The sequence below is a fragment of the Microtus pennsylvanicus genome, chromosome 7 (genome assembly GCF_037038515.1).
Source record: "Microtus pennsylvanicus isolate mMicPen1 chromosome 7, mMicPen1.hap1, whole genome shotgun sequence".
NCBI classification, from domain to species: Eukaryota; Metazoa; Chordata; class Mammalia; order Rodentia; family Cricetidae; genus Microtus; species Microtus pennsylvanicus.
In genome coordinates this window covers 119,380,790-119,449,801 of record NC_134585.1, presented here as the reverse complement: position 1 = coordinate 119,449,801, position 69,012 = coordinate 119,380,790, and the positions used below count along the sequence as shown (strand labels likewise).

At 47.0% G+C, this 69,012-nt stretch overlaps 3 protein-coding genes and 1 long non-coding RNA gene across 13 annotated transcripts in view; 2 read left to right on the top strand and 2 right to left on the bottom strand.

Moving 5' to 3' along the window:
- The window catches only part of Rfx5 (regulatory factor X5), a 7,480-nt gene extending 3,887 nt beyond the window's left edge, over positions 1-3,593 (top strand). For all 3 annotated transcript variants that reach the window (XM_075978232.1, XM_075978233.1, XM_075978234.1), the window contains exons 9-10: positions 1-39; positions 433-3,593. The exon at positions 1-39 is cut by the window's left edge and continues 65 nt beyond it. In XM_075978232.1, coding sequence (XP_075834347.1) covers positions 1-39; positions 433-1,662 — 1,269 coding nt within the window. In that variant the 3' untranslated portion in view covers positions 1,663-3,593. The remainder of the gene's footprint in view (positions 40-432) is intronic.
- An 11,307-nt stretch (positions 3,594-14,900) lies between these two features.
- On the top strand, positions 14,901-51,661 carry Pi4kb (phosphatidylinositol 4-kinase beta). 4 transcript variants are annotated; one of them, XM_075978227.1, is made up of 13 exons: positions 14,901-15,295; positions 26,681-27,617; positions 31,986-32,030; positions 36,013-36,240; positions 37,010-37,237; positions 39,654-39,763; positions 40,421-40,525; positions 40,699-40,822; positions 42,960-43,225; positions 49,278-49,410; positions 49,656-49,776; positions 50,361-50,423; positions 50,774-51,661. In XM_075978227.1, exons 2-13 carry the CDS (start codon positions 26,709-26,711, stop codon positions 50,953-50,955), a joined length of 2,514 nt encoding a protein of 837 aa, XP_075834342.1. In that variant the 5' UTR covers positions 14,901-15,295; positions 26,681-26,708; the 3' UTR covers positions 50,956-51,661. The 4 variants fall into 4 exon arrangements, with proteins under 4 accessions (XP_075834342.1, XP_075834344.1, XP_075834345.1 ...); XM_075978229.1 differs by lacking the exon at positions 31,986-32,030 and having other exon boundaries at positions 14,902-15,295; XM_075978230.1 differs by lacking the exon at positions 50,361-50,423 and having other exon boundaries at positions 14,903-15,295.
- On the bottom strand, positions 37,231-43,029 carry LOC142853372 (uncharacterized). Of its 2 annotated transcripts, XR_012911205.1 has the most exons (4): positions 42,942-43,029; positions 40,666-40,816; positions 39,851-39,955; positions 37,231-39,003 (listed from the first exon to the last, which is right to left on the bottom strand). It is a non-coding gene; the product is annotated as an uncharacterized LOC142853372 (long non-coding RNA). The 2 variants fall into 2 exon arrangements; XR_012911204.1 differs by lacking the exon at positions 37,231-39,003 and having other exon boundaries at positions 39,757-39,955.
- Znf687 (zinc finger protein 687) lies at positions 51,655-60,302 on the bottom strand. 4 transcript variants are annotated; one of them, XM_075978225.1, is made up of 10 exons: positions 60,148-60,295; positions 58,681-58,776; positions 55,201-57,332; positions 54,878-55,056; positions 54,380-54,556; positions 54,108-54,270; positions 53,619-53,945; positions 53,416-53,528; positions 53,092-53,236; positions 51,655-52,981 (listed from the first exon to the last, which is right to left on the bottom strand). In XM_075978225.1, the coding sequence occupies exons 3-10, from the start codon at positions 57,313-57,315 to the stop codon at positions 52,487-52,489; spliced, it is 3,714 nt and encodes a 1,237-aa protein (XP_075834340.1). In that variant the 5' UTR covers positions 57,316-57,332; positions 58,681-58,776; positions 60,148-60,295; the 3' UTR covers positions 51,655-52,486. The 4 variants fall into 4 exon arrangements, with proteins under 4 accessions (XP_075834340.1, XP_075834339.1, XP_075834338.1 ...); XM_075978224.1 differs by lacking the exon at positions 60,148-60,295 and adding an exon at positions 59,943-60,086; XM_075978223.1 differs by lacking the exon at positions 58,681-58,776 and having other exon boundaries at positions 60,148-60,302.
- Positions 60,303-69,012: the final 8,710 nt, after the last annotated feature.

Sequence of the window (69,012 nt, the reverse complement as noted above, 5' to 3'; positions counted from 1 at the left end):
GAAGGTGGAGGTCCTAAGAAGCCAGAGAGACCAGCCCAGGTAAGTGGCTGATGTCTCTGACCTTGTGGCCTAGGGTTTTAGTGTACCCTGACCAACGTGAACCTCCTTTCACGGCTAGTATACCAAGCTCCTTCTTTTTCTCCTGTATTCAGCCTTTGTTTTATTAGTGAATTTTAGATTTATTTATTTTATGTGCGTGAATGTTTTGCTTGCATGCATGTATGAGTACCACATGAGCCCTGGTGCCTAAGGGGAGAAGAGGGTGTCGGGCCCCTGGAACTAGAGTTACTGTTGTGGGCCACTCTGTGTGTGAGGGACTTGAATCTGGATCTCCTGCAGGAACAACAAATCCTCTTCGCCCCTGAGCCATCTCTCCAGCCCCTGTATTCGCCACAGTCCTTATAACTTCTTATGGTTCTATTTGCATTTTAGCCTCCTAAGGAGCTAGAGGCCCGAGCTGGGACTGAAGCCCCAGGACGTGGAGAACGGAAGAAGAGTGTAATTGACAGCTCAGCTCCAGCAGCCAGTAAGCCTCAAGTTAATGCCCTTATGGCCCGACTGCCTGTGCTCCTTCCCCGAGCACCACAATCACATATCACACCCTTCCTGACTTCTAAGCTTCCTTCAGGCACTCTCAAAGTAGCTACATTGCCTCTGCCCACTAGAGTTGGGGGACCCCAGGCAGGTGTGCCCATCATTAACATGATCTTACCACCTGTTCCTGCTTTATCAGGCACTGGGGTTGGACTTGGGCCTGGGCCTGGGCCTGGACCTGGACCTGGACCTGGACCCGGACCTGTGCCTGGACCCGGACCCGGGGCTGGGCCAGGGCCTGGGTTCGGAGCTGCGCCTGGGCTTGGAGCTGCGCCTGGGTTTGGAGCTGGGCCCGGGCTCGGAGCTGGGCCTGGGCTCGGAGCTGGGCCTGCGCCTGGACCTGGACCTGGGGCTGGGGCTGGGGCTGGGGCTGGGGCTGGGGCTGGGGCTGGGGCTGGGGCTGGGGCTGGGCTAGTTCCACCTAGGGCACTCATTCTGCCTCGAGGCACAGAGAACAGGGAGGGAGGCATAAGTGGTGACCCACGACCCCATGACAAGGGTGTCAAAAGGACAGCTGAAGTGCCTCTGAGCGAAGCCAGTCGACAGGACCCGCCAGTTAAAGAAGTGAAGCAAGAGACAGAGGACACAGTAAGTGAGGCGAAAAGGAAGCGGGGACGCCCTCGGAAAAAGCCAGCTGGGAATGGGGAGAGACACGCTGCTCCGGAGAAGCCTACACCTGCAGCTGCTGTGAACTCTCCCCGAACGCCAAGGTCACTCTGGGAGACGTGGGGCTCAAAGAGGGAAAACAACTTAGTTGGGAGACAAGAAAGACCAGGGCCAGTGGGTGAAGCTGAGAAGGAAGCAGTGTCTCCTCAAGGTCAGGAAGATGGCACTGTGTCCAAAGGAGAAAGGAGCCTGAGTGCCCAGCCAGCCAAAGACGCAGAAGATAATATTCCTCTCATCACCTCAAAAGTGAGTGTTATCAGGGGCAGAATTCAAAAGGACGCTCTCCCGTTGATAAAGGGAGAGGCTGACCCTGCAGCACAGGGTAACAAAGGGTTAAAGGGTCGTGTACTTCAAAGTTCCCTAATCCATGAGCATAAAGACCCCAAAGCAATACCCCCATGACAGGTGTGGGGGGAAGAATGGCTATGTTCATGTCTGCCTGGTAGAGACCCTTTTCAGCACCTGCTTCTCATTCAGCTACTAGTCTTTCCCTAAAGGAGCCCATTGGTCTGGCTTGTGTAGTGCCTGGTGGCTGCTTCAGACCTTTCCAGTTCAATCCTTGACTTTAGCACAAGCAGTAAATCTGTAATGATCTTCCCGCCTAGATCCCTGTGCTCTCCTGTGGGCAGTAGAGAGAGGGTGAATGTGAGTGTAGGGTAGAGATACTCTGGCTTCTAATCATAGAAAACTTAGAACTCAAGGTAAAAAGCTATTTATTGGCTTATGAAATTGGAAAGTCAAGAGGCAGTACTGGCTCCAGGTGAGACTTGATCTGGTTGCTCAGTATGTTTCTCACTGCTTCACCTAATGTAAAATCATTCTTAGTTCAGACCACTTAACCGCTGCCAGCACTCCTAGGATTGTGTTTGACCATTATATCTAAGCAGAAAAAAAAGGGGTATTATTGTGTCAGGAATCCCAGCAAAAACCCAAAGATTTACCATGATTAAACCAACCTGGGTCAGGTCTATCCTTGACCAACTAGTGTGGCCAGGAAGATGTTTATGCTAATGTGTTTATTATACATCATGGACCAGCTTTGGAGAAAAGGGTGGAATAGGCCTTCTCACAGACTCCCCAGATGGAGACGGGGTGGGGTGGAGAGTTGCTGGAAGTGTCTTTTAGCTTGCTAGGCTGAGGTGAGCTGGACTGCTGCTTTTGCGAGTCTTGCAATTCTCTCACGGTAGCTCCTAACTCATTGTAGTCTGGGAAGGACAGAGGAAGCCATTCTCTCCAGAGTCTCTTCCTTCTCACATGGCAGCGTTTCCACCTCTGTCTCACAGGCAGAGCTCCTATAATGGTCTGCATTTTACCTCCTCCCCACCAATCTGGTGTCCCGTTCTCGAGTACGTGTCTACATCCACCAGGTGTCAGTCTCTTGTCCGTGTGTCAGGTCCTAGCCAGGACTGTGGGGCTAGGCTAGGTTAACAGAGGAGGTGGTACCGATTCTGCAAATCAGGGAGCACCAGCCGGACCCAGACACTGCAGATGCATCCTTGGGGACAGCAGGAAGCCAGCCCATGTTCATTGAGGACCTACTCTGTCTTCTCCACAGGATAGCTTCTTGCCAGGGAATCTTGGTTCTTTTCCCCAAGAAATACAGATTTTCTTTCAGGGAGATATCACTCATCTGTCCATTTATTTCCACAAGAGCAGATTTTTAAAAATTATAATAATATTTTATATCTATAAAGAAATATGCACTATAAATTATGAAATGAAATGAGTACCTATGACCCGTCATTCAACTTATACATTTAAACATTAAACATACTATTAGGTTTATGCCCCTCTTCCCTGCCTCTTCTTAGAGATAACCACTGTCTTTAATTTTATTCTCATTAATCACTTGTTTATGTATATTGGCCATGTGTGTATATATTCTTTAAGAATGTATTATTATTTTGTTTTGCTTGTATTTTAGCTTTACAAAAAGTTGTACTCTGTTAGTCCCTTGAAGTTTGCTCTTTTGCACTTAAAATTGTTTCTAAGACTCATCTACGTTGTAATAGCTATGATTCATTCATTTTCATCTGTATAATACCACAGCAAGCACAGAGAACGCAACTTAGCCATTCACCTGTTGAATAACATTTGGGCTGTTTCCAAGTTTTTGTTATTATACACGATGCTGCTATGAACATTCTTGTATATGAGTGCCTTTGTTTTTAGTAAGATTTCTAAAGAGGTTTCTAAGATGGTCCTAGACTGTCCTTTTGGTCTGTGCACCCTGTGTTGGGGACCGTTGCCTCTTGTCTTACTTTATGGAAGAGTTTACATCATATTGAAATGAACTGTTCTTGAATGTTTGATAAAACTCACTTATAAAGCCATCTGAGCCTTATGTTTCTTTGTGGGAATAATTTTTTTATTTTGTTTCATGCCAGGGTCCACTGTGTATCACTGCAGTCCTCACTGTGTGGCTCCATCTGCCTCTGTCTCTAAAGTGTTGAGGTTAAAGGTGTGCACCACTGTGTCCAGCTCTTTGTAGACATAATTTTAACTACTGGTTCCAATTACTTAAAAACTATAAACTACTTTGCCTCCTGAGTCATTTTTCCAGTTTAGTGTACATTTTAAATATTTTTTTCTTTTTCTTTGAAACAGAATCTCACTATATAGCCCTGGCTGGCCTGGAACTCGCTGTGTAGATAAGGTTGGCCTCAAATTCAGAGATCCTCCGCCTCTTTCTCCAGAGTGCCCCACCATGCACAGCTCAGTGTTGTTCTCAAACATGAAGCTAATATATTTTAGTTTCCTTTCCACCCTACCCATGATCAGTTGTACCAGAGTCTTCTTATAAATTTTCAGGTGCTACTATGGGCTTTGTTGATCCTATCATTTATTTTCAATTTTGCTAATTATCCATAGTGTTTCCTATTTTTTTAAAGTTTGATTTTATGTTTCCCTATAGTTATTATCCTCTTCTTCTTTTTAAAGATACATTTGGATTTTTGTTTTTGTAGCCCAGGCTACTGTTGCATGGAGAGGCTGCTTATTTGTTTCCCGGCCACCTGGCTAGCTTACACCTGAAATAACCACACAGAAACTGTATTAATTAAAACACTGCTTGGCCATTAGCACTGACTTCTTATTGCCTTAAATCTTACATATTAGTTTAATCCATCTCCATTAGTCTGTGTATCGCCACATGGCTGTGGCTTACCCAAGATTGTAACCAGTGTCCATCTCAGGCAAAGTATCCATGGCTTCTCCCTGACTCTGCTCTTGTTCCTCCCAGCATTCAGTTCTGTTTTCCCTACCTACCTAAGTTCCGCCCTATCAACTAGGCCAAGGCAGTTTCTTTATTCATTAACCAATGATAGCAACACACAAACAGAAGGACCTCCTACACCAGGCTACCTCTAAATAACTATGTAGCTGAAGATCACCTTGACCTTTTGATCCATCTGCCACTACTTCACAGGTGCCAGGATTACAGACATGTGCCACTATGCCCACTTATGCAATGCTAGGCTGGAACCAGGGCTCCATGCATGCTAGGCAAACTCTACCAACTGAGCTACATATGTACCCTGCCCCCCTGAGCTACATATATACCCTGGCCCCCCTGAGCTACATACATATATACCCTGCCCCCCCCTTTTTATAATATCTTAATGTAGACCGCTTGTTATGGTTACAGGATAGCTTTTTGTTTTGTTTTGGCTTGGTTTTTTTGGAGAGAACTCATGACAGTCTTGAGTGCTGAAATTACAGCTGTCACCCGTCATGCTGGTTTCAGGCTGTCTTCTGTGTTATGAACCTCCATGCTTAGCTAAGGCTGAGAGTCACATGGTATACAAGCACTCAAAGCACTGAGGTACATACTCAGGCTTTGTTTTGTTTTGAGACAGGGTTCTGGGCATGGTATATATCTCAGGATGATGTTGGAAGTCTGTGTAACCTAGACCAGCCCCTAACTTGTGATCCTCCTGCCTCAGCTTCCACAGGGCTGGGATTGTGGGTATGTGTCACATACCCAGCTATTTTAAAACTCAACTTCCCACAACTCATGAGGCTTTTTGTGCTGTATAATAATACCTTCATTATTATTTAATTTTTCAAATATTTAAATTACCTTCATGACTTTGTGTATGTATGTATATTACATATGTGTGCACACATGTAAAAGGCTGAGCTTAAAATTAGGTGTCTTCCTCAGTGGCTCTTACCCTACATGTCAAGGAAGAATATCTGTTGAGCCCAGCATTCCCTGTTTTGAGCTAGTCTGGAAATCCCTGATTCTGCCTTCTCCATGCTGGGATTACAGGCAGGCTTTCGTGCCCCCCAGGCTTTGATTGCTCCAGTTCGTTCTCTTCCCTCTCCTCTCCTCTCCTCTCCTCTCCTCTCCTCTCCTCTCCTCTCCTCTCCTCTCCTCCCCTCCCCTCCCCTCCCCTCCCCTCCCCTCCCCTCCCCTCCTCCCTCCCTCCCTCTCTCTCTCTCTGTTTTAATTTTACCTGTTATGCATACAGTGTTCTGTGCAGACCAGAAGAAGGCACCAGACCTCACTACAGATGGTTGTAAGCAACCATGTGGTTGCTGGAAATTGAACTCAGGGTCTCTGGAAGAGCAGCCAGTGATTGCTCCAGTTCTCACACACAAGCAAGCACGTCACCTACTGCTACCATCTCCACAGCCCCCTTCATGACTTGTTTTTTGGTGTATGTGGTGGGGTGAACGCACCTAGGATTTCGCAGGTGCTCTACCACTGGCTATGGCCCTAGTGCTTTATGAGTTACTTCAAAAATTTTATAAATTTCCAAATACCCAAAATTTACATTTTAAAATCTCTTTGATATTGATTTTCAACCTTATCATTAATGTTCAAATAATGTCTCTGAAGGAGGATATGGTGCCTTCATGCCTGTAATTCCAGTGCTTGGGAGTCTGAGGCAAGGATTACAAGGTTGAAGACAGCCTGGGCTATATTGTAAGTTCTAACTTGGGCTATAAGTGTGAGACAATTTCAGAAATTAACCAAACAAAGCAAGGTATGGGTCCATGCCTGCAATCCCACGCTTAGGATGTAGAAACAGGAAGATCAGAAGTTTAAGACCAGCCTTAGTTACATAGTGAATTTTAGGCTAGCCAGAGCTATGTGAGACCCTGTCTCGAATACACACAAGCAAGAGTTGGGCAGGGTGCAGGGGTAGGGGACAGAGAGATGGTTCAGGAGTATGTTAATTCCTGCCGCCCACTTTTGTGGCTCACAACTGCCAAAATTCCAGCTCCAGAGGATCCTACGTCTTCAGGCTCTCTAGGTACCTGCACACATGCACACACACAATTAAAATAAGTTTTAAGAATTTTTAATAGGTAGAATAATCTGATACATATTTTTTAAATAATTTATTTTATGTGCATTGGTGTAAAGGTATCAGATCCCCTGAAACTGGGGTTACAGACAGTTGTGAGCTGCCATGTGGGTTCTGGGAATTGAATTTGGGTTCTCTGGAAGAGCAGCCTGTGCTCTTGGCCACCGAGCCATCTCTCCAGTCCCCTGATACATATTTTCTAAAACACAGCCTCTTCTTCACACAGAAAGTGTCTTTGGTACCAATTCTTTTAAATTTGTTGGGATTTTTATGTTTTCTGACCCACCCTGGGTATCTAAATCTGTGATGCCTCCTTGTCCGAGATAGCTCATTTACTCATACATTTTGTATTTTGGGGTTTGGGATGCATATTTTGTCAGTCTCCAAGAATCCTAAGGACCTAAACTAGAGATAATTTTCCATTGGCTTCTTCCAGGAACCAGGGCATGCACCAACCTAGGCACAAGCTGGCACTTTTGAGAACCCAGAGTTAGTGGTACAGAATGCCCACCACGTGGGAGGCTCAGGGTTGAAGTGAGGGGAAGTCCAGGCTTATTAGTAGTCCAGGATTTATCTAGACCTATGGTTTTGGCTGATGACAGAGCTCATGTGGGTGTCCTCGGGAACCTGGTTCTCCTACACGCCACTCCTCGTTGTCATTGCTCACCTTTTGCGTAGCTTTTGGCATAATGTCTTACACTTTCCTCTAGTGCTCTCCCTTGCTTTCTGATGAACTCAGCATCGTGCTAAACTTAAGTGATAACTGTAGCGGAGAGAGAGCTCTTGATCTTATCTGCGCTGTCATGTATGTGTCTGTGAATGTGACTCTGGTATTTCCCCTTGTTTCTTGAAGCACTTAGCACTGGTCTGTTTAGACTCTGTCTTCAGCCATTCTAGTTGGGAAGGCGGACAAGCAATTATGTCCGTAGTGTCTGTTTTCTGAGTGGTAAGCACAGAGCCTCTGAAGCCCAAGGGGCAGCACGCAGATCAGATGGGGATCAGGAAGGACTTCCTAGAGGACGTAAGCAGGGTGCAATGGGAACCCCTGCTGACTCAGAAAGCACAAGGAGTCCAGTTTGTTGGACTGAGAATGGGGCCTGCCCAGACTGTGGCTGGTAGAACCAGTGTCACTCCACTGAAGGAAGGAGTTCTCCCTCTTCCAGCCGCTGTCTGTCACTTGAGAATGGCTTCTTGGTGGGGAGTGAGACTTTGTGCCCACACCCCCACCTCCATGTTGGGAGAGATCTCTGGCTTGAGCAGGTCTCGTGTGTACCGTCACAGCCTCTGAGTCTGTCTGTGTGTCTGCTATGGAAACAGGTTCCTGAAAGTCACTTACCACCTCGGCATAGAGCCCTGAGCTCTGAGGGAAAAGAAGCCCAGTTAGGGCGGAGCCAACAATATCTCTTAAGGATGGAGGACAGGGCTGGGGGTACAGGTAGGGGTAGAGCATTTGCATGGCACCCACAAAGCCTCAGGTTCAGACCCTAACCCCTCACAAAAGGAAAAGAAGAAAGCTACCCACTATGTAAATCAGTATAGAGAAGTTCCTACAAAAGTACCAGAATACTACTAGGTGAGTTCTAGGACTAAACACATATGTGCGCTCTCTCTCTCTCTCTCTCTCTCTCTCTCTCTCTCTCTCTCTCTCTCTCTCTGTATGTATGTATCAATCACATATGGTGATGAACTTTTAATTCTAGCACTCTGGAGGCAGAGATGGGTGGATCTCTAAGTTTAAGACCAGCATGGTCTACAAAGTAAGTTTGACCAGCCTAAGCCGGGCGGTGGTGGCTCACGCCTTTAATCCCAGCACTCGGGAGGCAGAGGCAGGCGGATCTCTGTGAGTTCGAGACCAGCCTGGTCTACAAGAGCTAGTTCCAGGACAGCCTCCAAAACCACAGAGAAACCCTGTCTCGAAAAAAAAAAAAAAAAAAAGTTTGACCAGCTTGGTCTCAAACACATATGCACACACACATGTACATATATAGATTTACTTAGTAAAGATGAGGTATTTGTTTACTGGAAAGATCATGAATGCCAACCTTAGGTTTGCCACTTACCATGTGTGAGTGTGTGTGTGTGTGTGTGTGTGTGTGTGTGTGTGTGTGTGTGTGCGGGTGCCTGTGGTTGCAAGAAGAGGGTGTCAGATTCCCTCTGGAGCTGAAGTTACATGTAGTTTTAAGCCACGTGACATCTGAAGTCAGTGCTAAGAACTGAACTCTGGTCCTCCATAAGAACAGCAAGCACTCTCAACCACTGAGCTGTCCCCAGATCCTCACCATATGGTGGTTTTTGTTTTGTTTATATTGTTTTGTGTCTATGGATGTTGTGCCTCTGTAAGTCTGTGCACAGTGTGCATACTGCTGCCTGTAGAGGTCAGAAGGAATCAAATCCCCTGGAACTGGGGTTATGGAAACTTGTGAGCTGCCAATGTTGGGAGCTGAGTTGAGGTCCTTCGAAAGAGTAGACTGTGCTCTCAAATGCTGGGCCATCTGTCTAGCTCCACCACATGATTCTGAACATTTATTGTTTAGTTTTTGAAATTCTTTTTTTTTTTTTTTTTTTTTTTTAGTTTTTCGAGACAGGGTTTCTCTGTAGCTTTGGAGCCTGTCCTGGCACTAGCTCTTGTAGACCAGGCTGGCCTCGAACTCACAGAGATCCGCCTGCCTCTGCCTCCCGAGTGCTGGGATTAAAGGCGTGCGCCACCACCGCCCGGCTAGTTTTTGAAATTCTATATTGCAACCCATTAGTGAACTATGAAATCTATTCAGAAGAATGCCAAACATTGCTTCTAAAAGAGAAATAAAATAAGCCCCAAAGTGTGAGAGTGCTGCACACAGATCCTAGTTCATGAAACTCTTATTTCATATTACATATGCTCATTTATTTTTCAGTGATCACAGTATAAAATGCATTGGTGTTTTAAATGAGATTGTTTTTTAAATGTGTATATGTGTTTTGCCTTCATGTACTTATGTGTACCATGTCTGTGCAGGTCCCAGAAGACGGCATCAGATCCTCTGGCGCTAGAATGGTTGTGTGCCACAATGTGGATAATGTGAATTGAACTTGGGGCCTTTCCAAGAGCAATGAGTGCTCTTAGCCACTGAGCCATCTCCCCAGCTCCAGAATCTCCATTTGAAAAGCTAGGTGAGAGATGGCTCAGTGATTAAGAGTTCAATTCCCTGCACCCACATTATGACGCACAAGCATCTGTAATGAGATCTGGTGTCCTCTTCTGGTGTGCAGGCAGACATGCAGGCAGAACACTGTGTGCATAATAAATAAATAAATAAATAAATAAATAAATAAATAAATAAATAAATCTTATAAAAAGAAAGGATAAAAATCCAGGTGCAGTTGTGTTGCTTATAACCCAACACTGGGGAGGCGAAGATCAGAGGGTCCCTGAGATCTCTCAAAAAAAAAAAAAAAAAAGAAAACCAAAAAAAAAAAACAAGCCCAAAGTGTATGGCTCCTGAGGGAACGGCACCAGAAGTTCTCCTCTAGCCTCCACAAGCTGTGTGTGTGTGTGTGTGCGCGCGCGCGCATACTTGCACACCAGCAAACGCCTGCACATACACATAAAAAGAGGTTCATTGGGCTGGAGAGATGGCTCAGAGGTTAAGAACATTGCCTGCTCTTCCAAAGATCCTGAGTTCAATTCCCAGCAACCATGTGGTGGTTCACAACCATGTGTAATGAGGTCTGGTGCCCTCTTCTGGCCTTCAGGCATAACACAGAAAGAATATTGTATACATAATAAATAAATAAGTAAATAAAAAAAAAGAGGTTCATTGGTGAGGAATTTAGAGAATAGTGCAAATATTATACTTCAATGTTGGATACACTTCTCATGGGTTTGCTCTTTGAAAATGAGATTTGAATGTAATGTGCTATGCTTTTCATGGTTTTACGACTGACACAGAGACGGACGGGAAGCTAAGAAACCAGCCCGTGATCCATCCCAGCATTCAGGAGGAGGGGGTAGGAGGCCAGGCTAGGTTACGCAGGGAGATCCTGTTCTGTTGAGACAGGGTCTCTTTATGTAACTCTGCCTATCCTAGAACTCACTATGTAGACCAGGCTAGCTTGAAATTCACAAAGCCTCTGCTGGGAAGTCATCATACCCAATTTAAATCCTGTTTTGTTTGTTTGTTTCCCCAAACAAAACAAAATAGGACTAAGGCTTAAAAAATAAAAAAAGGAAATATAGAAAAATTAATTTAGTCAAACCTATGGATTTAAAATATTTTAAATTTATTCCCTTTTGAAAAGTAGATATTCCCAAATAATACAACAGTGAAATAATTCACATTGTCTTACAATTTTACAAATCTTCTTTGTGCCCCACTAAATCTCATATCTGCTTCTACATTCAACTTGATGCTGTAGCAACAAATACAACTTTTTCCTATGGATTCTTAGAATGCAAAGATAAATCCTTCCCTTCCTTTAGGACAGCACTTCTCAGCCTGTGGGTCGTGACCTCTTAGGCAAACTTCTGTCTCCAAAAATAAGTACACTACGATTCATAACAGTAGCAAAATTATAGTAGTGAAGTAGCAACAAAATAACCTGATGGCCGGGGTCACCATCGCCTGAGGAGCTGTGTTAAAGGGTGTGGAGGGTCACGGCCATGGGAGCGCAGACCTGGCAGGACTAAGACTGTAATCCTAGCTGCTGGGTGGCTGAAATGCAGTTGCAGGTTCAGTGCCTGCCTGGGCAACCTATTGAAAACCTAGCTCAAAAAGGGAGACAGCCCAGTGGCAGAGCATTTGCTTAGCATGCAAGAGGCTCTAGATTCAATCTCCAGTACCGTATAAATACATTAAAATGTCAAAATATAGGTAGGAACAAGGTTGGAATGTGTGTTGCAGAGAGTAAACAAAACAAAAACCCCAAACTCTCCAGATAAAAGCAGAAAGACAAAGCTATACATGCAAAAGCATTTACACCTCTGAGCCATAGAGCTAAACAGAAAACGTGAAATATACTTTCTACTCATGACTTAATTCTATGTGATTATGTACATTAAGGAATGGCCTCATTTGGTTAAGAATTTACCACTGACTATAGCTATAAAAAGTGCTACCTCTTTTTACATTTGTGTGTGTGTGTGTGCGTGCACACACACATACACATCTGCTACGGAGTGCATACGGATGTCCGAGAACAGTTTGCAGGAGTTGGTTCTGTCCTTCCACTATATAGGTCGGGGATCACCCTCAGTCATTGTTGGTAGCAAGCCCTTACCCACTGAGCCATCTTACCAGCTCCAAAAGTTGCTACCTTTGAAATAAAATCCTCAGTTTGAACAGAGATATTCTATCCCTGAAGTCTTGTTTTTCTGCCAATGGAAAAAAAATCCCAGGAGGTTAAGGAGAGGGGATCAGAATATATGTAGCCCGGGCCGGGCGGTGGTGGTGTACACCTTTAGTTCCAGTACTTGGGAGGCAGAGTCGGTACTCTGTGAGTTCGAGGCCAGCCTGGTCTACGGTGCAAGTTCCAGGACAGCCAGGGCTACATAGAGAAACCCTATCTCAAAGAAACAAAAAAGCAACAAAACTAAAATGTCATAAATAAAACCCATTATTCTGTATACTAAGATGTAACAAATATATTACCAAAAGCAAACACAGCTCACCTATGCAGGGTGGTACACACCTTTAATGCCAGCATTTGGGAGGCAGATGAAGATCAACTTCTGTGAGCTGAGACTGTCCTGGTCTACATGGTGAGTTCAGGCCATGTAGTGCTACATAGTGAGACATATCTTTAATTTTTTTTCTCCTGCCAAAAGTACTAGCTCAGGCCTATAATACTAGCATTTATTTGGAAGGCTGAGTTGGTGCAAGTTTAGAGTCAACCTGGGTTACATAAAGACTAACCTGGGCTATAGTGAGACCCCATTTCAGAAAGCAAGCACAAATGAACACAAGCCCTACTATTAAAAGGGCTTTCAGCCAGGCAGTGATGTTGCACACCTTTAATCCCAGCATTCGGGAGGCAGAGGCAGGTGGATGTCTGAGTTTGCGGCCAGCCTGGTCTACAAATCGCGTTCCAGGACAGCTACAGATACACAGAGAAACCCTGTCTTGAAAAACAACAAAAACCAAACGGGGCTTTCATCCCCATTTTGTATTGTTTGTTTTAATATGTCCGGCCTGTCATGTCTCTTTTTACAATATTTAAAGACTAGTTTTAGCCCGGACTGATGGCACATCCTTTAATCCAAGCAGGTAAGCGGCCAAGACTGGCAAACCTCTGAGTTTGGGGCCAGCCTGGTCTACATAGTCCTAGGATAGCCAGGGCTATGTCTCTAAAAGCCAAATAAAATAAAGACTAGTTTTGCGGCCCCGTGGAGTCCCAGTCTTTTTTTTTTAATTTTTTTTATTTTCGAGACGGGGTTTCTACATAGCTTTTCGGTTCCTGTCCTGGAACTAGCTCTTGTAGACCAGGCTGGCCTCGAACTCACAGAGATCCGCCTGCCTGTGCCTCCCGAGTGCTGGGATTAAAAGCGTGCGCCACCACCGCCTGGCCTGGAGTCCTAGTCTTTAAGGAATGTGTAACAGTTTAAACTCTAGGCCACCATAGGCTCACCAACCTCTTGAGCTGATGATTGGAAGCTCACCGAGCACTGTGGGTCCTAACCCACCACGGTGACAGCGGTAAAGTGTCTCTGGCACCCTGCTGCTCCTGATTCCCTTCCATTAGCTCCCCCTTTAGCCTCCTTTATCTGTTTGTCCTGTTCTCATGACCTGAAAAAAATTCCCATCTCTATTGTTCAGCACATAATTTTTTACGCTCAGAATGTTCTTTCCTTTTTAATCCCACTGGATACTATCTAATATTTCTCCTAAGTTCTGCCATGCCCTATGCGGCCAGGCCTTCGTGCCAGCTTAACAAGGTTCTTCCCTTGATCTACAGCAAGTAACAACTTCATTTGTCCCACTTTTGTTCCTGCTGCAGGTTGAGCAGGCATTTCAAGCTACAGCTCTAATTTTATCTGTATGAATGTTTTGCCTCCACGTATGTATGTATGTATGTATGTATGTATGTATGTATGTATGTATTTATCTGGTGCCCACAGGGATCAGAAGTGGGGTTACAGATGGTTGTGAGCCACCCTGTGGGTGCTGAGAATTGAGCCCGGGTTGGTCCTCTGAAGAGTAACAAGTGGTCTAAACCATGAGCCATCTTTTCAGCCCGCTCAAGCTATAGCTCTTTATCTGCCTCCCAATTAAATACTGAAGCTGGGGCATTCATCACTTGTATTAATGTTCCAGTAACAGACATGTAGTTCTTTCTTCATATTCTCCAATCTCCCAACCTTGGAAAATGTTATTACACCATATATTGTTGTTTCTATATTGTTATAATAATATTGTCATTATTATACAGAAGCTGAAGTTTAGTCTAGAATGGGGACATGTGGATATATTCCTAGCTACTCCACAGGCCAGTGGCTTAAGCCAAGGAATATAATAGCAGCCTGGGAAAAATAGACAGTCTCTAAAAAGGGAAAAGGTGTTGGGGGGGGCGGTAAAGAAAGAAAAGGGGAAAGGGAAAGAAAGAAAAAGAAAACTGAATGATCTCAAATCAGCTAGTAAGTACAATGAAGATGGCATCCAAGATCTAGTTCAACCAGCTTCCAGCAGGATATTAAGATCCTTCCCCGACAAGGGGCCTTAGATACTAAGAAAAGTCCTAGAAAGGCACTGGGCAGTTGTTCGGAGGAAGGGGAGGACTTTCAATAATGTAACCACAAATATCACAAACCCAACACCAGAAGCCTGTCTCCAGGGCCTGCCGGGGGTGACCTCGGGAGCAGAACCTTGGGCCAGAGTAGTGCTGCTAACGGTGAAAGATTGAGGCGGTTGGACTGCGCCATTCCTGAAGCTACAGGGGCATACTCTTGTCATCGTCCTTAAAGATGAGCAGGAAAAGGAAAGTGAGGGCGACTGTCCTCCTCTCTGGTCCCTTCTCTTTCTCATCCAGCATGGGTCCCGCCGGCTGATTTACGAAGGGAATCCTGTAGGATAAGGAGAAGGAGGGAAAAAAACCACTGATGGCAATTACAGTAACTCAGTGGCTTATACAAATGGATTATTTGCATATAATTTGCATGTTGGTGTACTTGTTGAAGTACATAAAACTTCAGTACAACCCCATCCCGCCGTGAATCCAGCCTTCAGTATTTCCCTCTCGGCTTCCTTAGTAAAGCCTGCCTCTTAGGTCCGCCCTCAAGCACAGGGCCCGCCTTCCAGGGTAAGCTCCTCCCTGCTCCCCCGCCCCTTCCCCAGCTTCCAAATAGCTCTTCCCCGCCCCCTTTTTATTTCTGAACAGGCGTGACTCGGGCAGCTCACCGCTCTCCGATTACTATGGGATCGGTAGTGTCCTGACAGCCCGGGAAGCAGGAAGGCAGATCCCGGGAAGGAGGGCTCTGGCCCAGGAGACTCTGACATCGAAGCCCGCAGAGGAATTGTTATTTCGGGTCCTGCGTGTGAGGTCCGGGCCAACTTGAGGCAGCGTGAAGGCCCCTTCAGGCGGCGCCGCGGGCAGCCCCGCAGCCGGGGCCTGGTGCAGCCGCCGCGGCCGCTGTCAGGGAAGCACGGGCGGCCAATGGAACCCGGGAGCGGCCGCTGCTGCTGAGGCGGCGGTGTCGGCAGTCCGACCCCGACCGCCTGCACCCCCTCCGCGAGGGTCCCCCGGAGGTAAGCGGCTCCTCCCGCATGAGTCGCCTTTGCCGTGGGGGGGGGGGTGTCCGTCTGCCACCCTGTCCCGCACTGCCTACCGCGACCTGGGTTCGACTACAAAACTGCCTTCCTGGTGGGAGCTGCACCCTGAGGTCCTTCACCCTTTTCCCTCGGGCCCAGGGTCGTTTTCTCTGCTTTCTGGTTTCCTCTTCTTGTTTAGCCCCTCCCTCTGCCCCGTGGATTCCACCTCCCCCCACACCACACACTTACTACCCCTGTTGCCTCTGTCCCTCTAAGCCGTGAACCTTTTCCACATTAGACCCCTTCTACAATGTCCATCCTTGTTTGCCCTTCCTCGCCGTTTGTGTTTCTGCTCCCTAACCTTTTCCATGACTCCGCCTTTATCCCTTTTTCTATTTCGCCCAACTCCTCCGTAAGTCTGTGCAACCTCAGCACAGAGTTCCCATTTCCCTCAGCTAAAGATCGTATCCCTCTCTTCGGCTCTGATTCCATTACCTCACCGTAACCCACTCCTCCAGCTCCTGGCTTCCAAGAATTGCCTATTTCCTTCTTAAAGGATCTCAGATCGTTGTTATCATGCCCAAGATCCCATCTACTTTGACCTTAGTGCTTAACCCTTGTCTGGGGTGCCTGACGATACCTGGACTGTCCCTGAAAGAAAGGTCTGCTCTGAACACCCCTTCGGATTAGTGATTTCCAACTTTTCACACACACATACACACGGCCCCCGTTTCCAGGATTTTGCCGATCTTTGTCTTCCTCGGTTGTCTTCCCTGTGGTGACTTTAAGTGTTCTCTGTCACACTTTATCTCCCACACATCACTATTTCAGATCTGTTAAACCTTGAACGAAGAAGAAAATGTGTTGGGAGGAGGGGAGCCTCGGCTGTCTCGGGCTTTTCTGGACAGATGTGTGTTTCTGAAGGATGGAGCAACTTTTAAAGAAGTCCTGGTCCATCACATTACATTTCGTTGACTGTTCGGAGGCAACCACTAGGAGGGATGAGCAGGCCTGCGTGGAAACTGAATGCGGTCGTGAGAAAATTGTGCTTCAGGTTATTTGGGACTTCATTAGGTCACAGGATAGGGTCTCCTACTCCCGGCCAGACAGAAGCACGGTGGAATAATGTTGGCTAGTTTCACAAGCGCTTGGGCCTAAGGGGTGAAGTTGTGTGACGGGGAAAAGGCACATGAGATGATGTGAAGAGCTGGTATATTCAGAATCAGGACCCTTGGTTCAGCGTGCAACTTCCTCCCCTGAACCTAAGAATGCTCTTGTGAGAAAAATGGCTCATTCTGTAAGCAGTGTTGCAGTAATAAGCTAGTAGCAGGATGTCTGCTGGGGGAAGAATTATACTTTTTTAATTTATAAAACACTGCAGGTTCTCAGGCAAAAGGAATTTATGGCTAGTGATTTTTATCATCTTGGGAATTTCCCTCTATCTTGATATTTTGATTTCTCTGGTTTCTAACCGTGAGCATAAAGTCAGTTTGACACAGAGACTCCTGACCTGCCTTCCACCACCTGATCCGTAATTCCAGATTCTACGGTCAGAAAGTGTGTTTCCGGAAGAGCTCTTGGGGAAGCAGGGGCATGCTGGACTCAGCAGCTAACTAGATGCTGCTTTGTTTTCTACACTTCTCTTGGCCTGAGACAGTGAGGAAGGCGCACAAGTGGCGTTCAGTTACACAAGTGGGGCGGTAGTGGTGAACGTCTTTAATCCCAGCACTGGGGAGGCAGAATTCGGATCTCTGAGTTCAAGGTCAGCCTGGTCTACAAATGGATGGAGTTCTAGGACAGCCAGAACTGTTACACAGAGAAGCCCTGTCTCAAATTGTCCCCCCACCACCAAAAAAAAGAAAGAAAGAAAATAGTTATATCAATTTGGCCCACTTCTTACTTCGAAGTTACTCAGAGTACAATCTAGTAATCCGTTTATGAGAGACCTTCCCTCCGTAGATGCTCCCTTAACCAAAAATGATACCCTTAGTTGTCCTTGCTTCTCATGTGGGGCCACACTGCGAAGGAACGCCTGCTGAACACTAAGATAGCAAACTGAGATGCTTGGTGTGGGGGAAGAGGTTTGGGAGGATCCCTTCAGTAATCAGCGTGGGACAAAGAGAGCCTAGTCTAAGCACAGCTAGACTTGAGCAAGGAAGACTAGTTTAGAGAAAGGGGAGCAGTACAGGTTGCTGTCTTTGCCATCTGCCGGTCTTGAAAGGCTCCTGCAGCAGGCTTGGGCTGTCTGGCTGGAACCTGCTTAGACCTGCTACATGGCCTTGCATAGAGTTCTCAGCTTGATCAATATTGACCTAACTACTGTGAGACCACTGCCCTTCCCCCAAGGCTGTAGCTGAGAATGCCCTCTTCCCTGATGCCACCATCCTTTGAGACCTTGGGCAAGCCCACTTGGTTTCTGGTGGAGCTTGAGCTTGCTAGACTGCTCAGTCCAGAGTCTCTACAGGGAAAATGTAGAAATTATTCTTCCTTTACCATTAAGGTCAAAGGGGAAAGATGAGTTGAGTTCTTAAAGATTTGTAATAAACCTTAAAACATGAAAAGGAACTTCTTTTTTTAAGGAAAAATTTTATTTTATGTGTATGGATGTGTTGCCTGCCTGTATGTCCATGGGTCACAGATGTGCCTATGCCTGCAAAGACCAGAAGAGGATGTTTGTTCCCTTGGAACTGGGGTTAAAGATGTTTGTGAGCCACCAGGTGGGTGCTGGGAATTGAACCCAGGTCCTGTGGAAGAGCAGGTAGTGCTCATGACTGCTGAGCCCTCTCTCCAGCCCCAGCAAGGAACTTAAACAGCCAAACAAGCAGTCTAGGATGATAGAGAGTCTCTTATGAAGAGCTTATTTTTAAAAATTGTTGTTAAAATACATGTACTTGAAATTGAAATGAATGAGATATGTGCCCTGCATTGCTGAAGCATGCGTGGGCAGCCCGTATATGGCGGTTCTGTTGAACTTGTCCATATTGGGTTTCATGGTCTGAGCTGATGAGGGCAACAGACCAGGTCTCTTCCTCAAGAGGACACCAGATCTCATTACAGATGGTTGTGAGCCACCATGTGGTTGCTGGGAATTCAGGACCTTTGGAAGAGCAGGCAGTGCTCTTAACACTGAGCCATCTCTCCAGACTTTGGTAATATTCAATAGTATTGTAGGAATTCATGATCAAAACTAACAGCCCCTTTCCCTTCATCTGTACTTATACTCCCTCAAATCAGAGCTAACCTCTTTAATTATCTCAGTATAAAGTTCTATCCAAAGCTTAGTATCGTAGCTTCTCTTAAATGCTTGTTTCTTGACCCTTTGTTGCAAAAGAGGGTTTGCGTATAGAGGATTCATACTTGTTTAGGTAATTATGACATTATTCTTGTTTCCATCTGAGCCTTTCTTTTCCATTAACATGGATTGGGTTTTGCTGGGGATTGAAAGTCAGAGCCTTGCTCGTGTTAGGTAAATCCTCCACCACTGCACTGGACGCTTGGTGCACAACACCCTTGACCTCCTTTCCCATAAACTTTAGCTGCACCTCATACTGTGAGATGCTGGCTCCTTTATCTTTGTTTCCACTTCTTGTGACTCATCTCACAGGATCCTTCAAAGAAAGGAAAGTGACCTGGCCTGCCTGCTTGGAAGAGCCCTAGGTCAGATGATTCCTAAGACATCAATCTGTGTGCCAGGCGTGGTGGCGCACACCTTTAATCCCAGCACTTGGGAGGCAGAGGCAGGTGGATCTCTGTGACCAGCCTGGTCTACAAGAGCAAGTTCCAGGACAGCCAAAGCTGTTACACAGAGAAGAAACACTGTCTCAAACAAAACAAAATAAAACAATTCATTCTGTGAAAATGAAGGAGCATGTTAAAGCATCAGGATTGGTGTGAAACAGTTCATATTTATCACGCATGGTAAAAGATTTGGAGAAGTAATAATAGTGATTGGGTAATGGCATTGATTTGGGACGCTACTGTCTTTCCTGAAAGTCCAGTCCAGTCTAGTAAGTCTTTTCATGAAGACTGTTTTCATAAAATTCTGTGCAGGTAACTTTGCTTGCACAGAATTTTTGAGGTGCCCAGTTGAAGAGAGCCTGGTTAAAGAGATAGCATTCTCTCCAGAGTCCTCTGTAGCCATAACTGCTTAGGCCCACGAAACACATGTGGCCGCCTTCTCTGCTCTGCAGAAACTGCTGTGTACTACCATAACCTGGATCACCCCTGATTCACAGACTTTCTCTGCTATATTAGGTGTTTTTCTCATTGCTACCACAAAACACCAGACAAGAGCAACTTAAGGAGAGTGTTTCAGCTTACAGTCCATTGCAGTGGGCGGAGCGTGATGTCAGGAGTGAGGCAGCTGGTCACTTTGCTTCTACAGTAAGGACTGAGAGCCATGAATGGTCATACCTTACTGTCTCCTTTTGATTCGGTCTGGGCCCCCGCCCCATGGATTGGAGCCTCCAGTATTTTGGGTTTTCCCACCTCAGTTAACCTAGTCTAGACAATCCCTCACAGACATGCATACAGAGGTTTGTTTCCATGGTGACTCTAAATTCTATAAAGTTGATTTAAGATCATGCCTGCCTTGCCTGGTTTCATGGAGCACAATTATCAACACTTTAAGCTCTGATCTTTTCCTAGCCCCGTCCTCCTTTCCTGGTAGTCAAGCTGCCAGGCTCAAACAAGGAGGCCTCTTCTTTTAACCTCCAGTCTGTCTTAAGGAGAGTTTAGACTCCCAGCGTGGTGTCGATCCTCAGCTGTGTGGACGCCACGGTTTGTAGGAGGAAGAGTGACAAATGCAAGGCTTGTTTCCTCCTATTCTAGTCACTGCATTTTAATCCTTTTATTTTCTTTAGAATAGTTTGTGCTTCCAAGGGTTATTTCTCATCGCATTTAAAGATGAAGAAATTACTGAAGACCATATTTGAATTAGATTTTGGAGAATTCCTTATTTCTGTTATTCGTGTATATGTGTGTCTGCCCATATATGTTAATTAGTGTCTGCGTGCACACATGTGGAGGGCAGAACCCAACTCCAGGTTGTTCATCAGATGCTGACTGTCAACTTTTTCTAAAAGACAGGAGTTCCTTAGCTTGCCGCTGGCTAAGTACAGTAGACTGGTAAGTCCCACAGATCTGCTTGTCACAGTGTATGCTGCCATGCTAGGCTTTTTTGACATGGGTTCTGAAGATTAAACTCAGGTCCTTGTGCTTGCATAGCAAGCATTTTCCTATCTTAATAATCTTTTCAGTCCCTGTTTCTATTATCTTAATTGCCAATGTGATCTAACATAATCCTTCTCTCTGACTTGTGGTCCCTGAGTCCCCAAGAGCCTGGTGGTATGCTTGTATAGCCAGTTAGAGATGCTTATATAAAAGAGAAGTTGGGCTTATGTGCCCTACTTTTTTGATTTGGTTTGGTTTTGGGTTTTTTTTTATTGTTTTTTTTTATATGTTTTGATTTTAGTTTTAGTTTTGTTTTGACAGTAGTCTCTTGTAACCCATGCTAGGCTCTACTCACTAAGTAGCTGAAGATGACCTTGAACTCTTGATCCTCTTGCCTCTACTATTCAAATGCTAAGATTACAGGCATTTACCACCATGCCCTACTTTTTAAAAAAATTATGTATCTCATGTATGTGTGTGCATGCGTGTGCACACACAGGTAAACAGATGCTACATCATGCTTGTGAAGGTGAGAAGAAACCTTTCATGATTTGATTGTTTCCTTCTGCCTTGGGCCCAAGGGATGGAAGCTGGGCCACCAAGCTTGCATTACTCAGCCTATGTCACCTGCCCTGTGCTCGGCTTTTCTGCACCTGTTGATATCATCCGGTTCTTGGGCATGTTGGGAAGTCTGTTCACTGTGGATCCTGGGCTGAACCCTGGGAGATTGTCTTCTTTTGCCTACAGGATAAAAGGATAATGGTATCTTTCTCTGCCTTCCTGGTGCCAGTAATAAGCAAAATTCTAATTAATTGGGACAGGAAAATTAATTTCATATGAAGTCTAAGACACTCTTGTGTGTGAGGATGACCGAACTTCATTTCCCTTGGAAGTTTGGGGGTGGTTGTTTTTGTTTTGTGTTACTTTGTTTTTTGAGACAGGATTTCTCTGTGTAACAGCTCTGACTGTCCTGAAACTTGCTTTGTAGACCAGGCTGGCCTTGAACTCACAGATCTGCCTACCTCCAGAGTGCTGGGATTAAGGGTGTGAGCCACCATAGCCTGGTGGTTGCTTTTGTTTTTATGGTGCTGGGGATCAAACACAGGGCTTTGTACATGTTAGGCAAGCACTCTGCTTCTAAATTTTACTCCCAATACCCCTTTAAAATGTTTTGCTTTGTTTTTAGATTATCCCATGTAATCTGGGCCTTGAACTTGCTGTATAAGTGAGGATGACCTTGTGTTCTTGATCATCCTGCTTCTGACTCTCAGGAATTACAGTTCGGCACCCCATGCCAGATCCCCTTTAAGGTTTTGAGAAACAGACTTTTAGGAGCTTTGTGATTTAGAAGTCTCTGGAATAGAAAAGGATGAGCCAAGGATACAGACACTGCGATAGAGTTAGTTGAACAGGGCTGATCAAGGTAGAAGACCTAGAAGATGAAGGTCCCAATCATGAGTGTCCTACAAAGGTGTGGCAGGGAGTGATGCAAACTGCCTTATTATTCCTGTGCAACCCACAGTTGGCTTAGAGGCAGATCCACATAGGCAGCCGTGCTGGTTCTACTGCTCAGAGGCACTGCCTAACTCTGCTTCATACCAAGTCCAGACTTCATCAGGAAGTACAGGAATACTTTTTTTAATTGATTTTTATTGAGCTCTACATTTTTCTCTGCTCCCCTCCCTGCCTCTCCCCTCCCCATCAACCCACTCCCAAGGTCCCCATGCTCACAATTTACTCAGATCTTGTCTTTTTCTACTTTCAGTGTAGATTAGATCCATGTATGTCTCTTAGAATACTCATTGTTGTCTAGGTTCTCTGGGATTGTGATTTGTGGGCTGGTTTTCTTTGCTTTATGTTTGAAAACGACTTATGAGTGAGTACATGTGGTAATTGTTTTTCTGGGTCTGGGTTACCTCACTTAAAACGATGTTTTCTAACTCTATCCATTTGCCTGTAAATTTCAAGATATTGTTATTTTTTTCTGCTGTGTAGTACTCCATTGTGTAAATGTACCACATTTTCCTTATCCATTCTTCAGTCGAGGGATATTTAGGTTGTTTCTAGGTTCTGACTATGACAAACAATGCTGCTGTGAACATAGTTGAGCACATGGCCTTGTGGCACGATTGAGCATCCTTTGGATATATACACAAAAGTGGTATTGCTGGGTCTTGAGGAAGGTTGTTTCCGAATTTTCTGAGAAATCGCCACACTGACATCCAAAGGGGTTGTACCAGCTTGCATTCCCACCAGCAATGCAGAAGTTTTCCCTTTACCCCACAACCTCTCCAGCATAAGTTGTCATCAGTGTTTTTGATCTTGGCCATTCTTAGGGGTAAGATGGAATCTCAGAATTGTTTTGATTTGCATTTCTCTGATGACTAAGGACGTTGAGCATTTCCTTAAGTGTCTTTCAGCCATTTTAGATTCCTCTGTTGAGAGTTCTCTGTTTAGGTCTGTACTCCATTTTTTATTAGATTATTTGTTCTTTTGATGACCAATTTCTTGAGTTCTTTGTATATTTTGGAGATCAGACTTCTGTCTGATGCGGGGTTGGTGAAGATCTTTTCCCATTCTATGTAGGCTGGCGTTTTGTTTGACCATGTCCTTTGCTTTACAGAAGTTTCTCAGTTTCAGGAGGTCCCGTTTATTAATTATTTCTCTCAGTGTCTGTGCTGCTGGGGTTATATTTAGGAAGTGGTCTCCTGTGCCAATGAGTTCAAGTGTATTTCGCACTTTCTCTTCTATAAGGTTCAGTGTGGCTGGCTTTATGTTGAGGTCTTTGATCCATTTGGACTTGAGTTTTGCACATGGTGATAGATATGGCTCTATTTTCATTCTTCTGCATGTTGATATCTAGTTATGCCAGCATCATTTGTTAAATATGCTTTCTTTTTTCCATTTTATATTTTTTGCTTCTTTGCCAAAAATCAGGTGTGTTGATTAATACCGGCATCTTTGATTCAGTTCCATTGGTTCTCCTGTTTGTTTTTATGCCAATACCAGGCTGTTTTCACTACTGTAGCTCTGTAGTAGAGTTTGAAGTCAGGGATTGTGATGCCTCCAGAAGTTCTTTTATTGCCCAGGATTGTTTTGGCTATCTGGGTTTTTTGCTTTTCCATATGAAGTTGAGTACCATTCTTTCGAGGTCTGTGAAGAATTTTTCTGGGATTTTGATGGGCATTGCATTGAATCTGTAGATTGCTTTTGGTAAGATTGCCATTTTTACTATGTTAATTCTACCTACCCAAGAGCATGGGCGATCTTTCCACTTTCTGGTGCCTTCTTCAATTTTTTTCTTCAAAGATTTAAAGTTCTTGTCATACAAATCTTTCTCTTGTTTGGTTAGAGTTACTCTAAGATATTTTATGCTATTTGTCGTTATTGTGAAGGGTGATTTTTCTCTGATTTCTTTCTCAGCCTATTTATCATCTGTGTACAGGAGGGCTACTGATTATTTTTTTTTGAGCTAATCTTGTATCCTGCTACATTACATAAAGTGTTTATGAGTTGTAGAAGTTCCTTGGTAGAACTTTTGGGGTCACTTATGTAAACTATCATATCAGCAGCAAATAGTGAGAGTTTGATTTCTTATTTTCCTATTTGTATCCCCTTGATCTCCCTTTGGTGTCTTATTTCTCTAGCTAGGACCTCAAGAACTGTATTGAATAGATAAGGAGAGAGTAGACAACCTTGTCTTGTTCCTGATTTCAGTGGGATCGCTATGAGTTTCTCTCCATTTAGTTTGATACTGGCTATCGGCTTGCTGTATATTGCCTTTATTATATTTAGGTATGTTCCTTGACAGGGATACTTTTCTTGCTTGACAGAGTTGGAAGAAAGATGAACTAAAGTATGCCTTTTTGTTGGTATCTGAGAGTTGAAGAGTTTCTCAGCAATATTCAGTCTTTTTTTTTTAAAAAAAAGATTTATTTATTTATGTATTTATGTATACAACATTCTGCCTGCATGTATGCCCACACGCCAAAAGAGGGCGCCAGACCATCATTACAGATGGTTGTGAGCCACCATATGGTTGTTGGGAATTGAACTCAGAACCTCTGGAAGAGCAGCCGGTGCTCTTAACCACTGAGCCATCTCTCCAGCACCCCCATCAGTCTTTCTGGAAAGCTTTGGTACTAACTGCTGGGAGGCAGAGAACTGTACTGTGTGATATTGGGCAAATGAAAGTAACCTTGCCACTTAACACTTGAGAGGTAAAAGAAACATCAGTGGAAGGAAGGTGTTAGAAAGTAGGGCTTCTGCAGCTGGAGAAGTAGCTTAGTTGGTAGAGTACATGCCTAACATGTATGAAGCCTGGGTTCAATCAAGCCAGGCATAGTAGTCCATGTCTCTAACGCTAGCACCCGGGAAATGAAGGCAAAAATATCAGAAGTTTAAGATCATCCTTAGCTATATAGTGAGTTCAAGGCCAGCCTGAAATTCATGAGACTCCTGTCTGGGGAAAAAAATAAATAAAAGTTCTTCAGAGTGACCAGAAAACCATACACCGAGCATCTCTTTTCTATTCATCCAAGGTGTCAGTACCCCAGCCTCATTTAGAAAAAAGAATAATGTTCTAAACACTTAGAAATTATTTTATTTTATTTTATTTTTTGTTTTGTTTTTTTTTTGGAGACGGGGTTTCTCTGTGTAGCCCTGCTATTTGGAACTTCCTCTGTAGACTAAACTGGCCTTGAACTCAGAAAGATCCTCCTGTATCTGCCTCCCGAGTGCTGGGATCAAAGGTGTGTGCCACCATACCCAGCTAGAAATTACTTACTGTCTAGCTCTGCAGAAGCCTCTCCCTTTTTCTAAAGTGTACATTAGATGCTCTCTTTATCTGGGAAGAGGCCAATATCCAGATTCTTAAGTTATAATCATCTGACAAAATAGTCTAGACTTATTCTTCTGCTCTGGACCACTCTGACTTTCCCGATCTGGTTTGATGATGCTCTGAAGGCTGACTTGATGATGCTCTTGGAAGCCGTGGCTTCCACCTGCACTGTTCTCTGACCACTTCTGCAAACCATCCAGAGAGATCCGAGTTTCAACTCTCATGTATCCCTGTTTTTTTAGAAGTTATAGACCCATGAGTCCTGATTTCTTTTTGTTTTCTTACAATCCTTCCAGTTCCTAGAGTAAGTACACAATAGTGGGGAAGGTAGTAAGGGGTAGGGAAATGTGGCCATAAATTTTTAAAGGATCATAAATGAATAAGGTAGTTCACACCCCTTATAAAAATAATAGTATATATGCACACACTGTTTATTAACCTTTTACAGGGTTAGAATTTAGCTAGCGTTATTGAATACTACCTTGTGCCAGGAACTATGTTAAATCATTTCATCCACATAAGTTTATGTCTTCTATATAGCATCAATGTGAAGTAATTTTTTTTTCTCAATTTGCAGTTGAAGAAACTGAAACAGAAGATACATGGTGTGTTTAGGTTTTTATGGCTTACAAACACAGAGCAAGGGTATGGTATCAGGAAGCCACACAGAAAAATGGTACAGCTTCTGCAAGGTTGACAGTGGCTGTTTGAGAGACGCTGTCCACTATGTGAAGCTTAGAGTAGTAGTTGCTGGCTCTTATTCCATGGCACTAATGTGTTGGGAAGGAAAAGTTTCTGCAAACAAAGTCAAGAGTGGTAGCTAGTACCTGTAAGTCCAGTGCTTAGAAGACTGAGGCAGGAGAATTGCTGTAGGTTTTAGGCCAGTCTGGGTTATAGTATAATAGTCTCAGAAGACAGTAACAGCTTTGATACTAAATAAAGAGAGAGGCAGAGAACTTGTGTGTGAAATATGTTATGAATAAGGAGATAATAGTTTAGGTAGGAAAAGTGTCACCATAGGCATTTGAAGGTGACACAGGAAGAACAAGACTTAAAGAAAAGAGAATAAGACCTGAGTTGCTCCCCAGCATACTGAACAATTTGTAAGACCATACGACATGTAAAGAGCATTTCGCACATCCAAGCAAAGAACCCAGGTAAGTACAGAAGGATTGAAGGGTATGAGTGGTCAGAAGTAGAGGTAGTGAGGACAGATTTCTGTTGAGATGATTTTTCTGATGTTGAAGGATGCAGGAAGACAGAGGAGGAGGTACTTGGGCAAGCTTCATGGTAAAGGAAAGCCCTGACTGAGACACTACTAACAAGCGTGTGTATGTCTCTTTCTGTTCTTGTCTCCCTTCCTTCTCTAGCTTGGACGTTCCAAGTCTGGCTGTAGCCATGGGAGACATGGTAGTGGAGCCTGCTACCCTGAAGCCAACTTCTGAGTCTACTCCTAGCCCATCAGGGAATAACGGGGGCTCCTTGCTAAGCGTCATCACAGAGGGGGTCGGGGAACTGTCAGTGATTGACCCTGAGGTGGCCCAGAAGGCCTGCCAGGAGGTGCTGGAAAAAGTCAAGCTTTTGCGTGGAAGTGTAGCTGTCTCTAGCAAAGGGACCCCGCTGGAGTTGGTTAATGGGGATGGTGTGGACAATGAGATACGTTGCCTAGATGATCCACCTGCCCAGATCAGGGAAGAAGAAGATGAGATGGGGGCCACTGTGGCCTCTGGCACAGCCAAAGGAGCAAGAAGACGACGACAGAACAACTCAGCCAAACAGTCTTGGCTCCTGAGACTGTTTGAGTCAAAACTATTTGACATCTCTATGGCCATTTCATACTTGTATAACTCCAAGGAGCCTGGAGTGCAAGCCTACATTGGCAACCGCCTCTTCTGCTTTCGCAATGAGGATGTGGACTTCTATTTGCCCCAGTTGCTTAACATGTATATTCACATGGATGAGGATGTGGGCGATGCCATTAAACCCTACATAGTCCACCGATGTCGGCAGAGCATCAACTTTTCCCTGCAGTGTGCCCTGTTGCTTGGGGCCTACTCTTCAGACATGCACATTTCCACTCAGCGACACTCCCGAGGGACCAAGTTACGGAAGCTGATCCTCTCAGATGAGCTGAAGCCAGCTCACCGAAAGAGGGAGCTGCCATCTTTGAGCCCAGCCCCTGACACAGGGCTGTCTCCCTCTAAAAGGACTCACCAGCGCTCTAAGTCAGATGCTACAGCCAGCATAAGTCTCAGCAGCAACCTGAAGCGAACAGCCAGCAACCCTAAAGTGGAGAATGAGGATGAGGTAAATTGGGGGAGGGACTGATGGGCAAAGTATTTGAAGGTTGCATGGAGACAGGATGTCTTACATGGGGTTACTGTTTCTGTCCTCCCTTCTGTTTCATTTCACTGATAGAAGCATGGAATGTTAGAATGGAAAAAGACCTTGGAATTCATGTATTCCAATGGCCTCATTTTACAGAGGAACAATTGGGAGACTAGAGAGATAAAGTGACTTGCCTCAGATCATCTAGCTAATGGCAAGGCTGATACTCTTGACATTGTCCAGAGTTGGCTTTCACTAAACTGAGATGTCACTCCATTAACCAGATACTAAGAACTGTGACGCAGGCCTGATGCACCCTGTTGGAACCTGGCCTACCTGAGATCACAGCAGCACACAAGGAAGGAAAAGGAAAGGATGCTAACTAGCCCATCAGCTTCTCCATTCCTCATAATTCCTTTTCCTCGCTCCCCAAAGACTCTACTTTTTGTTAACATAGGGTAAAGTTTATTCTCTACCAGTGGGGCCTCAACAGTATGTCCTGCCTTCATTTGAGATAAACAAAAAGGGAAGAGAGACATAACCTTGGCAAAGTAAGTGTAATGCTGGTTGAGGAGCTGAGGTTGAGAAAAGGAATCTTGGCAGCAGCAGGCTATCTAATGTTAACAGAGCAGGAGGTAAGCGGTTGGCAGCTTAGCACCACCATCTACTATATATCTGGACAGATAGTGGGGAAAGATGCCCAGTGGATAGCCAAGTTCAGTGGCCAGGTGTCCCAGCTAGACTATTGGTGCTCCAGGCTTCATCTCTGTTGGCAGGCTCCCATCTTGGCTGCCAGACGAGCCTAGAAAAGAAGGAATTTTAAAAAAGAAAAAATGAAGAATACACACTGTTGGAATGCATATGCCTATGGTCCTGGCATCTGTCTCTGTGGGGTGTAAACCACCCACAGTTTTGATACAGTAAAGTTTCTTCCAAGTAGAGGGAAGTCAGGGTAGTTAGAGAAAGAAAGGCAGTTGGCAAAGGAAATTCATAGCCTGCTTTCCCTAGCAATGTACTTCATTATGATATTTTAATAATACTGAAGCCAAATGTGCCAGTGTTTACTGATCACTGAATGCTAGGCAGCATGCCAGATGATGTATGTGGGATCCTCACAGCTGAAACTGCTGTTATTTTACCAGTGAGGAACATGGCTCAGAGAAGTTAAATGGCTTCACTAAGGTCATTCAACTAGTTATTGCTAGACCAGGAACCCAGTCCATAGTTCATGCTCATAGTCACTCAGTTGAGCTGCCATGGTTATTCCTCAGCATCTACTTCCCCAGATCCCAGCTGTAAGAGGCCATTGGGGAAGAAGAGCCGAGGATGTGACAGTTCACACTTCCACATCCATGGGAACTAGAGTGGACGGTTTTCATTTCTGTTTGAGCTTCGCAGCAGTTGATGGTCTAGGAAGGGAGGTTGTTGCAGAGCAAGAAGAATCCTCCAGATTTTGGTGGAACTAAGATCCTGAAGGGTTTGAGATTATCTGAGAGGGCTGCCTCCTCTAAGATCAGATCTGGTTGGAGTGAGTGTGTGTATCTGGGAGGGAATTCATTGGTGCCTCTTGTCTAGCTTGACTTTTCCCTGTATCTATTTTTTAGTCTGCATCTTAGGACCAGAAAAGCAGAGGCCTTAGAGTTTTTCTTACCCTGTGCTGGTCTGGGGTCCCTCTTCTATGCATCTAACTTCTATGCTGCAGGATTGTGGATGGCTCTGAGAGGCAGGTACTCTATGAGTGTTTAAATCTCTAGGGTGGGTTTTCCAGTTGCCATTCTTCCCACCTGGCTCTTCATGAGTTACTGGATCCAGGGACGGAAGAAGGTAGCACTTCCCTATGTCCCCCTGGGTTATCTATCTGATGCTGGCAGAGGCTCCTTGGGAAACTTGAGAGCATGAAAGAGAAACAGAACACAAACTTAGATGCCACTAGGTTCATAGGCTTGGAGCCGGACTCCGGGGTTTCTGCCAGTCCTTTTGTGCTTGAGGTACCAAGGGAAGTGGTCTTCCATTTCTTCCTTCCTTGTCATGAAACACTGATCCACTAAACAACTAGTTGCTTTTACAGTGGGCAAAGTTCTGTCCCAAAGGCAGCAGGGGATGGAGGATAAAATTCTGCTCTTGGACTAGAACCCATAAAGTCTAATACCAAAGCCCCAGTATGAGGAGCTAGTCAGTGTGTGTCTGTCTTGAAACGTTTCCAGAAGCAGTAGGTCAATCTGTATCTTATTAAAATGAGCCAAGCAAGATCTTCTAAGAAGGAGTCTTTCTGCGTGGGGCTGACACTCTCTGATAGCAGTGTTAGTTTTCCTTTGGGTATTGGCTAATCCCATGTTTCTCCCACTGTGGAGAAGCTCCAGAGAAGTGAGGTGGGGCCTCAGGGAAGAGGTCTAGGGCTCCCTCCAGAGCTCTTCTTCACTGGCCAGATCTCAAAAGTTTCCATTATCTTCAGAGGATTCCTTCATGCTCCCCACAGAGAGTTCTAGCATTGGTTTCTCACATCTATCTGCTACACACACACCCAAGCCCAACCTTCAAAGCAGTTCTTAATCATTAGCCTCAATTTTCCTTTCTATTTGTAGCCAAATGATAAATATTTTGGCATAGAGCTGGGGGTGGGGGCTGCACAATGATCAGAGTGGTTAGGTACCACCCCCTAGTTCCATCCTTCCTGCATAAGGACACTCCAATTAGATAGCTTTGTCTTTTCAGGACTGTAACCTTTGTACAGAGAAATCTGCTGCACGTCACACTGGAAGTCTTTCCAGCTTGATAAGGGTGTGATGTTAGCTCTTGGCTTCAGCTTTACTCCCTGAAGCTGACTCAGTACAAGTGACTCAGGCCTCGGAAGTGGGAGAGGAACAGATCATGATATCCTCCTGTCCGCTGTGGACATTAGTGAGTCCACTGAGCCCCGTCTGGGAGAGTATCAGCTAGAGCGTCTCCTGCCTGTTACTATTTCCCAACTAGCTTAGGTGTAGAAATTGAACCCGTAGGTTCTAACACATTCTGCCATCCTCACTGTCTCAGTCCTTCCTCCCACTTCTTCCCAAAGTAGACGAGTTGCAGCCTTAGCAGGGTGTTTCCAAGAGTGGCTACACCCTGTAAATGCTCTCCTGCCCAGTTTCATAAAGGAAAACCAAAGCCTAGTATCTCAATCGAGAACTTCAGCCATAAAATTGAGTTAAGCAGATGCTTGCAATGTTGACCGTAGAGAAGTACTCTGCCTACTGCCTTCTTGCTCTGGGAACTCCAAAGACTCTGCCTCTTAGTCCAGTCCCTCCCCTCCTGCCTTTATGCACGCATTCTGTGCCTGCTGCCTGTCCTGGTAGACAGCGGTGGGCAGAACCCAGGATGGCCCAGGGCATGAGTACTGCTCTACAACTACTGAGCGAGCTGCTCCTCACTTTGTTCCCAGATTCCAGCTGAACAAAGGAGGGGGAAGGTGTTTATTTTTTCAATTTTTTGTTTGTTTCCTAAGACTCTCAGTACGTAGCCTGGGCTAACCTTGAACTCTCGATCCTTCTGCCTCGGCCTCCCAAGTGCTGAAATTACAGGTGTGTGCCACTCCATTCAGCCGCGGTGATGTTTAGATTATTAAGGTCTAGACTTTGGACTGGGATTCAGATGACTACCGCCCTGCTAACTAGCTTTCTCGGGTGGTTTTAGCTAGGACCTCATTGTCCAACATCAGTTCAAAACTGTAAAGTACTCAGTGTCATGTGCAATACCTGGCAGGAAGCTGGGCGGGTATGAGGCTGACACATATATGATCATCCAGCCACAGGTTTCCGGTCCATGGATCTGGGGCGCCCTTTGTCATAGGTTCAAGGTTGGGATTAGGCTTCCTAAGGTGATCATGAGGCTGACTGAGAGGAGATATGTACTGAAACGTAAGCCAGGAAGGTAGAGGAACATCAACTTTCTAGTACAGGGTCGTGCAGTTGGTGGCTGTCCTGGTGGAGAAGGGGTTGGTTGAAAGCATGTGAGTGGGTTATATGAAAGAAATAAGCCTTGGGCAGGCAGTCATTGCACTAGGGATCCAGCTCTAGGGTTCTGATCTAAAAGGAAGGTGTGTTCAGGAAAGAATGGAAGATAAAATAGAAAATAAGGTATTTTGGCCTTCAGCTCTTGATCTCAAGGTCTGAGCTAGCCTTTCAACATTCCACAAATATCTAGACGCTGGGCAAGTAGTGTTTCCAGGCTGACCACCTTTCACTAAAGCAGAAAGATATAGCTGCACAAAAGAAGCAGTTATGATCCAAGTTGGAGCTAAATTCTTTGCCTTTGTCTCTCTCCCTCCCCCAACCTCACCCCTTCTTCCCTTGCCCTCTGGTCCTTTCCCAGGAGCTCTCCTCCAGCACCGAGAGTGTTGATAATTCATTCAGTTCCGTAAGTGGGGCCAGGCTGGGACTGGGTGGCAGGCTCCCAACGTGGCCGCATTTCCTCTCCGTCCCATGTTGTCTATAACCAGTGAAGGCCCCTTTAATTCCAGGAGATTAGCATCTCCCTGCCAGGCTTCCCAGACCTGGAGGCATTCCTCCTGAGCTTTGAGCCCAGGCCCAGACAGGCTCAGCTGATCCTTTGCTCCAAGACTGCAGCTGGAATGTTGTGCTGCTCCTAGGTCTCTGGAGCAAACAGCTGGGACAGGTAGAATTTATTCCTGGATTAGAGCCATGGACTGCTTGGCAGAAACCTCCAGGATCCCATTTCTCCCACCAAGAACCCTTTCCCCATGACTTCTGTCACCAGCCCATCAAATATTTATTCAGTTTTCTAAATGTTAGGCTCTGTGCTATCCGAGCCAACTCCAAAAACAAACTGGCCTGAGGGAAAGTTTTACCTTCCCATAACTGGTTTTCCTTTTTAACTTCATTTCTTCCAGGTCTGAGTTCTTCCCTTTCCCCAGCCCATTGCCCAGGATGTCCCTTAATCCCTGTTCTCCTTTCTTACTCCCTCTGAACTAACCCATGACCCTCTGGTCCTACAGGGTCTTGGACCTTGTTCCTGGGCAAAGACGTGAGAGGAAATGCTGGACCCTCTGGGAGTTTGGATATATATATATATATATTTTTACATTTTATTCTTTGTCTACCCACTGTTTTCTATTTTCTGTGCTGATCCCCTTTTAATCATGATCCCATCTCCTCTCATGTGGCAGAGCCTCTTTTTGGAGGCCTGACGTCATATCCAGTATGGTTAAGTAACACAGGGGTCTACAGCTGAAAGGCTGGCTTGAGGATGGAGAAGCATTCTGCCTTTTCTAATGAGATGACTGAATTGGTTGGGGTGGAGGGTCCTGTCACAGTAACTCTTTGCCACTGAGTGGATGTATTCAGGGATCAGGATAAAGGCATGAGTCTTCAGATCTCAGCCCCCCCCCCCCCGTCATTCTGGGGTGGAGCCCAGGGCCTCATTCCCTTTTTTTTTTCTGTGTTAGGCCCCCAGGATATTTCTAGGATCCTTGAGGTCCAATTCCATTTTATTTTCTTTTTTCCTTCAACCCCGTCCCTAGTTTCCCTTCTTTGCTGCTGTGCAGGGCTTTAAACCAACACACCTCCTCCCATCACGGAGGAGAGGCTATGTGGTTCCTTTGCATACTGACTCTTATCTCATGTGCAGGTGAACACAGTATTACCCAGTTCTCAGGAGAAGCTTCTGGATGGGGAACACTTACCAAGGTCCACCCCTAGATGAAATGCCACAGCCATCAGTAGCTGCTGGGGGAGAGAGAATCAGTTTTCTCCAGGAATGAACCTCCCCCCCCCCATGATAGGTTTCCCAATTCTAAATGATCAGCCATAAAAACTAGTTGGACTTAGTAAAAGATGTATAAAACAAAATAAGAGCCTGGAAAAACAGCTTACTGGTTGCTCTTCCAGAGGGCTTGGTTTTGATTCCCAACACTCACATGATGGCTCACAACCACCTGTAACTCCATGGGCACTACACACATAGGTACAAAGATATGTAGCTAGAACATACGTACGCATAAAATAATTTTTTAAAAAAAATTATGTTTGGTGGTATGTGCCTTCAATCCCAGCATTTGGGAGGCAAATACAGGCAGATCTCTGATTTTGAGACCAGCCTGGACTATATAGCAAGCTCTAGGCCAGCTAAAGCTACACAGACCCTGTCTCAAAAAAAAAAAAAAAATCCATGCTCAGTAGCTTCATCTTTTTTTTTGTTTTTGTTTTTCGAGACAGGGTTTCTCTGTAGCTTTGGTGCCCGTCCCAGAACTAGCTCTTGTAGACCAGGCTGGCCTCGAACTCCCAGAGATCCGCCTGCCTCTGCCTCCCGAGTGCTGGGATTAAAGGCGTGCGCCACCACTGCCCGGCACTTCATCTTTTTTATAATGTTGTAACACTATTACAGAAAAGGTGGAAAGAAAGTGGCTCTTTCTGCTTCCAGTATATCCAAACTCTGAATACTTTTAAAAAAATAATTTTTATTATAGATCATGAATTCAAAAGGGAGTAGGGGGGATATGGGAAGGGTGGAAATGATATAAATACAGTAGTATACTCATACATGAAATTCTCAAAACAAATTTTTTTATTAACAAAAGTCTTGAATAAAGTTTGTTCTTAATCTCAAAAACAAAAAAGGAAACAAAAGATGTTCTTCTTTGTTTTTTCATGTAGTATGTATGAGCAGTAAGGGTAGAAATTCTCAATCAGAAAAATAAGCAGACTTGGTGCAGTGGTGCACATCTTTAATCCCAGCACTGGGAAGGTAGAAGCAGGAGGATTTCCATGAGCTAAAGGCTAGCTAGCTTGATCTATATAGCTTGAGCTCCAGGCCAAACAGTCTACATAGAAAGACCCTGTCTCAAAAAAAAAAAAGGCGGGGGGGGGGGGGAGAAGCCAGGTAGTGGTGGTCACCTTTAGTCCCAGCACTTAGAAGTCAGCGGCGGAGTTTGAGGTCAGTTGTTACACCCTGTCTCGAAAAACCAAAAAAAGAAAAGGGGGTGGGGGTGTAGAGAAAAGTCTGGTAAATGAAATGCTATTCCAATCAGAAGAGCAGAAAGAATAAGAAGAGAGATTGTTCTATGTAGCTGGGGAGACATGATAAGATATGGAATTGTGTAGTAAATACCTGTTTTTCATGGTCTTGGTATATAGTTCTAACTGACCTAGTAATCACTAATCTAGGCTGACCTGAAATTTGTGGCAATCCTCCTGCCTCAGTCTCCCAAGTGCTAGAATGTGACTCACCATGCCCAGCATATGGGGTTTTGTTTGTTTGAGTCAGATTCTTTGTTATAGCCCAAGCTGGCCTCCATCTTGTGATCTTCCTTGCCGTGACTTTCAAGGTGCTCGGATTAGAGTCGTGATCCTCTCTGCCAAGCTTTGTGGCTGTCTTGAGACAGGGTCCTTGTGGTAGACAGGCTTAGACCAGTAGAGCTCATCATCATGTCTATCTGATTCCATCTTTCTCCCCACTCTACCTTGTGGTAGACAGGCTTAGACCAGTAGAGCTCATCATCATGTCTCTCTGATTCCATCTTTCTCCCCACTCTACCTTGCCCTTTCTGGGAACTGCTGAAATACCTGGCATGAGGAACCAAGCTTACCACAGGGAACTAAAATTGGGGGTCAAGTCTGTGAAAGGCATGCAAAGAGAACCCAGGGAGGAGTTGCTAGAGACAGGCCTTCAGAAGGGCCACCAAGGGCGAACAGGAGCTATTGCTTATTCCGTCCACCTATGAGCACTACCCTCCACCCGCCTTTTCTTTCCCAATGGTTATGCCCTCATTAATACAGTTTGCGCATTCTCTTCTCATCCCTGCTTGTGTACTTAGCCCTTACGAGAATGAGGGGTAGCTGGCGTTTGCGCCATGGAGAACAACAAAAGTTTCGGGATGAAGAGCATCTCCTTCTTTGAAAGGGGAAATACTGATTCAGGCCCCTTTCCCTAGTCCTGTGAGGCCTGGCCAGAGCCCCTTGGCACAGAGCCAGCCCGAGGGCCCAGATGGGAGAAGGGATGACCCTGTTCTTGAGATGAGTAAAGCACTTCAAGTATGAACTCTTCTGTCTGAGGTCCTGGATGGCCTTTCTAGACCTTGTCCCCTTGCCTGTATTAAAGGCTTGGGGCAGTCTTTGAGGAACTCAAGTCCAAGGGGGAAAAAAAAAAGGATTCTTTCTCAGTGAGCTGAGCTCAGGCCATCTTGAGTCCCCTGGAAGTAGCTTTCAGAGAAGGGATGTGTTCTCCCCCGTTCAAGCTGGAGTAGGGTGAAAATTCCTACCATGGCCAAAGGTAGCCCCTTTTCTGGGGTTCTTTAAATACCGGGGCCCTAGCCAGGAGCAAATAAGGCTACTTTTTTCAATGTCTTCTTCACCATCTTTTGTTTCATCCCAACCATCTATAGCCTGTCCGGCTGGCCCCTGAACGAGAATTCATCAAATCCTTGATGGCGATCGGCAAACGGCTGGCCACACTCCCCACTAAAGAGCAGAAAACACAAAGGCTGATCTCAGAGCTCTCTCTGTTGAACCACAAACTCCCTGCCCGAGTCTGGCTGCCCACTGCTGGCTTTGACCACCACGTGGTCCGTGTGCCCCATACACAAGCTGTTGTCCTCAATTCCAAGGACAAGGTAAGTGGGCTCTGGCCTGGACCCTTCCCCTCATCCGACCATCCATGACTACTCAGGCTTTGTTCCCTACCTGCATGCTGGAGACCTTGTAATGTATGGTGACTCTCCCTCATTGCTCTTATGATGCCCAGAACCTCAGATCCCTCCTGCCTGACTTGTTGGGTTTTGGTTTTATAGGCCAGAGCAGCGTAATGTTCTCAGTTTACCTCATGCCTTCCACCCACTCCTCATCCTCCTTGAGTACTCTTTCACCTTCCTCTAACTCTCAGGCTATCCAGGTACAACCATCATGTGGGTAAAGGGACATATGTATAAGAATTTTTTTTTTATCAAAGTGGGCAGAAAGGAAAGAAATATGCCCATTCATACCAGAGAAAACAAGCTGTGTTTGTCTACTTATAGGAATGATGGTCCTCATGGTTCAGAGTCTCCTCTCAGAGGAAGGATTGAAAATTAGGATTCTCCTTGGGACACATGTTGCTTTATCCAGTTTTTCTGTCTACTTCCCTGGGCCCTGACTTTATCATAAGCCCATAGAGCTTCAACTGCCATTGATAGTTGGCACAGTTTTTCCCGACTGCACACATACATTTGAGCCCTCGCGCCCTTTCCCCAATGTTTTATGCAGGTGATAGCACAAGTTCCTACCTGTGCATGATGCTCACAGTCACAAGGGACTGCTGCTGAGGGTTGGGACAGAAAGAACTGTGTCAATGGAACTGAGATGAGAGGTAGTGGCAAATGCTGTCCTCCCCTCCCCACCCGCCAGGCTCCCTACCTGATCTACGTGGAAGTTCTTGAATGTGAAAACTTCGACACAACTAGTGTTCCTGCTCGGATTCCTGAGAACCGAATTCGGAGCACACGATCCGTAGAGAACCTGCCTGAATGTGGTATCACTCATGAGCAGCGAGCCGGCAGCTTCAGCACGGTGCCCAATTATGACAATGATGACGAAGCCTGGTCGGTGGATGATATAGGCGAGCTACAGGTGGAGGTGAGGGAGCACCAAGGAGACAATACTGGGGGCACAACACCTGTTTTCTAGGAGCTTTTAATACATTTGGAATAACACACCTGTTAGCAGATGGTACAAGCGCCCAGAGGAATGTTGCAGGTAGTAAGGGTGTGAGAAGGAAAAGCACTGAATAGCTGGTTGGAATAGGCTCACGCTTGTTCTCCTGCAGCAGGAATTCAGATTAGAAATAAAAAGGGAGGAGGGAAATATAATAAAATATTCATGGAACACCCACTATATAAAGTTGATTTAGGATAGCAGAGACTGACAAGCCATACCTGCATTCAGTCAAATATATAAAGGGAGCTGGGCCGTGGTGGTGCAGGGCTTTAATCCCAGCACTCAGGGCAGAGCCAAGGGATCTGTGTGAGCAGTAAGAGCACTGCTGCTCTTATAGAAACAGGTTCAGTCCCCGGCACCTTTGCTGTGGCTCACAGCTGTCTAACTCTAGTTCCAGACAGACCTGCTGCCCTCTTCTGGCCTCTGTGGACATTGCACATCCATGACGCACATGCAGGCACTCATATGCATAAAATCAATATTTTAAAAAGAGAAATATTAATATCTGCATGTAGTGTCTCACAGCTATAATCCCAGCTGAAAGGTTGAGTGTTCTGAAAGGATTTGGTGTTCAAGGCCACAAGGCCAGCCTCTGCTACATAGAGAATTTGAGGTCAGTCTGTACCTTTCTTGAAAAACTGAAAAAAAAAAAAAAAGCCGGGCGGTGGTGGCGCATGCCTTTAATCCCAGCACTCGGGAGGCAGAGGCAGGCGGATCTCTGTGAGTTCGAGACCAGCCTGGTCTACAAGAGCTAGTTCCAGGACAGGCTCCAAAACCACAGAGAAACCCTGTCTTGAAAAAGCAAAAAAAGAAAAACTGAAAAAAAGTTTATGGAGGGCTTTCTGTGTGCCACACCTGAGTACTATATACTAGTGAACAAGAGTTAGCTTATACCTGCAAGGAATTTATGACCTCACAGAATCAGACCAGACAACTGGTAGTTGCAGTGTGGTGTGGCCTGCACTGTAGTGAGGAGCATGAGACATCATGGAAGCACCCAGAGCTGGTACTTACTCCAGACTTGGGGTGGGAGTCAAAGGATTTCCTGGAGGCAGCAGCCTTTCAGCTGGAGCCTGAAGCATGTTTGGAATGGCAGAACAAAGAACCTTCAGATAGAGGAGTGTGTACAGAGACTGGAGGAGAAAATGGAGCATGGCCATGATAGGAACTGGAAGAAACCAGTACGCGTTGCATATATAGTATGAAGTAAGAAGCAGTGACAAATGAGGCTGGAGAGCTTAGCACAACCTGACAAGCTATGTACTCATTCAGTCCTGGTAGCTACGGGAAGAAACTCAAGCTTTAGTTTGGGGCTATAGGAAGGCAAGCAGGGCAGCGTTTTATGTAGCACATTTGGTAACAAAGACAGATCTCTGTCTTTTTTACAGTCAAGCTGAGGTTAGACATAGCCATTTAGGAAGAAAAGTGAAGATGCATAAGTCACTATACATTGGCTGGAGCTGAGATCGCTCTGCTACAGGGGAGGACAGGAGACCTCTTGGGGCCTGACAGGGTACGTTATAGTAACAAGTGAGGTTAGAATGGGAGGTTAGACTGAAGAGATGAAGCTGGGTGTGGCAGCTCACCTATGTCCCAGCACTATAGTGGAAGCTGGGAGAGCAGGAATTTGAGGCCATTCTCAGTTACATAGTAAGCTTGAGGCCAGGCTTAAGATACATGAGTTCCTGTCTCAAAAAGAAAAGAAAGAAGCCAGGTGGTTATGGTGGTTAATCCCAGCACTTGGGAAGCAGAGACAGGCAAATCTGTGAGTTTGAGGCTTGCCTAGTCTACATCAGAGTTACAGGCCAGCCTGATTCACAGAGCAAATACCAGGACAGCCAGGGTTACACACAGAGAAACCCTTTCTCAAACAAAACGAAAAGTTGAAGACTAGTCCAAGAAATCTAGTCTGGAGGATCTAGGAGAGAATTATACATCCCTAATCATAGGGGCTTTCATTTCAGTATGAGGTTGTAGAATCAGATTTCTGCAAAAGTTGTGGCAGTGGTATACAAACTTGACGGTGTGAGGGTAGTCTGGAGAATTTGCTAAAATCTAGTTTCTAGATTTTATTCCCAGCGTTCCAGTTTAGACTGCTGTTGGGGTCTGAGAAGCTGCATTTCCTATGCATCTCCATGAACTCTGATGGAGTAGTTCACACTTTGAGAACATCACTGTGGGATCCGTAACTCAAGAAGGCCATAATGGTGTGAATCATGGTGGCTTTGGGAGCAGTCTGGAATGGTGTGGTAGAACCGCATGCCATAGGTAGTGGCAAGTGAGCAGGGGGCAAGAGGGAGATCTGTGTTTAGCATCTCTAACCTGCTCTTCCCAGCTCCCTGAAGTCCACACCAACAGCTGTGACAACATCTCCCAGTTCTCTGTGGACAGCATCACCAGCCAGGAGAGCAAGGAGCCTGTGTTCATTGCAGCAGGGGACATCCGGTATGGCCAGATCCCATCATCCCTCATTTTCATCTTTTTTTTTCCAGACTCCGCTTGTCTCTTTATCCCTTTCCTGTGTCTACTCACCGGCTGTCAGCCTGTGTCTTTCTCCTTTGTCTCATTATTCTGTCCTTGTCCTGAAGCCTCTATACTTGAGTCAGTGAAGGTGCAATAGTGGCATTGCTTTAGTTACTACAAAAAGAAATGACATTTTAAGAGAGTTCCAAAAAGAAGCGAGTGCCTCAGAGGGCATTTGAGCATCACTCTCAAAGTTGTCCTTGACTAGCATGTGCAGACCCTGGGTTCAGTTCCCAGCACCAGGAGAAAACCCAAAACCAAGAATCAAAGTGAGATCTCAAAATTGTATCCTTCACTTTGAGGGTAGAGAGGATACCTTGTTTAAGGTTCAGATTCTGGAGTCACATCTATTCTGAATCAATATTGGGATAGAGTAATGAGGAAACTCAGATTCTTTGCATGATCATAAGCCACCAGGTTAGCAAAATAATGCTATTGATTATGCTTCTTGTGGGTTTCCTAGTGCCAAGGTTCCCATCTGTGTCCAGAATCTAGGAACAGTGGCAAGAAAACAGGGGCAAAGGCATTGCAGCTCTGAGATAACTCTTCCAAATAAATTGTGTATTTTCTTCCTACTAGACGGCGCCTTTCAGAACAACTGGCTCACACTCCCACAGCCTTTAAACGAGACCCTGAAGACCCTTCTGCAGTTGCCCTCAAAGAGCCCTGGCAGGAGAAAGTGCGGTGAGGAGGGTAGAGGGTGGAAGGTGGTCTTGGTACTCCTCCCAGTGCTCCAAGGCATCTTCAGGTGCTCACGTCATCCTCTCCAGTGCCTTTCCACCTCTAAACACTCCATCAGACTTTACTGCCGGCTGAGTCCTTACCCTGGCATCACCCTGTGACTTCTGTCTTCATAGGAGGATCAGAGAAGGCTCCCCGTATGGTCATCTTCCCAATTGGCGGCTCCTGTCAGTCATTGTCAAGTGTGGAGATGACCTTCGGCAGGAGCTGCTGGCTTTCCAGGTGTTGAAGCAACTGCAGGTGAGGAAAGGAAACAAACACACAGGGAAGGGACAATGAAAGGAAAGGCTCAGTGCGACTCCAGCACTCTTGAGGGCCATACAGGCTTTCTCTGGGAGCTCTGCTGAGTACTTGCTTCTACCCAGGCTGAATGGGAAGATCAAACTGAAACTGGCTTGTCTTTCTCCAGAGCACAACCACATGATGAACAGCTCTATGGTGACCTCTGCTGTTTTTTTCTAGAACTACATCTGCCCTCTTCTGACCACTGAATGTGCCAAGTTTGTCTTTTTTTTGATTGAGAGTGTGATTTCACATAGGGACTTATGTAGTTCAAGCTAGCCTCGAACCCAGTTATAGCCAAAGGCAGCCTTGCACTCTTAATTCTTCTGCCCTCACCTCCCAAGTGCTAGGATTATATGTATGCACCACCAGGCTTTGGGTTTGTCTTTAAAATCAGAACTTCCCAAATGATCTATCTGGGATGGATGGATTTACTGTGTGCTGAGGTATTTCTGTTTTGTTTTGTCTTTTTTGAAGATCTATTCATTTTTATTTATGTGTATGGATGTTTTCTATGCATGTATGTGTATAGTGTCCATAGAGGCCAGAGCAGGTATCAGATCCCCCTGGAATTGGAGTTACAGTTGTGAGAAGCCAAGTGGGTGCTAGGAACGGAACCCAAATCCTGTGTAAGAGTAGGAAGTGCTCTTAACCCCTGAACCATCTCTCTAGCCTTTGCTTTGTCTTTTTGAGACAGGGTCTTACTCTGTAGTTCAGGTTTACCTGGAACTCATTAAGTAGTTCAGGCTGGCCTTGAATTCATGACAATCCTCGTGCCTTAGCTTGAGTACTAGGATCACAGGTGTAAACTGCTGTGCCTGGTACACTGTTGAGATCTCCTGGGTCGGTGACCTGCAAAAGGCTTCACCTGTTCAATCCAATGCTTTATAATACTTGTTTGTAGTTTTTCTTTGGTTTTTGTGTGTTTTTGTTTTTCTTTTTCCAGACAGGGTGTCTCAGTGTAGCCCTGGCTGTCCTGGAACTCGCTCTGTAGACCAGGCTGGCCTCAAACTCAGAGATCCACCTGCCTCTGACTCCCGAGTGCTGGGATCAAAGGCCTGTGACAACACTGACCGACTTGTTTGCAGGTTTTTTGAGTAGTGGAGGTGGCCTGAACTTTCTCCTGGTTTTTGGTTTTTAGAAAGGATCTCACTGTAGCCTCAGCCCAGTGTTACTTGCTTTGTACCCTCTGTACGCTCAGCAAATGTCAGTGTGTCCTTGTGCCGCGCCCTCCTACCTCCTACCTCAGCTTCCCAAGTACTAGGTTATAGTATGTGAAACATGGCTTAAGTGCTTGCATTTTGTTTTGCTTTTGAGACAGGATCTTGTGTAGCTCAGGCTGACCTCTCTCACTTATAAACAATGTTGACCTCAAACGCCTGAGCCTCCTGCCTCTGCCTTCCACGTGCTTGGAACACAGGCTTATGCCACCAACCACATCCAGTAGTATTTTCATTTTTATAATTTATTTTTATTTTATGTACATTGGTGTTTTGCCTGCATATATGTCTGTGTGAGGGTGTCAGAAGCCCTGGAAATGGAGTTACAGACAGGTGTGAGCTGTCATGTGGGTGCTGGGAATTGAACCCAGGTCCTCTGGGAGAGCAGACAGTGCTCTCAACCACTGAGCCATGTCTCCAGCCCCATATTTTCATTTCCTAGAGATGCTTTCTCTGCCCTTAAATCCCATATTTTATTATTCAAACTTATATTAATAGCTCCTACTCTTATTTAGCAGGCAACAGTGAGATTTCCTGTTCTGTGTTTTCTACCTCTGTGGGTAGTCTCCTCCCTTTGCCAGGCCCTGGACTTCCTTTTCAAACTTCCTGGTTCTGTTATTTGTGGTAGTGTATACTTGTAATCTTAGAATGTGTAAAGTGGAGACAGGGATCATGAATCCAAGACTAGCCTGGGCTACATAAGTCCCTATCTCAAACAAAAAACTTGCTGGTTCTTAGTAGGTCAGTGAGTCTTGCTTATTTAATGCCCTTCAATCCAAGATATTAAGGGAGAGAGGTTGAGGAGAAGAAAACATTATTATTCTCTAGTTTGGAGAAAGATGAACCACTCTTGGTACCTTTGTGTCTCTTCACAGTCGATTTGGGAGCAGGAACGAGTGCCTCTTTGGATCAAGCCATATAAGATTCTTGTGATTTCAGCCGACAGTGGCATGATTGAACCAGTAGTCAACGCTGTGTCCATCCATCAGGTGAAGAAACAGTCACAGCTCTCCTTGCTCGATTACTTCCTACAGGAACATGGCAGTTATACCACTGAGGCATTCCTCAGTGCCCAGCGCAATTTTGTGCAAAGTTGTGCTGGCTACTGCTTGGTCTGCTATCTATTGCAAGTCAAGGACAGGTAAGTGACTTGTGCCCTCATCCTAATCTTTCACAAGGGTCTTCTCTGTCCCTTCACATACAGTCCTCAGTTGATGAAGCAAAACATATTTTTAGGAAAGATTTGTTTGTGTGACTTTAAGCCATAGAGGCAAACTGACAAGTGCTGGAGGAAGGGAGAAAAGAAACAAGAGGACGCAAGGGTGAAGATTTGAGTGGGTAGAGCGGAGGGTAAGGGAGAACGAGGACAGAGGGCTGTGGAGACAAGATGAGGAATGTTCATTGGGATCGAGCCTTGGGTAGCAAGGAGTGACATTTGTCTTTCATTATGCTACTAAAGAGTTTGGGGAATTCTGTTCTTGTTTTCTGAGAAAGGGTCTTACTATGTGACCTTAGCTGTCCTGGAACTTGATATGTAAACCAGGCTGGTCTTGAACTCACAGAGATCTTCCTGCCTCTGCTTCCCGAGTGTTGGGATTAAAGGCCTTTGTCACCACAATCAGCAAGAATTTTATTTTGCAGGAGAGGAATGATATGTTCTGATCTGTAGATGCCATATGATGCTGTAGGGTGAAAGTCAGGGTCCTTAGCAAGAAAGCAAAAGATGGGCTGGAGAGATGGCTCAGAGGTTAAGAGCATTGCCTGCTCTTCCAAAGGACCTGAGTTCAATTCCCAGCAACCACATGGTGGCTCACAACCATCTGTAATGGGGTCTGGTGCCCTCTTCTGGCCTGCAGGCATACACACAGACAGAATATGTACACTAAATAAATAAATAAATAAATAATGTTAAAAAAAAAAAAAGAAAGCAAAAGATACTAGAACCTGGCACAAAGGTAGTGTCTGTGACTGAAAACAGAAAGGAAATGGATGGGGAATACCATGGAGATAAGCTTGAAATTCCTAGTCAAAGCTTTCCTTTCTTCTCATTCCAACATGATTTCCCAAACTTTTATGTGTATGGGTGTTTTTCCTGCATGTATATCTGTGTATGCCTAGTGCCAGTGGAGGCCATAAGAGGGCATTGGCTCTTCTGGGACTGGCCTCCATGTGTGCTAAAAAGTAACTCCTCATCCTCTGAAGGAGTACATGTACTCTTAACAGTGGGTCCTCTCTCCAGTCCCCAATTTCCACAGTTTTAAGCATCTTTTGTTTTGCCTGAACTGTCACTTCTCTCAATATCACATGATTTTTATGAGGCCTAAGTTCACATAGGTGAAGCATTGATGATACCTATGCTCTGCAGTCTTAAGAATATCTTCAAGTGATTTGAGGTTTGTGGCCTAAATGCTCCTTTTGGTTGTACCTCTCCCTAAGAATACCATGGCTGGGGCCTGGCATGTTGGCTCAGTGGATTAAAGCTATTGCTCAGTCCCTAGAACCAATTCCAGAGTTGTCATCTGCCCTCCACACACACACCCTGGCAGGAGCTTTAGCATATACACACATAGACATATACACACATAGTAACACTAAAAAAATAAATTTTAAAAAGAAATGATAGCCTATGCTTCCAGGGCTCCCAGTGACCTGGCACCCAACTGACATTAGTTAGCCGAGAAGCTTCTCAGAAACTAGCACCATCTATTTGGTGACTGTATACCACATATGACCATGGCCTCATTACGTCAGCTGAGAACCTCAAGTGAGTGCTCCCTCGTGAGGAAGCTAAGGGTCAGTAGTAGCTTTGGGAGACTATAGTCATTCCACCCTGCGAGCCTACCAAGCAAGCAAAGGCTCGGGGTGAGCTGTAGGATCTGGATTGCAAGTTTTAGACTATCCATGAGCTTTGGGATTTTGAACCCAGGATTTTGAAGCCCAGGGCTCAGCTACAAGATTGATAAGTGAGAACAGGGAAGCTTGCTGTGGGAGGTCTATTTGTTGCTTTTATTGGTTAATGAATAAAGAACTGCTTTGGACCTATAGCAAGGCAGAACTTACCTACCTAAGTTCTGCCTAAGGTTCTCAACTGAATGCTGGGAAAAAGAAGGGTGGAGTTGGAGAGATGCCATGGATCCGCCGCCAGAGATAGAGAGCAGACGCACACTTTACATCAGCATAAATAGTGTATGAGGCCATGCCCAAGTGGGCAGGTAACTAACTGTAGGATTTCCTGCAGCAGAAGCTAGCACTAGTTAGACCTCAGGAATTTCATTTTAGAGACTGATATGTAAAAATAATTAAATAGTTAATAAATAAAACCACCAAAAGAAAACTTTTGGAAGATGTGAAAGTCTTTCCCTTTGGTGTAGCAGGGAGCTGATAACCCCATATTTTTTTTATTAATGTATGAGTTTTTACTTGCATGTATTTCGGTGCACCACCTGCATAGTATGCCCAACAGAGCCAGATAGCATCAGGTCCCTTGGGAATAGAGTTACAGATGGTTCTTAGCCACTATGTGGGTGCTGGGAATTGAACCTGGGTCCTCTGGAAGAGCAGCCAGTGCTTTTTACTGCCGAGCCATCTCTCCAGCTCCTGATGAATTATTCCTAATAACCTAAAAAATAGATGTGAGTTGGTGATGTAGTTCAGGTTGAAGAGTGCTTTGCTTAGCATGCACAATGCTCTGGATTTGATCCCCATTAACACTGGGAGGTAAAAACAAAAAACAAAAAAAAAAAAAAAAAAAAAGCCGGGCGATGGTGGCGCACGCCTTTAATCCCAGCACTCGGGAGGCAGAGGCAGGCGGATCTCTGTGAGTTCGAGACCAGCCTGGTCTACAGAGCTAGTTCCAGGACAGGCTCCAAAGCCACAGAGAAACCCTGTCTCGAAAAAACAAAACAAAAAAAAACAAAAACACTGGGAGGTAGAGGCAGTAAGGTAGAGGCATTTTTAAAATTTCTGGGAAGCATCTCACAAGATAGTGGCTACAAAGAAAAGAAAGTTATTGGTGTTGATAAACTGTAGGTCTAGGCTTCAACTTGTTATAAAATCACACACACTTCCCAGGTGGTGGTGTCGCACACCAGTAATGCCAGCACTTGGGAGGCAGAAGTAAGCGGATCTCTGTGAATTGGAGGCCAGCCTGGTTCACAAAGAGAGTTCCGGGACAGCTAGAGCTGTTACACAGAGAAACCCTGTCTCGAAAACCAAACAGGTAACACATACTCAACATGGTCACATAAAGCAAACCAAAATTGGTCATCCTCACTAACAACTATCCTGCTTTAAGCAAGTCTGAAATAAAGAAGTATGCCATGTTGGCCAAAACTGTTGCCTGACACTTCACATTGGACCTAGCATGCAGAATATGCTAGAGTATGCACTCTCATCAGTCAGGTGGTTTGTCATCAACACAACCCAGGGAGAGCAAACCATTCAGATGTTCACATGGAATTTGCCAGAGCTTACTTTCTACTGCATTTCTATTTCCATGTATGTTTGTGCCCGGTGTCCACGAAGGCCAGAAGAGAGTGACTGATACCCTAAAATTGGAGTTACAGTAAACTGCCATGTGGGTGCTGAGAACCAATCCTTTGTTCTTTGGAAGAGCAGCCAGTGTTCTTTACTATTCATCTCCCCATCTCCCCCAATGCTGCTTTTTAAAAAGGGGGTGGGTGGGGAAGGCCGAGGATGTAGCTCAGTGGGTGGAGTTTATCTAGAATGCACAAAGGCCAGGGTTTAGTCTCCAGTGTCTCTTAGGACCAGGCATCTGGCACACACTTGGAGGAATACCAGAAGCTCAAGGTCATTCTCATATGTTCCAGGCCAGCTTGGGGTACACGAGACTGTCTTAGAATAAAAAATAACATCAAAGGCATATGGACTCGTTTTTCATGTCACATATTCCATATTCACAGTTTGAACATGGAAAGTATTTCTTGTTCAAAACTAAGGCTACAAAAGGGTAACCAGTTTTTGGCGCCTGTGCACTGTTGTGGGTTTTCTCTGTGTATCAAGGAAAAGTTAGCTCAACAACGGTGGACCAAAACAGTAATTTTTATATATCATTACTTGGACAGATCCAGTGTTAAAATTCACTTCTTCCTTTTATTTCTAGAAAATGTTCACTCTGTTATCCTTGCATTAAAATCTTAGTAGGTTTGGAGGGAAAGTTGACAAAATTGTCACTTGTGGGGGAAAAAGCATGTCCATTGCTCTGGTGCAACCAAGAAACTTACCTCCTTTTATTAAGTGTACTTCAGGGATTTCTAATAGTATGAATTTCCAATAAGTGGAATTTGTTATGTTCTGAGTTTTAAAAGGTGAAATATGAATACATTTTAAAAATGTATCCCCAAAAATGTCACTGTCAAGACAAACAAGAAAACAGTAAATTAGGACAAATAAAAACAAAACAAAATCCTTCCTTTAAAAGAGAGTCTTAAGGCAACTTTGCAGGTAGAAGCTGTCTCTGGTAGTTAACAGAATTAGAGAAAGTGCCTGTGCTGGCTTCGGGAGTCTGGGGGGTGGTGGTGGTGGTGGTGGGAGTGGGAGTGTCATTTGTTTGCTCTGGCTCTCTAGATTGTGTGGGCAGTTACTTTGTTAGTGCTTCTCCACAGCTGGAAGGATTCAGGTGGGTTTCCACCCCTCCTCTTTCAGCCAGCCTGGCTCAGACAAGGTGGCCCTCAGATGGAGCATGAGTGAGAAAGCTGGCTGTGCTGAAAAGGCCAGGTCTCACATGCTTAGCATGTTAATTGTTCTTCCTGGCCATAATGCAGGGCTCGCCAAGACCTGGGATTTATCTCCCTTTAACTCTTCTTCCACTACAGCTGGCCTGTAGTCTACCTCTCCTAAGGTTTGTATGTAAGTGATTTGCCCTACACTGCTGTAGATAGACTTTAACTCTTCTCAAACAGACATGCTGGCTCATTTGTATAATCTTAGCACTTGAGGGGCTAAGGCAGAAGGACTGCATGACTTTGAGGCTGACTTGGGCCACAGTAAGTTCCAGGCCAGCCTAAGCTACAGTGTAACATATCTTTAAAAGAAAGGGGGGAGGGGAAGTTATTGCTATAAAATCATGAGGACCTGAGTTCAATCCCCAGAACCCACATTAAAAAGCCAGATGTGGTGGCACAAGCAGAAACCAAGTGATGCCCTGGGCAAGCTGCTCTAGGAACCCAGTATTCAAGAGGCCGAGGTAGATGGATCTCTGAAAAGTTTGAGGCCAATTTAGTGAGTGCAGACCAGCCAGGCAGGGCTACATAGTAAGACCCTGTCTCTCAAAAAAAAAAAAAAAAAAAATTGTAGGTGGCTTCTTAGGAACAGTGCCTTAAGGTGAACTCTGGCTTCCACACGAGTGCATGAATGTAGACCCACATGAACATGGACACACACAAATACAAAATAATAAATTGTCTTCAGTCTGCTTGCTTCTAATTGTTCTGTACTGATGGGACTTTTGTTCTACAGTGGGATGATTAAAAATTAAAATCCATGCACTCAGGCGGCAGAGGCAGGTGACTCTGAGTTTGAGGCCAATTTGGTCTACATGATAAGTACCACCAGATCATCTGGGGCTACATAGTGAGACCCTACCTAAAAAAATAAAAGAGGTAAATTGATGAATGAGGGCCTCTCATTTAGACAGCTAGCTATTGGATACTCAGAGGCCTTTTTCCCTTACATCCGTGTTTACTACTAAATCTAGCTCAAATTTGGCTACTAGAAGTGCAATTTTTGGGAAATTAGCATGTATTGAAGTCTGGCTTCAAACTCTTTGTATTTGAGAATGACCACTAATTTAGATCTTCTAGCCTCTACCTCCCAAGTGCTAGAATTATAGGCAAGTGCCATTATTTACATTCCGTTTATGCTGTGTTAGGGCACAAAGCTAGAAACCCAGGGCTTCTTACACGGTAGGCAAACACTCCACTAACCGAGCTACATCCTCAGCCCTGTGACAATCTTAAAACTATTTTTATTAAGCTGATAATTGAAATTTATACCCTAGTCTTTGTAGTTTTCAGACTTCTTTTCATTGCTAGTTTTAGGTCCTGAGAAATTGACCTAGACTTGTAAGCAACAGGAACCAGAAACATGGCCGTCTGATGTGGTGAGGCCATTGTGCAGCCTAAGATCCACCGCAGCCAAACTTACTGTTGCCTCTTCCTCCTCCCCTTCCTCAGGCACAATGGGAACATTCTTCTCGACGCAGAAGGTCACATCATCCATATCGACTTTGGCTTCATCCTCTCCAGCTCACCCCGAAACCTGGGCTTCGAGACATCAGCCTTTAAGCTGACCACTGAGTTTGTGGATGTGAGTCAAAAAAGAGGTGCCTCCAGGGCTCACTGTGTTCTTCCTGTGAGGATGAGCTGATGGGCTCCCCCAAATCAGGAAGGAACAGAACAGAAATGGCAGTAAGTCAGGATGAGGCAGTATTTCCTGGGAGCGTTTTTGTGAAAATAGTGAAATCTACCATGATTGCCTTAAGGAAGCTGTGGGAGGCCCATGGGAAAGGACCCACCAGGATTCCTCTGTGCACACACTCATCCCACTTCCAGGTAATGGGCGGCCTCAACGGAGACATGTTCAACTACTACAAGATGCTCATGCTGCAGGGGCTGATTGCTGCTCGGAAGCATATGGACAAGGTGGTGCAGATTGTGGAGATCATGCAGCAAGGTGCGGCTGGGGAGCCCAGGGCCTGGACTGCCCTCAGGTTGAGTTGCCTGGAACTTAGAATTTTAGGAAGTTGATCCCACCTCAAGACTCAGGTGGGGGAGGGCTTCTCAGGGGGTTCCATTTCCCCTTTAGAACACTCTTCTTCACCCTAGCAGAAGGGTGGGGGAGGGGGATGCAAGAGGAAAGGAACAGCAGAAAGCTCTTAGGTACCCTCAGAGAAAACACCCATCTTCGGCCTCCTGGTATTTCCAGTCTTCCTCATTCAACTGTATTTCTCTGTCTCCTTCTCTGCTAAATCTGGTGCTTCTACCCTCTGTCCTCCCTTCACACTGCCCTGGCCTCAGCCACCACTTCAAGCTACCTTCCTTTTCTTAATAACCTATCCTGCTCTGAACTGAGTTCCTCCTGATTCTCGTCTTTTACTGTTCACTCTGCTGCTTCCCCAGTCCCTCAGTCATTTGCATAGGATCCCTTATCCCAATTCCTCTGGGCCCCTTCTTATCCCCCCCCCCATAAAAACCCTTTCAGATATTTACCCCACCTAAGCTGCCAGTCTCCTCCCCATCCTTGCCCATAACCCACAGGTTGCCGTCGTTGCTCAGGAGCATCTCTGTCTGGCCCCGTGGTGACGGTGGCCCAGGTCATCTGTGAGTGTCAGACCTAGCATAGGCAGAGGCCTGCAACCAGATAAGTGCACGGCCCATTCCCAGAGATTTTCCCCAGCCTCCCCCTGGGCCCTAAGACTTCTCTCCAATGCTTATTGGGGGATACTGTGGGCTTGCCTTTCCCTGGTCTGCCCACGTAGAGGAACTAAGTATGGGATGAGAATGGACTGAGGGCCTCCCAACTGCTTTTCTCTGCACAAGCAGAATTGTTCTATACCACCAGGAATCCCTGTGGCGGGGAGGGAAGGAGTACTTTATTATACTTGTAGCTCTGTTCCCTCTGTCTACTAACTACTAGCCTGCCTTCCTAATTGTCACTGCTTTCCCACCAGGTTCACAGCTTCCTTGCTTCCACGGCTCCAGCACCATTCGCAATCTCAAAGAGAGATTCCACATGAGCATGACTGAGGAGCAGCTCCAGCTGCTGGTGGAGCAGATGGTGGATGGCAGCATGAGGTCCATCACCACCAAACTCTACGACGGCTTCCAGTACCTCACCAATGGCATCATGTGATACCCTTCTCAGGCCCAGAAGTGGTGGGATCGAAGGCACCCTTCCTAGGAGGACCCTTGCCTAAGAAGCCCCAAATCACAAAACCCTACCTACCTAACCAACTACCCAAGGGAAATGGAAGGCAAGAAATACAAAGGATCATGTGGTAACCATGAGAGCTTGCCAAAGGGTAGGAGAGCCAACCACGGGGTCCAGACTTGCTGGGGCTTCCCCACCTCCTGCTGTTGTCAGTATTACCACCTGACAGATTCCAGGACTCACTGCCCTCCAGAGAACAGAGGTGATGAAGATGAAGAGGGTGGGGGCCTTCTTCCCCTCTCCGGAGTCTCGGAGGTTCTTTCTACAAACTGTCTTTTATTTTCCCTGGGTCCCATCAAGATGGGAGGAGGAGTGGGTTCTTGGTACCTAGGATGTAATCCTATGTCTGACCATGCTGCTGCCCAACTCTGTCCCCTCCCAGGGGCTGACCCCTAGCCCACATTCCCCCTGGCAGGCGGGTTCTAACCGTAGGGTCCTGCACTTGCTGAGGTTCCCCATCATGGGATTAAGGAAGGGAATTGTCATAATCCCTCTAATGTACTGAGGGTATTGGCCTAGCCACAGGGCATTTCTTACCCTGATCCTTTCCTCACACCCAGGGAAATAGCTCTCAATTTTTTTTTTAATTTTTAATTTTTGTTTGAAATAAAGTCCTTAGTTAGCCATCTGTGTCTTGTCTGAGTTACCTCTGGGGGTGGGGTTGGTGGAAGGGGCTAAATCCAGCATACAAAAAGCACCAAACACACAAGATGATTACTTTTTCCATCTGTCTTGGTCAATACCGCCTCTTCCCTGAAAAGGGCTGCCCCAGTTTGGACTCACCCCTCCTATCAGTACACATTGTCCAACTCACATAAAAAGAAAAGCCTGGATGGGGATTAAACCACAAGCAGTTTTAATAGTCTGGTTCTCTCCCTCTTGTTTCTCCCAGTTAGTATTATTACTACAAGAATAAAGGATTCCTGAGAGCCTGTCCTCTCCTCTCCCTGGACCCCATTTGACAGGACTCATCCCCACCAACTCCCCACCCCTAGATTTCTGGGGGAAAAGACAAATGGAAGGCACTGCAGGGATTGGGGCGGGGTTAGTGCCAATGAGTGTTAAAGGAGGGGATACTAGGGCAGAACCCAGCACAGAGGAAGAAATCTAGCGGAGGGGCAGAAGCTAGACCCTGTACATCCTTCAGTTTCCCCTGCCTGTCTAGCAGGCTTCCCAAGGTCCTGTCCTCCCACCCAGTTATACACTGGGGGTCTGCAGCAGAACATTAGTGTTGGCTTCAGAAAGGAAGAAAGGGGAGTCCACTTAAGTAGGACCCAGGGACCAAACCCAAGAGCAGGGGGGGTGCAAGTTAATAGAATCCTCAAAAAGCCTTTCCCTCAGGGGCGAAAAGAGTCAAACAAAATACATGTTAAACTTCCCAGCCCAGGGAGGAGACAGCAGCAGTGAAACCAAAGTTCCAGGGAAGAGGAGAGGCCAGTCCTAGGCCTGGGACCTAGTTGTCCCCACTGCCCCCCTGCCGGGCCCTGATGAATGCCATGCCATGAGTGCGAAAATGGGTCTTGAGATTCAGAGGGCTATCACAGCTCTTGCCACAGACCTTACAAGTCAGAGGGCCTCCAGAAGCAGGCAAAGGTGAATCTCCACCCTCTGGGTCAGAGCGTAATGGCGGGGCCTCTTCTTCCCCATCCCCTACCCCCAGGGCACTGGCTTTACCCCCAGCCCGTCTCTTCTTGTGGCTAATGAATCGGTGGCGGCTCAAGGAGCCTGGGGAAGCAAAGCACAAGCCACAGTCAAGGCACTGCTGCGTGCCACCATCCACCCTCAGCCCCAGCATAACGCTCTGTTCCGCTGAGCCACTGCTCCTACAGCGCAGAGGCCCATGGCCTCCTGACCCAGGGCCACCCCGCAGGGACTTGGCTGGTGGTGTTGTACTGTCAGGTTCCTCACTGCATGAGTCAGAAGACTGGCGGCGTTTCCGTCCAGGGCCCTGGAGAAAAGTGGAAGAAACTGGACCTCACCATCACCCTGGCTTCCTGAGACCAGGGCCTCACCAGTTTCTCACTCCCACGACATACCGTAAGGAGGACCTCGCCTTACCTGAGCTCTGCCACCAGAGCCTCGCACCAGGGTGCCTCCTCTGTTAGGAGGAGACTGGGTCCCAAGGGGCAAGCCATGTCGGACTTGGACATGCTTCTCCAGGATCAGACGACTACTGAAGGTACGCTTTCCCTCTGTGCAGTACCTAGCAGAGGGAGAGTGGGCAGCTTAGCACCAGAGGCAAAATCCCAGAGCTCCTGAGAGAAGGCTGCCAGAGTAGACGGAGGCCTCGACCTTTGGCTCCCTCAAGCAGGAGGCAGGTGAACAGGTACTCTGGGAGTAAGGGTCATCTACCAAGTAGGAAAAGGGAATGGTAAGGGTTACCTGCATGGGTAAACTCTCTTGATTCCCTCATGATTGACCCTGACATGGCGCCTCAGGCTGGGGGCAGAGCAGAAGGAGCGCTCACACAGGCGACAGGGGAACTTTTTCACTGCCTGAAGAGCAAGGGGTGGGAAATTTCAGTCACACAGGTCAACCCCAAGGTTACCTTCCAGCCTACCTTTCCCAGAGGAAACCCAACTCACCTTGCCATGTTCCTTCTTCATGTGAGTCACATACTCATCACGCTCGGGAAACCAGGAGTGACAAAGGCCACAGGTCCAGCCCCCAGGCCCACCACCCCCACCTTTGATGCCTTTGCTTCCCAGGTCCCGACGGGGTCGTTTGGTTGGGCGAGGAGGCTCAGGGGAGCTGGGCAGTTCCTCTTCAGAAGATGAGGATTCCTCAGTAGCAGGGGCTGCCTCTGCCCGAGACACAGCCAGCTCCTCAGGCTCAGTCTTGGGGGTCAGAAGGGCATCTCCAGCCCCTTTCCCAACTGCCTCCTCCCCCAAGCATCCAGACTGGTGAGTATTCTATAAGAGGAAGACAAGAGGAGTGGCTATGTGGAGGAGAGCCTGGCTTTGCCAAAGTCCTCGCTTCTCCCTACTCCCCACTTCCAGAGGGTGATGCGGCTCTAGTTGAGGTCAGCACAGCTAGCTACGGAGCCAGTCCCTAGCCCTTTGCTCCTCCTGTACCTTGAGATGTTCCAGCATGGTCCTTTTTTGGGCAAAAAGCAGAGGACAAGATGGACACTTAAAGACACTGACGCGCTGGGGCAACAAGTGCTGGTCAAAGTGGGAGGAGAGAAGCGGTTTGTGAGTGAAGACCGTGTCACACATGGCACACTTATAGATCAGCCTGCGGAAGCAGAAAAGGCAGTGTAAGACATCGTGATGGGGCAGCAGCCCTGCCCTGCGCCCCACCCTCCGCCCACCCCTCCTTTTCAAGCTCCTTCCCCAGGTCTCACTTGGCTTGCTGGGTGAGGAAGCTGGGATGCTGGGAGTAGAGGTGGGCATGGGCGCTGGGTGCAGACTTGAAGGCCATGGGGCAGATGGGGCACTTGTGGAAAACTTCGCAGTGTGATGCCTGTATGTGGGACTTGATGGAGTTCACACCCCCAAACACCACTGCACAGCTGGGGCACCTTTAGAGAGGAAGGGGAGAAAGTGCAGTGAGGCAGGGGCATCTCCAGCACCTCACTTGTTGCTGAGGATGAGGAGGACTGCAGGACATAAGCAAGGCAGAGAAAGAAAGGAGGTCAACTGTCCCCAGAGGCCTGAGGCGGCAGAGCTGGAGCCCCAGCAGGAGCCCTGCTCTCCACTGCTCTCATGGTGCATGACTTGAAGGCAGAACATGACACAACAGATCTGAGGGACAGGAAAAACGACGGCTCTCCTTGAGAACCCATCTAAAAGGTTGCTGTAAGGAGATGCTAAAGTCCTATGGGGAGATGAGTATGAGGCACCTGTATCCTACACGGCGAGAGAAATGCAGGCAGGCCTCTCGAAGATGGGTCTGAAAATTGGCTTGAAGAAAGTTGCCCCCACACTCAGGACAGACGTGCGGGGGGCGATTCTTATGTGTGCGCTGGTGGGCACTGTAGCTGCAACGATTGGGGAGCATCATGGGGCAGGATGGGCATACCTGTCAAGAGGTTAAACAAGGTTAATTGATGAGGGGTGCCCTGTACTCCATTACTTTGCCTAAGCAAGCTCTTAGTACCTTCCTGGATTTTACCTCCATAGTGTCTGGCTGTCCCTTCCCCAAGAGAAATGATAGACAACTCACATTGCTGGTAGACCCAAGTGCAGGAGGGCCCAGCTGCTGGAAGTGGGCTGCCATGCCAGCCTTGTCCCGGCATTGCTCCTTGCACTCCAGACAGCGAAAGCACGTGTAAACAGAGGCAGCTGGGGGAGCAGGTGGTTCTGTCGGGAGTGGGAGCACAGGGGCTTCAATGGCAACTGTAGTAATGGTTGAGGAGGTGACAGCCCCCTCCCCCTTGCCCAAAACAGGCAAGGCCAGAGGTCCAGGAATAGGTGGGACAGCCACAGGCAGCAGGGGTGTGATGTCTGGCTGGCCCACCATCTGGTCAAGGGCTACAGGCCTCATGACCAAATGTGAGCATTGCATGACCAGCCCCTTGTCCTTGTGTTCACGGGCATGCAGGAGTAGGCTACACTTGTTGAAGAAGACAAGGCGACGGACACAGTGGTTACAGGTGACCTCTATACGCATGCTTCTGCGATCATAGTGCCGCGCCAGGCTCTTCTCCAGCGAGAAGGCATCCCCACACTCAAGGCAGCGGTAGCCTGTTGGAGGCAGGGCCAGCCCAGCCTCAGCTGGTGGACTCAGGTTCGGTCTATAAGCAGGCAGGAGATTCTTGCTGTTGAGGATCTTGTTGAAGGCCTCTACCAGGCTGGACTGGGTCCGAGAGATCACCGAGCCACCTGCTATGCTTGGCCCCGTAGCAGACTTAGAAGGCTGTACCATCACCACTGAGGCACCATTCACCTTCTGTCCCCCAAGGCCTAGCCCTGTCCGCACCTCAGCCTTGGGCAGAGTTTGGGGTACCAGCCCTAATACACTCTTAGTCATAGTCTTAGGGCTGGTGGCATTCCCCCCTGGCAGAACCACAGCTTTGCGGGCAACACTAGCTGCCATTAACATGGCAGTGCTAGCATTCTGGATGGTAGCCACAGGCAGCACTGTGCCTTTGAGCCTCGTGCCATCACCCAGCTGGACACTCACCACCTTTGGACCCTCAGGGGCTGGAGTTACAGGAGACAGTTTCAGGAAGCTAGCCTCAGCCAGGAAAGCTCCCTCAGTCAAAGGGGCAGGGGGATCAGGTTCTGAGGGAACCCGGGTTACAGTTCTTGTGATATTACCACAGGATGTTTTAATAGTCTTGATCCGCACCTTGAGGGGTCTAGAAGAGCTGGAAGAGGTAGGGGAATCATTGCTGTCCTCGTCTGCAGCCTCAGCTCCACTAGAGGGGCTCTGGGGACTTCTTGGAGGAGACTTCTCCACTGTTCCCTCATCTTCTTCCTTCAGAGGTTTACAGCTCGACGCCTTTTCAGGGGAAGCAGGAGGGCTCTGGTGTCCTGGAGACTGCTTGAAGGACATTCCAGCCACCTGCTGAGGTGAGGCGCTGGCAGGGATGCCTGCTGCCTCAGGGCTGGAACCTGAGCTTCTTGTAGTAGTTTGGCCCTGGGAATGGTGGGGACTGCAGCTTTCCTGTTTCAAGGCCCCTTCTGGCAGGAGAGAACTAGGAGGCAGCAGGGCTGAGCCATTTTCTGGGGCCAGCACAAAAGGAGTGGAGAAAGGAGGTGGGATCATGTCACCATCCTGAGGTGGGGAAGATTCAGGAGGTCGGGGATCTGGGTTGTCCCCTGGTTCAGACCCAAAATGAGCAAAGAGGTCCAGGGGTGTTTTGCCTTCCACAGCTTTTTCTTTCCAGGCATTCCCATTGGTAGCAGCTGGAGAATGGGGGGTTTCTGAGAGGGATGGCTCAGGACCCCCAAATCCATTCTGCATCAGACAAGACCCCACAGGTCCTTCCTTAGTTACATCCCCAGCCTTGGTCTCTTCTCCTGAAGTCCCAGGCAGGGTCTCAGCCTGCTCTGGACACACTGTGTTTTTGACAATGACACTGACAGTGGAGGTATCTGGTGGCTGTGGAAGGCCATGATCAGAGGCCTCAGCTAGACTCTTAGGGTCATCCACAGTAGCTGCTGCCACCGCTCTCTCTTCAGAATCACCTCCTACACTAGGTTCTGGCTTCCCTTGGCCTCCTGGTCCCTCGTTTTCTTCTGGCCCAGAGTGAATGGCTTCATTTGCATCAATGTCAGGGATGTCAAAAGCAGCAAGGAGGTCATCAAAATCAGGTGTCTTCATGTCCCCCATAGCGACAGGTCCCAGACCTAATAAAAAGAGTAAGATTGAGGAGAAACTGGGATGTCTGAAATAGAGACCTTGAACCTCCCTCCCTCAGTAACTCTGTATTTATCCCCTCCAACTCGGTAATCTCCACCACACTGAATGGCGAATCCTGGAAAACTGTTGGAGGTAACTAAAGTCAGGTTAGTGGGAAAACACCAGGTAGTGCCAGGATAAAAACCCAGAGGAAACCAGAAAGAGAGTCTCAGAAATACAAAGAGTAATAGAAGTTAATGGTTCTCAGAGACACCTCCACAGAAACCAGATCCATGCCAGGCACAGGACCAATTAACCAATAGGAATATTAAGGAGGACGACAGACAAAATGTTCTAGGTTTCTGGGCTTATTTGTGTCAGCTTGGGATCAATTCATATTCTTCATGGAATATGAACTGGGGGTCCATAGAGATCTGAAGACCAATACACAAAGGAGCAGAGATTAAAGCTAAGACTGAAACTGCTCTTCCTTTAGCTTTATCACTGTGGTTCAACAAGTGAACAAGGCAACATTGCCTTACTTTTGCTGTTTCAAAGAGGGGACAAGTAACCCACTTATCAAAGTTCTTCTAGAAGCAAAAGATTGGATGCTTGAGTGTCGAGTCCAGAACACAATTTATTACTGCAGCTGGGCCAAATTAAGGACATGTGAGGTCAAAGAAAGCTGGCTGCACTGGAAGGAGTATACCCTGGCCCCCTAGGGCTAGGGTCAGAGATAAGGGTCATCTAAAGTCATCTGTGAAAGATCTGGAGCTACTCCTGGCACCTGGAGCTCTAGCATGGTCAGCAGGGAGAAACAGATTCAAGAGAGGAAAGGACACAGAAAGAGGCAAAGAAAGGGAGAGGCATAGTCACACAGGCCCCAACTGTGTCCTTTCTTGTCACAAACACCTGCTGCTTGCTCACCTACCTTCCCCAGAGTGTCTTTCCTCCTCCCTCCTCCACCTTGCTCTCTCAGGGTTAAAACTCCAGGGTATGAGCTGATCCACACAGCTGCCACAATGGGGAAGCTCCTCCTTCCCTCTGTCATTGCTACTCTGAGCGCCTCACCTAGTCTACCTCCTAACTGAAACTCCATCTTCTCGGGCAACAATAGCCTAAGAAGTCTCCCCCAACCTTAACCAGATCCAATAGGGATGGGGGGTTAGGTCCCACAAGATTTATGTCACTAAAGCAACAAGGAGGCCAGCTCGGAGACTATGGGAGACCCGAGCGCTATCCTCCATCGGTTCTTTACCATAGTATTTCTGTAGGAAATGGAGAAAGGATAAATTCGCTCCCCTTATATGTTCCCTGCCCAGGATGCAAGCCATTTCCCAGGGCCAATTCTCTCACCTCTTTCCAGCCTTCAGACTGTAACTGGAGATAGTCCCAGCAGGTGGCGGCTGGCATTGCACGGACCAAGGTGGGGGTGGGGGGCAAGGGTACCAACTAGAGGAAGAAAGGGGAGTCCTCCTTGTACCGTACCCCCTTACTTAATTCCGCGCAGGGTTTAACAAAGCCCTTAGTTCTGCCCAGATGAATCGCTACGTCCCTCTTCAGTTCAGCTCTCTCAGGTGGGGAGACCTGGGCTACCTTCCCACTCAAGCTCCCAGAGAGGGTCGGTGGAGTACAAAGCCAACTAAGAAAACACCTGCTAAGTGGCCTCTCCCAACCACCTCCCTCTGACGTGCAAGTGACTTGGAGGTCATCCGATAGCCACCTGGAGCAGACAGTGGGCCAAGCGGAGAGGCTTAGGGCCGATGAAGATCCTCCACTCAGCCACCAGGCCTCTGGACCTGCCATCTCCTTACCCCCTTTTCCCTCTGTCCCCCAAAAGCAGAAAGAAGGGGCCTAGTAGGAAGAGGGTGAACAGACCCGCGTCGGGTGGGGGCTCCACTGCCCTTTGCCCAAGGCCTGCTGCGCAGAGCAAAGCCAAGGGGCCAGGGCCCGGCCGGGGGCGATTAGGTTGCGGCCAAGCTGGGCAGCATTAAGTCCCTGCCATCTGCCAGGGACTGGAGTGGGAAGCAAGCCCGGGGTTTCGGGTAGGGGACGAGAAGTACATTAAAAAAACTGGAGGGTAAACTGAGGCGAGTGGTGCTTCTTTCACTTTCACCGGCTAAGAACTCAAGGCAGGGCCTTGGCCAGGCCAAGCCCTTTAGGATCTGCGGCGCTGCACATCGGGGGCCAGGACTCCCCGGCAGTGGGGAGTGGCACGAGGGGAGTGGAGACACATGAGGGGGCGGTCCCTGCGTGACTCGAGGCTCTGCAGCCAGGTCAGACCCAACTCGAACCTGGTCCCCCTTCTCCTCCGCGCCCCGCGCTGCCTGCCCCGGCTCCGATCCCCTGAGGCTCTCTCGAGACTCGAGTGACTGCAAGGCGCGCAGCGGGTTCGGGGCGCCAGCTCGAGTCCTGCCGGGGCCCGGACGCTGACCCGCACCCGGTTGGGATGCAGGCTCCGCTCCGGCTGGGCCCAATTCCCCCGCCCCCACCGCCCGGCACGGACACCATTTTAGGTCGCGACATCCCGCAGCCTCCAGTCCCCCGGCCGCACTCCGACTGCCTCTCGGTGTAGGAGAGCCAGGACTTAGGGGTCCCGGACCCCCCTCCCACGTTACCGGGCTAGGGGCAGTGCTTTCAACAGTCTTGAGTTCCCACCAGCGGTCCTCGAGCACGGAGGCGGCGACCCCGCCAGGCAAGCAGCCGCCCCAGGGGGCGGCGCGGAGAAGGGGGTAGTTGACCAAGTGGGGGAGGGGCAGGGGCATTTACCCGCCCCCCCGGGGGGCGGAGCCAAGGGCGGGTGTTCGTGGCGAGCACGCTTACTTGTTCCGATCCTAGTGCGGGCTGAGACCCCGCGGCCTCCGCCCGGTTCCAGCCGCCACCGCTGCTGCCGTCGCCGCCGCCCTCCCCGCGGCCGCCGCTACTTCCTGCTTCTCTCCGCTTCGGCCTCCCCTCTCCCTCAGCTCCCTCCGCGCTCCTGGTCCGGGCTGCCCGCTTTCATACTCGCCATTGGCCAATGGCCCCGTCGTTCAGCCCTGAGCCCCACCCAGCCCCGCACGGGGTTGGCCCTCCGTACCCCGCTCGGAACTGGCCCCTCATCGTCTTCTCACCGTGATTGGACGAAGGGCCTGGACCCTGTGGAGAAGCCTCTCCTCATTGGCTGCTCCGGAGTCCACCTGCCCCATCTGCGTAGCTCGATAGCCATTGGCCCGCGCCGCTGTCGCTTAGCAGGAAGCCTGCCTCGGTCTCCGCTCTGGGACGCGAGGGGAGCCGAGCCCCGAAGCGTGGCCGTCCCCTCGCTATTGGTGGCTCGGAGCCGGACGCTGTGCCTCATGTATGCAAACTTAGGAACTCGAGCCGTGCGGCGCGCGCCGAAGGGAATCTCGTCGGCTCCGTGGAATCTGCGTGTTTTAAGTGTTCGTGCCGTTTCCTCCGGCTAAGCCGCAATCGCAAGGATGCGGGGCAGGGGTCACAAAACGGGGCGCCACCCCCAAACATTACGTCATCGGGGTGACCGTTCCCTCGCGATCCTCGCAGTGTCTAAACTGCTCTACCATCCGGAGGGATGCGGTCCTCGCGTGGGTCAGCCTCTGGACGTACGCACCACGCACAGCGTACAGCTCCTCCCTCTGCGGGAGAGCCGGACAGGCCGCGGGGATTAAGTGTAGAAGAAACCGGAACCCGGGACCTGGGACCTGAGACGCGCTGCGGACCGGAAGTGGGGGAGGTTTTGTCGGGAGTGCTGGCGTGGCCTGGGCCACGTCCAGAGAGCTCAAGGTAGTTTGCTGATAGGCCCCTTCCGCGAGCGGAGGAGGCAGGCCAGCCCTGTTTCCCAGTTCTGAGCGCTCTTTCTCCCCGCCCCCGGCACGAGCTGACGTTTCGGTTCAGGTTGAGCTTTCCCGCGCTCTGACGCCCCGCCCCCTGGAGGCGGGGCCAAGGGAGGGGTTGCTGGGGAGATGAATTGCCTTGACACTCACCCATCTGCACGCTTCCTCAGGACCCATCTGCAAGCCCAGTGTGCCACCTGGCGCACACGCTACAGCCTGGCTGCGCGCCGCCGCCGCCCACCGCGAACGCAGCCGTTCCGAACAAGGGGTTACTTTGTTTTTGTTTTTAAGATTGGGCGTTATTTTCACGCTTTGCGATGTTGGGAGTGGCCCCCGGGGCTTCACCCATTCCAGGCAAGCAACCCACCAACTTAGCAACGTGTCGAATTTTTGTTTGGTTTGGTTTGGTTTTAGCGACACCGAGAAATGAACCTAGAGAGTCTCACATGCTAGGCAAGTGCGCCAACACTAAATCCATACCCTGTCTTTCACTTTCTGAGACAGGGTTTTCACCAAGGTTGTCCTGCCTGCTTAGTAACTGGAGTTACACTGCTGCGCCACCAGAGTCTGGTAAAGCTTTTAAAAGGAGACTATTACCTGACCTTGGGTCCCAAAAATCTCAGGCGCCGTCTAGGAGCCACTTGTCACTCACTATTAAGGCTGCAACGACAAAGTGTGAATTCGAGCTCTAGATGGGAATCTTGGAACCACCACATTCCACATGATGGCGTCAGGCAAGTCGTCCAACCTCCCTGAACCTATTGTCTCATGAATAAAATGGTAATCATAATATCCACCTGCCATGATTAGTTTTGCAAGAATGAAAAGCTTAGCGTGCAGAAGTGCTGTTTATAAAATGATAGCAAACGGATGAATGCAGCCTCCACCTCACCTGCCGTCCTTCTCTGCAGGTGCCACAGCTCCCAGCGCTCTGAGAGTTTACTGGAGAGCTGAGGATGTGGCTCAGTTGGTATTTTATAAACACAAAGTGCTTGTATTTTATAAACCTGCGATGGTGGCTTATGCTTAGAATCCTGCACTTGGGCGGTGGAGGTAGGAGTATGGATAGTGTAGATAGTGCACAGGGGACTTTATGGCACTGAAACTTCTAGGTGAAACACTATAATAATAGACACATGACATCCTGTATTTGTGAAAAATCATATAAATCAATTAGTTAATTCTAGTAATAATGCATTGATATATGGGACTGGAGAAATGACTCAGTAGCTCTTCCAGAGGACCCAGGTTCAATTCACAGCACCCGCGAGACAGCTCACAACTGTCTATAAATCCAGTGCCAGGGGATCTGACACCTTGACACACATTCATGCAGACGAAATGCCAATGTGCATAATATAATAGATAATTCGTTATAATAATAATGCATCAATATGGTTGATCAGTTTATCAACTGAAAGATTATATATACATATGAAATATATATAAGAAAATAAGGGAAATTGGTGAGAGGAAATATATGGGCACTATTTTTTGCCCAATTTTTCTATAAACATAAACATCTCTAAAGTATATTTAATAGCAAAATTTCAGCCAGGCAGTGGTGGCGCACACCTTTAATCCCAGAAGCACAGACAGATAAATCTCTTGAGTTCGAAGCCAGCCTGGTCTACAGAGCAAGTTCCTGGATGGCCAGTGCTAAACAGAGAAATCCTTTCTCAATAAACCATTTTTTTTTAAAAAAATTCAAAACCAGGAATATTTTTAAATTCACAAACAAGATTTCAAAGCATGGAAGGAAGCCAGGAAGTGTGTGAAGATTGTGGTTTTAGATAGGGTGGATGGTCCCAGAAGAGCCATCCAGGAGGGAGGTGTAAAAGGTTCTCAGGGGGAATGTGGAGTGGTCTGAAGACTGCTTAAAGGACCTTTCCTGCTTGCCAGGGGGAGGGGTCTCTGTGAGTTTGAGACCAATCTGATCCACAAGGAGAGTTTCAAGATGGCCAGGGCTACACAGAGAAACCCTGTCTGGAAAAACTTAGGGGGAGAAAAAAGGAAGGAAGGAAAGAAGAAAGAGACAAATATATGGCACTATCTATTTTTTGCCAAATTTTCTATATAAATATGTCTAAAGTATATTTTAAAAAATTACATCTGTAATCCCACTGGAAAGGCTGAGGCAGAAAGATCACAAGTTTATTCTAACCTGGGCTATCCAGTAAGACCCTGTCTCTAAGTTTAAAAACAAAGCTGGAGAGATGGCTCAGTGGTTAAGAGCACTTGCTGCTTTTGTAGAAGACCCAGGTTTGGTTCCCAGCATCCACATGGTGGCTCACAACTGTCTGTAACTCCAGCTCCGATGGATCCAACCCCCTCTTCTGTCCTCATGCATCAGACACACACACAGTGCACCGACATACATTCAGACATCACTCGAAAATAATAAATTCTAAAAAAGAGACACAGAGGCAGATTGACCTGGGGATGTAACCCAGGAGTGGAGCTTTCCTGAGAAGTGTGTTAAAATGTCTCTCTAGGCTGACACCAGAGGGAGAGAAAGCAACCTGCACTAGCCGAGAAACCCCGCTGGGCTATACCTGGCCTGACTCCGGAGTTTTCACACAGCCCCTAGGCCTTCCTTTGTCTTACAAATACCTTTTGTTGTCCCATGTGAATCTTGACTGAGAGTTTCCCATGGATACAAAGCCTATGCAAAACTTGGTTTAGAAGAAACCCGGAAAAACGGGCACCTCATGAATCAGGTATTTGCACCTGGCGTTGTTTTGTCAGAAACTTCCATCAGTTTGCTTTGAGATATAGAAATCTACCATCTAAAGTGCAGAAAAATATAGAAAAAGAATAGAAAAAAATAAAGATGCTGGAAGGCGCTTCAGTTCACTGCGACTGAGCCCCCCGTAGCCGCAGAGGCTAAGTTCAGTCTCGCGTGTCTCTGAGTCCTCATTTCACCATCCCGCATAAACCCACACATCCGAAATATTTGTAACACGTGTAAGGCCCTAGCTTCAATTCTGCACCACAAGAAGAAATGGGAGCTGAATATAGTAACCTAGTTTCCCAGCACATGGAAGGAGGCTGCGGGAGGATCAGAAATGATCCAGGACAGCCTGGTCTCCGTGAGACCTTGTCTCAGAAGATGAAGACGAAGATCTGGGTGTATGTGAAGATTGGAAGAAGGTAAAGTCCATGGATCATCAGAGGAGCTCCAAGCTTTCCAGGAAACTGGGGAAGAAGAGCAAAAAGAGCAAGAGAGAACCAAGAGAGTTCTGAAACTTTACAACCAAAGTCACTGTTCTGAGAGGGGAGGAAAGTGGTAACTGACAGGTACCACTCACATTAGTGGGATGAGAGTTGACCCAATGCAATAAAGCAAATTAGAGGTCTTCGGTGATCTTGATGAGAACAGACACGGCACGTTAACAGCGACAAAAGCTTGCATAGTATGAGTTCATAAGAATGGAGGAGGGACCTAGGCCCTCAGCATGTGTGAGCCACAGTTGTGTGGCTCTGTCTGTTTATAAGGCTCCTAGCAGTGAGATCAGGATCCATCCCTAGTGCTTAGGTGACTTTTGGGAAGCTGTTCCCCATGCTGAATTACCTTGCCCAGCCTTTATACGGGGGAGGTGCTCGATCCTTTCTAAACTTGATGTGCCATGCTTTGTACAAGTCCATAGAAGACCTGCCCCTTTCTGAGTGGAGTGGATGCGGAGAGCAGTAGACGGGAGTTGAGGGAAGGGAATGGGAGAGGAGGGAGGGGAAACTGGTTGGTATGTAAAATAAAGGGGAAAATGTTAATAGAAAAAGAAGAAGAAAAAAGAATGGAGAAGGGACCACGCAATGGTGACACTTGCCTTTGATCCCAGCGCTTGGGAGACAGGCAGGTGGATCTTTGAATTCAAGGCCAGCCTGGTCTACAGAGTGGAGTGAGTTCCATGACAGCCGGAGCTACACACAAAGAAACCCTGTTGTGGGTTTGGGGCGGGGTGTGTGTGTGTAGGGAGAATGCCAGGCCATGGTAGTGTAACCATTTAATCCCAGTATTTGTGAGGCTGAGCCAGTCTGATGTACATGAGACCCTTCCTCAAAACAAAACAAAAAATGGAGAAAGAGCTGTCAAGATGGACCCTGTGATCCCACAAGGTGGCAGAAGAGAACCAAGAATTCTCTTGTGACCACATGTGCTCTGTGGCACATGCGTGCTTCACACACACTTTTAAAGGGAGGAGGAGGGAGGAAGCCGATGAGAACATTGACGAGGCAACCATTTCAAAGGGGAGAACAGGTCTCCAAAGGAGAAAACAGGGAAGAAGCAGCTTTCGGAGAGGGTGGGGCTGTTGGCAGTGCTGGAGACTGAGCTCAGCTCCACAGATTAGGCATGCACTTTACCACTGAGCTATATCCACAGCCTAAAATATAACTTTAAAAAAGTTTGTGTGTGTGTGTGTGTGTGTGTGTGTGTGTGTGTGTGTGTGTGTGTGTACTGTGTGTAAGAGTACCCTCTCGGGCCAGAAGAGAATGTTGGATTCACCGGGGCTGGAGTTACAGGCAGTTGTGAGATGGATGCTGGGAACCAAACAGGTCCTGGGGAAGAGCAGTAACCACTGCCAACTGGGCCGTCTCCCAAGCACCAGAAATAACTTGTTTCGTTTTATTTTGTTTAATTGTTTTAATATTTTGTTTATGTAGGAGCCAGCCATGATAAGCTAAATATTTCGCCTGCAGGTGCTACGCGTCTGTGCTACACATGCATGCAGTGCCATGGGAAACCAGGAGAGGGCACCAGATCCCCTGGGACTGGAGTTACAGATTGTCGGAGCCACCAGGTGCTGGGACTAGGACCCAGATCCTCTGGAAGAACAGCCAGTAACTGCTGAGCCAGCCCCTAGTTTGGTGTGTTGGGGGATGAGGGGTGGGGTCGAGGTTGTTCTCCGCTCCTGTGAATCTCAAGTTGGCCTCCTCCCTGCTTCTGCCTCACAAACACAGAAATTACAGGCAGACTTGCACCAGCATACCTGGGAGAGAGGGACTTTTAAGACGAAGAAACTGAGCCTGGGATTATAGCTCACTTAGTAGGCAGAATGCTTGCCGAGCATTCATGAAGCCATGGGTTTGAGCCCTAGAGCACTATAAACTATAACACTATAGCCAGGCATGATGGCTCAGTATGTAAACCCAGCATTTCAGAGAGAGACAAGGAGAGCAGAAGTTAAAGGCGTCCTCATAGTTACATAGGAAGTTTGAGGCGGTCTGTGCTGCTTTAGACTCTGTCTCTAAAACCAACATAATAATAGTGGTAGAATGGATAAAGTATGTTATTAGCGTACTACAGGCAAAGGTCTTGTACAGCAGGAAGATGATTCTTAAAAGACCCTGGAAAAGTGGCATATGCCTTTATTTTTTTTTAATGTTTATTTATTTATTATGTATACAATATTCTGTGTGTATGCCCGAAGGCCAGAAGAGGGCGCCAAACCTCCCCACAGATGATTGTGAGCCACCATGTGGTTGCTGGGAACTGAACTCAGGACCCTTGGAAGAGCAGGCAATGCTCCCAACCACTGAGCCATCTCTACAGCCCTGGCATATGCCTTTAATCCCAGAACTCAGGAGGCAGAGGCAGGTGGATCTCTGTGATTTTTGAAATTACTCTGGTCTACATAGTGAGACTCTGTCTCAAAAAGAAGGATCCTGGTGCCTTGTTCTTTAAAAAGAAAAAAGGATTGGGCTGGATGGACAGATAGCTCTAACTCCACCTCCAGGGGATCCAATACCCTCACAGACACATATGCAGGCAAAACACCAATGTACATAAAATAAAAATAAATAAATAGTTTTTATAAGGATGGGCGGAAGTGAGGGATGGGTCTAGTTCACAAATGTACAATAATAACAAGAGAGAAGGCAGAGTGAAGGCTGTGTGGTAAGGAAGCTGTGGCTCCACCCCCTCCTCCCCACTGTGTGTTTGTTTGGATTATCTCAGTGGTTTAAGAACACAGTGTTGGAAGTATAGTTTTGTGGTAGAGTTCATGCTTAGGGTTTGAAACCCAGCATCACGAAGAAGAAGAGGAATATACAGATAGCCATGTGTGCATGACACCCCCTCCCGTGTGTGCATGCATGTGCACGGGTGTGTATGTGTGTGTGTCCCTTTTCCTCCCTCAGGTAGTTGCTACTATTCTCTCTTTACTGTTTACCATTTGAGCTTCATATGAAGAATCATAAAAGGTATGATGTTTTTTGTATCTAGCCCCTTTGGCCATTTCTGAGAGCTACCAATACCTTGACAAGCCAGGCGGTGGTGGCGCACGCCTTTAATCCCAGCACTCGGGAGGCAGAGGCAGACGGATCTCTGTGAGTTCGAGGCCAGCCTGGTCTACAAGAGCTAGTGCCAGGACAGGCTCCAAAGCTACAGAGAAACCCTGTCTCGAAAAAAATTAAAAAAAAAAAACAATTCCTTGACAATAATGTGTTTATTACTGCTGTGGGATATTTAATTTTCTGAGTAAGCAACAAGTGAGACATCTATTTTGATGGAAAAAGGCATTCCTTTCCTTTGGGTAGGTAGCTGAGTCAAAGCGAGTACGTGGCACTAGCTTTAGCGCTCCCGTGGACACTCCACCAGTGTCCTGTATGAATTCCAGCAGCCACACCAACACTGGGCACTTTCACTAGAACTCTTGGACTTAGATCTTCTGGTAGATATTTTGGGGATCTCATTTGGCTTTATTTATAGTTCTTGATTAGAAAATTATGTTAAGGCCAGGGAGATGGCTCGGCAAGTAAAGGAGCTTAAGGCCAAACCTGGAAGTTGAGTTTGACCCATGGAACCTACATAATGGAGGGAGAACTGACTCCCTTATGCTGACCTCTGACATCACATGTGCCATTAGAACACACGCACACGCGCACACACACCAGTGGACCAATAAATGTAAGTTTTTGCTTGTTTCTTTTGAGTCACAGTTTTTCTGTGTAGTCCTGGCTGTCCTGGAACTCACTTTGTAGACCAGGCTGGCCTCAGACTCAGAGATCCAGCTGCCTCTGTCTCCCAAGTGGTGAATTAAAGGTGTGTGCCACCACTGCCAGCTATAAATCTAAAATTTTAATGTTATGTGAATAACTTTTTTTCTGTTTTATTTTTTTATTAATTAACTATGCCTGACTCTTATTATGTTAACCATTTGGTTCTTCTTTTTTCCAAAGTGTTTGTAAAGTCTTTCCCCCGGACTTTATTGCTCTTACTGATTATAAGTGATTTGGCTGGGGTTTGCTCTCAGACAAGGTCTCATACACAGAAAAGATTAGCCTTCAACTTCCGGTGTAAAGTTTAGAAGGTTGGGAGACATAAAAGCTTAAATTGTTTGCCTGAGGGCTGGAGAGATGGCTCAGTGGTAGAGAGTATTGCCTGCTCTTCCAAAGGTCCTGGGTTCGATTCCCGGCAACCACATGGTGGCTCACAGCCATCTGTGGTGGGGTCTGGTGCCCTCTTCTGGCCTGTGGGCATACACGCAGATAGAATATTGTATACATAACAAACAAATAAATATTTTAAAAAAATTGTTTGCCTGAAAAATGTTTTGAGGTTTAAAAAAGATAGTTTTAGGATGGTAATACAAGTTATATTAAAAAATGGTTTAGTTGTAAAACTTTAAATTCATCAAGGTAAGATAGATAATAAGGGTATTTTCTCTGAGTATGCCAAATACAAATGAGATTATCATGGTGAATGTAATTCTTACCTGATAATTGTTTGTTTGTTTGTTTATTTATTATGTATACAATATTCTGCCTGTATGCCTGAAGGCCAGAAGAGGGCGCCAGACCTCTTTACAGATGGTTGTGAGCCACCATGTGGTTGCTGGGAATTGAACTCAGGACCTTTGGA

Coding starts and splice junctions, on each gene's coding strand:
- Pi4kb (XM_075978227.1), top strand. CDS start 26,709: ATGGGAGACATGGTAGTGGAGCCTGCTACCCTGAAGCCAACTTCTGAG. Junction 36,241..37,009: donor TCCTCAATTCCAAGGACAAG/GTAAGTGGGCTC, acceptor CCCACCCGCCAG/GCTCCCTACCTGATCTACGT. Junction 49,411..49,655: donor TGACCACTGAGTTTGTGGAT/GTGAGTCAAAAA, acceptor TCCCACTTCCAG/GTAATGGGCGGCCTCAACGG.
- Znf687 (XM_075978223.1), bottom strand. CDS start 57,315: ATGGGGGACATGAAGACACCTGATTTTGATGACCTCCTTGCTGCTTTT. Junction 55,057..55,200: donor CACTTGGGTCTACCAGCAAT/GTGAGTTGTCTA, acceptor ACCTCTTGACAG/GTATGCCCATCCTGCCCCAT. Junction 54,557..54,877: donor TCTCGCCGTGTAGGATACAG/GTGCCTCATACT, acceptor TCCTCTCTAAAG/GTGCCCCAGCTGTGCAGTGG.